The 58,681-nt window shown below is 40.3% G+C and overlaps 2 protein-coding genes across 5 annotated transcripts; one reads left to right on the plus strand and one right to left on the minus strand.

Moving 5' to 3' along the window:
- Window positions 1-287: 287 nt before the first annotated feature.
- OTUD6B (OTU deubiquitinase 6B) lies at window positions 288-12,076 on the minus strand. Its single transcript, XM_055798271.1, has 7 exons — window positions 11,911-12,076; window positions 9,271-9,425; window positions 7,739-7,834; window positions 5,981-6,293; window positions 4,370-4,431; window positions 3,575-3,681; window positions 288-2,469 (listed from the first exon to the last, which is right to left on the minus strand). Exons 1-7 carry the CDS (start codon window positions 12,002-12,004, stop codon window positions 2,385-2,387), a joined length of 912 nt encoding a protein of 303 aa, XP_055654246.1. The 5' UTR covers window positions 12,005-12,076; the 3' UTR covers window positions 288-2,384.
- Window positions 12,077-30,890: 18,814 nt separating this feature from the next.
- PIP4P2 (phosphatidylinositol-4,5-bisphosphate 4-phosphatase 2) lies at window positions 30,891-55,627 on the plus strand. 4 transcript variants are annotated; one of them, XM_055798273.1, is made up of 7 exons: window positions 30,891-31,294; window positions 37,126-37,271; window positions 38,681-38,787; window positions 40,563-40,686; window positions 46,665-46,717; window positions 52,823-52,913; window positions 54,046-55,627. In XM_055798273.1, the coding sequence occupies exons 1-7, from the start codon at window positions 31,189-31,191 to the stop codon at window positions 54,187-54,189; spliced, it is 771 nt and encodes a 256-aa protein (XP_055654248.1). In that variant the 5' UTR covers window positions 30,891-31,188; the 3' UTR covers window positions 54,190-55,627. The 4 variants fall into 4 exon arrangements, with proteins under 4 accessions (XP_055654248.1, XP_055654250.1, XP_055654247.1 ...); XM_055798272.1 differs by having other exon boundaries at window positions 30,896-31,294; window positions 37,123-37,271; XM_005231058.3 differs by lacking the exon at window positions 30,891-31,294 and adding an exon at window positions 31,597-31,731 and having other exon boundaries at window positions 37,123-37,271.
- The last annotated feature ends 3,054 nt before the right edge of the window (window positions 55,628-58,681 follow it).

Raw genomic sequence — 58,681 nt, forward strand, 5'->3', positions numbered from 1 at the left:
TGATCATTTTTATGTATGGAGCAGTTCAATAGTATTTTCAAATACAGCTTTTCAGAATAGTTCAATTTTAATTGCTAAAACACAGAGGATAAATTTTGTTTAGAAACAACTCAATTTCATGAAGAGTAAAGCTTCGTCTGCTTGAATAGGAATAGTCAGTTGTTGGAGAATTCATACTACAGTAGGACCCACAAGCCATAAAATAAATAGGTAAACTTTTTGATAATAGGAATTCAGTAGGGAACAATCAATCAAAGTACAAAATAGAAAATGACCACCACAAGACCTGCCACAAACTGATTTATTACTTTTTGGCCAGTCCCATACAGCAAGAGCAAAGATCTTTCACTCACTATATTAAAACATTATTTCGCTTTATACAAATTGTAAACATCTTCAACAGGACAAACTGTTGGTACAGGCATTCCACGGCTCTGGCATCTTTTCTCTGGCAGTTAATTGAATGAAAACCAAATAAAACAAAGAACTTTTTTCATGGGGTATCTAAAAAAATGCAGCATATGCATTTAAAATCACATCGGTTCCAAGCAAAACACAGAAGAGTATTCCTGATTGCTATTTTTAGTGAAATTTATAGTGGTATTATGAATAGGAATATTTTTTCCATACTGCTGTAACCAATTTTTTGTTTAAAATTAGAAACATCATTTTATACATCAAGGTAGCAAACTAAATTGTACAGTAAAGCAGCTGCTATAAATACAGCTATATTTGCTATACTGTATCAGGTAAATAAGGACATAAAACCTCCCAATCTAGTTAATACTTGTTTTCCTGGCAGGAACCAGTCTAAACAAGTCACAATTCAAGTTCTGCTTCTCCAAAACCCCTTGCTATAATTGTCTGATTTTTTCCTCTCCCTCTCTCTCAAAGTGCTTTAAAGCAGACAATCTGATCCATAAAGTGAACACTTATCTCCTCCTCAAGTAAGAGCAGATTGTTCTTTCTAATTTATAAGACCCAGGAACATCAATCTGCTGGCTAACTTTACTGAAGGACTACAAGATACGCACTGTTACTAGCTTATAATCCTCAAATCAGAGCAAAGGTGTTGAAACTCGACATGAATCACTTTTTTCCGACTCATCAAAACTATAATACAGACAATGGTCATGTTATTGACTAAGGCTTAAAAAAAATAAATTAATTTAAAAATCACTTCTATTGTTAAAAAACAATTGCATTAGAACTTTGGTTTCAGTATACTTCTAATTTTGGAGTCACATTTACAGTGACTTAAAAGACAAAAATCTATGTTTCTAATGTAAAAAGTCAAGCCATATTAAAAAAAGCCACACCTGTCAGGTCTCTGTGCATCATTAGAAGCAATGAATATTTCAGTTTAAAGGTGATCTGCAGAAAAATTAAGTTCCTGACAAAACCCAAGGTGGTTATTTTTACACTTGAATGCAACCAGTTGTTTTAAGCATTATAAAATACCACATCTTTGATCACAAAGTGCTTAGATCAGCAGATCCATAAATGATGTGTTGAGTTTCACTACCTGAAGTGAGGACATTGAAGGGCTTTTAGTTTGTAAGATTTCTGTATCATCAAAATGCACAAATGAAAGATCATGAAGGATGAACAGCACCGTTAACTTGCATCAACGTTATGATGTATAAACAACAACGTTCTTCCTACAAATTCAGTATAGAAAGAGCATCAAGATTCAGTTCCTGCTGTCAAATGGAAAAGAAAAAAAAAAAAGTCCTCAAACCTTGCTAAAAATCTTAGATGAAAGTCTTTAAAAATAAAACACTGTGATTCCTTCAGCCGAGCAAGGTATCAAGATATTCTACTACGGGATTTGTCTCCAGCTCTTCTCTACCCAAATGAAGAAAGGGATCCCTCCTAGAGCATTAAAGCTAGATCCTGACAGAACTAAAGAAACACTGCAGAGGATATTCCATCAATCAAAATAAACAATCATTTTAAATACCTTAACTCTTCCGTGAGCATCAAAATCTGCCCAAAATGATGTAACAGGAACCTTCACGTAACTAATTCTTCAGCAGAAATGCTGATTAACCAAAATATTTACTACTCTATCTTCACTGCAGCATGGGATGAAGGTCTATTGGGGGAAAAAAAAAGTCTGACCAACATAGCCACCTTTTTAGAGAAGATCTTCTAAACATGCTTAATGCCAACAAGTTCAAAATACTGTTGTGTAGTTTTGATTTGATTTGGTTTTGTTTTAAATTAAGAGCTGTTTTGGATTTATAGTGAAAACTTTTAAACTAAATTGAAAGGATTAAAAATGAAAAAAAAGCATAACTTTCCAGTCTGTCTGGAAATTGTCTGGTGCCCAACACATCAAGACACAGCTATTATCCATGTGGATTTATGACTTTTGTATGCTAGCTGCCATTTTCCGTGGCAGCATCTGTTAGAAGTTTTACAGAATTGTAATGTTCTCCTAATCCATAGGCATGTCTCATATACCTAAAAAAAGAAAAAGTTACAGAATTAGTGTTCAGTTTAACTAAAAGTATGTGTCATGACAAACATTAACAGCACTGGAAGACAGCTTAAATTAGAACAGAAAATACATTGGGGTGCATTAGGAGGAGCATGGCCAGCAGGTCGAGGGAGGTGATTGTCCCCCTCTGCTCTGCCCTGGTGAGGCCCCATCTGGAGTGCTGTGTCCAGTGCTGGGCTCCCCAGTTCAAGAGAGACAGGGAACTGCTGGGGAGAGTCCAGCACAGGGCTACAAAGACAATTGACTGGAGCATCTCCCTCATGCGAAAGGCTGAGACAACTGAGCCTGTTTAGCTTGGAGAAGGCTGACATGGGACCTTATCAATGCACACAAGTATCTTAGGGGTGGGTGTCAAGAGGCCGGGGCCGGGCTCTTTTCAGTGGGACAGGACAAGGGGCAATGGGCACAATCTGCAACTCGGGAAGTTCCACCTGAATGTGAGCAAGAACTTCTTTACCTTGGGCATGATAGAGCTCTGGCAGAGGCTGCCCAGAGAGGCTGTGGAGTCTCCTTCTCTGGAGACATTCAAAACTCACCTGGATGTGACTCTGTGCAACCTGCTCTAGGAGAACCTGCTTTAGCAGGGCGTTGGACTAGCTGATGTCCAGAGGCCCCTTCCACCCCTGACTGTTCTGTGATTCTCCGATTAAATAACAGAGTACTAATAACGACAGCTTTTAAATTCTGGTGACTTCCAGGCACAGACTGACATAAACTTGTAAGAGGAAAAAGTTTCCTGCTGCATCTTATATGAATTTCACTATTATTTTGTAATTATCTAACAGGTTAAATGATCTTGTAGCATTCTATAACGCAGTGACTGAATCACACTTCAGACTGACTGTCAGCATTTTAAGAACTCTAATTACAATATCTTTAAACTAAGTGTGTTAACCACAAACATAAATTCTGACCTGCAAGATCTTTATTCAAGAAATGCTTAAATGTCAGATAAACAACAGAAAATGAAAGAGAAGGTGAATCAAAAAAGAAAGAGGGAGAATCAAAGCTGAGCCCTCTGATATAGAAGTGCACTGATTTGAAGAAGGGATAAAATTACATACTTACACAAGTATTATTGGTTTGCCCGAATATTCTTCACCAACAATAATGGGAGGGGAATCCATCTGCACTACTTCAATAGGTGTTTGCAAAATGTGAGACAAAGCCCTTAGCTTTAAGGTATAAAAACAATACAATGATATCATTAAATCCAATGCAGGGGAAGAGAAGAAGACATGGCATTTAGTTTTAGCAGACATCAGTTCAGACATCACATTTCAAATACTGTCAGAAAATAAACTTTAATAAAATAATCAAAACTATTTAAATGTTTTAAACTTTAATTGAAAACAGGTTGTCTTAAATTAATCACTAATTTGGTGATACAACACAGGTAACATTGAGCTAGTTTCAGTAATTTGGTAACTACTTTTTCATAAAACAATAAATAAGACAAAGTAAATAAATACTTATTTTCTCAAACTCAAGTTCTGGTTTACATTATAAAAATCTAACATTGCTCTGCTCTAGTCAGCTTTGCTACCATCTTAGTCTGCATAATAAAATGCTTTCTCCTTAGAAAGTCTTCTTCCGCTCGTATTATCAGTCTTTCTAATGATATTTAAAACTACTGAATTCATTAACTTATGTGTCATCAAATACATCAGAACAGTGGTGCACCATCACAAAAGCTACCAATTCGGGAACACAATTTATAACCGTAGAGGAAAGTTCTTGATAAACTGTTTATGACTACATTCTCTTATGCCTTTAGGTGTTCTTTCTTAAGAAGCCCTTTTTTGAAGGCATATCCACCCACTTTGGAATTTCATAAATAAAAATTATCAGTGCAATACTTGCCTCCAGCTGACCACCCCATGCAGCTGTATTTGCTATATCATCACAGTACTTTTCAAATTCCTCTGTGGGAAAAGAAAAGACAATTTTTATTACTTATCTTATTTGAGAACAAGCAACTGAGGAAAAATATTGGTCGTACAATGAAGAACTAGAACCTGAAAAGTCCAAACACACCATACAAAAAAACATGTATGTCCACTGAAGAGAAGGAAAGCAACAGAAAAACACCAGAGGCCCCAGAAAAACCACCCCATGACTGTTTTAGAAGGAAAAATTAAGACAGCAGACAGGAATAAAAACAGGTATGGGAATAAAAAAAGTACAGGTTTAAAATATAAACTTTTTCTTTAGGGAACTGTTGACAAGAAGCATGAAATTGCAGTTTTCTTCCTGTTGGATATCAGAAAGTATTTTCTACAGTCTCAAAACAACAATGTGATAGCAAGTGGTATGCTTCGTTCTTAGTTAGGTGTCAGGTATGTTTTTAAAATCTTGTGACTGTAGGAAGTTCAATGGTTTGGTTTGGATTTTGTTTGTTTTTTTTTCTAATTTCCATATTAGCTAACTTGTTTTTAACCTCAGAAGTATTTATTCCCAATAGTTCCTTTTGTTCAGAGCTAAATAAGTCTTTTGGAGATCATGTTCTACAGAAACCAAGCTTTTCAAAATATAAATTGCAACCCTTCAGGCTTCTGAAACCCATAAATTGTTTTTGATAAAGAAAAAATGGATTTTCTGAAGACTGCTCAGAACTGTTTTTCATATGTTCCCCTTATAACAGACTTAAGAGACATAAGAAAACCACAGCTCCCTGCTGCTCTGCAGAACTTCATTCAGTCTTCTCTTGGGGCACATTTATCCTTTTGCAATTATCTCTGCCAACATGGGAAAGATACTTTCTACTTCATAAAAGCCCCCAGTCACCAAATGAAATCTACAGCAATAACTATTAAATGAATGTAGCAGTAGACTAAAAAAAATTATAGTGTTCCAGACATGCAGTAAGAAATGAGTAAACCATGTATTGCTCAAATAAGTACATAAATTCCATTTAACTGCATTTACTCAGCCACTCATTGCTCACACTGAATGCCTTTGTATTTTTTAGTTTAGTCTGCTTTTAAGGAAGAGCTCCAAAAGGCCTAGCATAAATAGTGAAAATAAAGGGTAGAATAAGAGAAAGTATATGTGCAAGCTATTATAAATAATTTGCTTGAATTTCACACTCTAAGTTTTCCTATGTAAATTGAAAACACCAATATAAAAGTTGACAGAAAATCACCACTAACCTGGTAGAGAAACTGTTTACAGTACAACTTAAATCACATCCCAGAACATGATTACCAAGTTCTGATTTTTTTTTTTTTTTTTTTGGGGGGGGGGGGGGGAAATAATGTTTGCTAGATTACTTAAAAAAAAAAATAAAATTACAGAGATTGAAGTGTACCAAGTTTCATAGCAGATCATAATTCTGTGTTCCACAGAACACAACCAAATCAAAGTTCAGGAACAAACTTCGTAATGAATTAGTCCCAACTGAGCTGTAACTGAGAACAAGATATCAGAGATAGTTGTAACATTTTTTAAAATCTCCTATACCACAAGTCTTACCTCTGCTATACATGTCTCCAGTACTAGGGTTTGTAAGAAATGGCAGGAAGTCATCAAAGTGACTTTGCATATACTTTGCTGTTTGGCTCCTCAGAGTTGCAACAGTCCAGGAATTCTGGTGATCCTTGAGCTGATCTTCAATAGCTCTGTACATGCAATGGCCATCTGAAGGGATCTGTTTGATTTCTAAGTGCCTTGCTGCCAATAGGGAGGCAAGTTTCTGACTTTCAAGATGTCTAGCACCCGTTAAATTTTCTATCTCGGCTTCAGCTATCCTTTCTTCTCTTTCTTTCTCCAAGGCAGCTTTTTTTTCCTTAGATTAAAAACACATTAAAATTACATCAAATGTTAAAATTTAGAAGATTCCTGTAGAGTTCTTGACTCAGCGCTTACTTTCAACTCTTCAAATGTCTTCTCAGTACATTTGTATCTGAGAAATGTTCTCCCAAATCAGTACCACCAAATCTTAGAGACCTCCTAAATCCAAACTTTAGCAAATGGTAAGTGACCAATAGATCCTAACTGCCTCTTACGCTACACCCAACTGTATGTGACAGGAGAAATCTTAAATATATCAACATGCAAAATAACATTTTTTACAACACCCGTAAAATCACTGTTATAATAGTAATTTCTTCAGGATCACCTATTTCACCACATTGTCAAACAACTTAAGTATGGGAATTCTAATTCAACAACAGAAAATATTGCTCTTTCATAATAAGCATGAGATCTACCACTTACGCATATGATTGCATAATGGATCTCATGTCATGAAACTGAAACTCCCTAGGGCTAGGTACTATACATCATAAAAGACTGCTCCTAACATAAAGGACGGATAAGAATGCATACAGAGAATACTAGAGGGGATGTAATAATAAATAACATAAAAATTAGTTTAGTAGAATGCTTCTTAAGTTTACGCTTAAGTTAACAGGGGAATAAGAGTCAAAGTAAATGAGTAAATAAAAAAAGCAGCAGTACAGAGAATGATCTTTTTACTTTCACACTTAAAATTCACCACAGATCAAGACCAGACTGGCTTAGGCAACCACAATATAGGAAAACTACGCTACAGAGTTTCTAGTTTGCCTAGACAGGATGCGATGAATTAAGACCATCCTTTTATCATGCTTGTTACAAGGCAGCTCTGCAGCAGCGACCATGTAACAGTGGATGGATTCTGCAATAAAGCAGTGCTCCTCTGGCCCTGCATCAACATTCAGGCAGGTACAATGAGAACGTTAATCCATCAAAATTTAACATCTGAAGGTTAACAAGAGTTAATCCTAATGGCCTGGACACCAGGTAGTGTTTCTTAAAAATTCAAAAATTTACAAGAATTTCAGTATTCATGTTCTTTGGTTAAATGTGTAAAGTTCTACTACTTGCATATTTTCCATGTATTTTACAATTATTTTCATTCAATTACCTTACTTTTATTAATATTTTCAGTTAAATTCTTTTAAAATCATTTGCTTTACATCATTTGCTATTTCTGGCTCCCATCTCCTGACCTATTCTGATTCCCAGCTCATGGCTGAGGGTAAAAAAGTACAACTATTTATAAAATGCTTACATATCTCTAGGTAGCAGCTTTACAGATTGTCAAAGCACCCAGTAGGTACAGCATCAATACTGAATTAGCCAGGTAATGCCCCCTGCAAAATTGTTTAACTTTAGTTATTACAGTTCAGTTTAAGTGACTATAACTTCAATAAAATATTTATAAAATTTTTAAATGTAAAGTCATACCCGCCTCTTCTGTGCTTTTGATATTCGAGGATGCTGAACCTGTTGCTCTACTCCTTCAAGCTCTAAATTTGCAACACCATCAGCTATAGAATCTGTCTAAAAAGAAAAAAGTTAAATGTTCTTATTAGTATAAATTATAACAGAGATGTGCATCTCCTGAAACGATTTTAAATTGTGTTCCTAGGTAATTCCAGGGTATTTTTATGGTTTAACCACAAAGATCAGTGTATATCATAGAACCTATCAAAGCCAAGTGTGAAGAATTTCACATTCCAATCCACTGTCATGCGTTACTTTTTCTGTAGTGTCCACAGAGACAGTTACGAACCGTGTATCTCAAATTTAATCCCTATGTTCTCTTACAAGCTTCCATACTCAAGCATGAACACTGCTCACTGGCTGAAAGGGAAAGTTTTCCTCACTATACCAGTTGTTGACCAAGGTACCCAAACAGCCATTATCAAGTTCTGTGACAATTAAAGCAGGAGAAGGCTCTAAAGCATAACCAGCAGTTGGAAACGACAGGGAGTTGACACATCTCAAGAAAAGTGACAAAGCTAATGCCATTAACAGTATGAACTAGATGCCACCCTTGGAATCATGAGTGTGTTTCAATTTGAATAAAAAGTTTGCGAAGTGAAAGACACCAGACATCTCAAAACAAATTCCTCTCAGGCAAAGTTACATCCAGGGCAAGCATTTTACCTTGAAAGATCCTCCACTGTAATGTTTCAACTCTTTTAGCAACATAAAACAAACTCTTAAAACTAATCTAAGATACAAGCAAACTGGAGCACTACGTTTAAGGCTTACACACTATCTGCTTAAGCATCTGATTAAAAACTTATTACAGAAGATTGTTACAGGGTTGTAACTCTCACAACTGAAAACTTTTTCCACAAGGATTCTCAGCAGATGCTTCTCAGACAAGTCTATTTCCCTAAAAGCCATTCAGAAATGTTTTCACTCATTTTCAAACAAAAATACATTCACTTAACTCTTTGTTTAGCTACTTACGGGAAAACACATAGTCCAGAAAACATCAGGCAGACAGGTTTTTGTTTGTTTCTTTACAAGATTTAAACAGCCAAAAGTCATAGACTGTCAGGAGATGTATGAGCATGGAGCATTAGCATCATTCACAGCTAACTGTACTGCACCAATTTAGCCACAAGCTCTATTCCCATTTAGATTAGGGAAAATATATGAACAGGCCTGGTCACACAAAGAGTCATTAAGTGACAATATAACAGGAACTTAAAAAAAGATTAAGACAACTGAGCTATTAACATAGCCTTAAGAGCTAAACAAAAAAAAGCTGGACAACAAAAAAATCCATGTTGTTAAATGCCCCTTCTAGCAATGCTCACCCACTGCAACAGCTGAATCTTTCCAAAGATTAAAAAAGTTACTAATACTGTAAAGAAAATGAGAAATACTTTGAAGTGTTACTTCATTACAATTTTTAAAAATTAAAGAAGCCCTAACACAAATTGTATCTGTACAACTTCAGCTAAAGTTAAGGCACTTACCTTATTCTGCTCAGGTGACACTTCCTTTAGCTGCTTTAATTCCCCCTTATGCTTCTGTTCAAGTTCTGCCTCTAGTTTGGCAACTTCATCAGCCAGCTGTTTTCGTCTCTTTTTATCATTCTTGGGAACAGCATTTTTCATGCCTTGAATTTTTGCTGTTAGAGAAGCAGTGTAATAAAACATGACCTCTAAATACAGATACTCCACAGTCATCGCAGAAAAAAGAACTGGAAGTCATGCAGAGAAAAAAAATTACAAGTATCAACATATCCGTACGTTTTAACGGTTTAACGGAGACTGGCTGTTATAGTCATCACATTTTAAAGCACCTATATTTTTCTTAAAAGATACAAATGTTATATGTGAAGAAAAGAAAAACTTGTGCCAGGTCACTATTATAAATACTTAAGAACTTCATTGATGCAGCAGACCTCAACCTTCAAGAAGATTGATTAAGCATTGAGATCTCAAATCCTGTCACAGGAAAGATGTGTAAATTCTTAATCACACAAGCAGCAGATTAAAAGTAAAAACAGAGGTTACCCGTCCTTAAAATAAAGTTTCTAAAAGTAAAATGTGTATTCAAGAAGAAAAAAAACCCACCGCCACCTTGCTTGAATTCTGTAAGTATTTTTAGGCTGTAAGTCAAGGCTCCGTTTCTCAAATCATAGAATAGTTTGGTTAGAAGAGGTCTGGAGGTCGTCCAGTTCAACCTCCTGCTCAAAGCATGGCTGAATTCAAAGCCACACCATGTTACTACGTTAATTCAGATTGACTTGGAGTTTAGTCCGATGACTGTGCAAAGTCTCCATGGATGGACATTCTATAACCTTTCCGGGCAGTTTTTTTCCAATCTTTAACCATTCTTGTTATGAAAATATTTTCCCTTTTTCCTCCCATGAGGGTATTTCTTGTTACCACTTTCAGCAGTTGTCTCTAGTCCATTCTCAACACTCTACTTTGAAGAATCTGGCTCCATCCATTATGCAGCGGAAACTACAACCAGATCCCTCACACTCTCCTCTTCTCCAGACTGAAGAAGCACAGCTTCCATAGCCTGTGCTCTTACATGACCCCTCCCTGTTAGCTCTCATCACTTCTGTATTCACTGTTTTAGAGTTACAGCACCAATTATTTAACACCCTGCTTGCTATTCATCACCTGTACATTTTCTTGTCCTTTACCCTTGACTGACACAATTGAGCTGAAGATGATGGCAATAATGAAACTATTCAAGAGATGGCAGCAAGAATGCTCATAATGAAAATTTTCTGTTAAGCATTCAATATCACAGATGAAGCAGCTGAGTTTAACAGACAGAAAAGCAGTTTTATTGATAAAAATCAACATAATGGGGGAGAAGGAAATCTAGGACTTAAGAGGCACACACAAATCCACCATGAGAGTATATGGACACAAGGATCATCAGTTGGAGGAGATGCTGGATTTTCAGAGGCTGGGATTAACCTTATGAACAAACTATTTTGCTATCTGTCAAACAGTTAATTATCGCACTTACCAGGAATATATTTTTTCAAGTAGGAAAACATGCGCCTATAGGTCACCTGCCTCTCCTAACTGAGAAGACTGGGGTTCTGTCTTCTGTGTACCCCTCCCACCTTTAGGTAGCAGGGCACTAAAATTGGATACCTCCCTATCACCTTCTCTAGGCGGAAAACCCCTCTGTTCCTCAGCCTCTCTCAATCAACCGGCCATGTGCTCCAGCCACCTAACCACAATGCTTGATCCTATCTCTCTTCTAAATTTCAACCAAATTTGAGGGAGGAAAAGGCATCTCAGAATAGTAAGTTCCTATAGACTGAATGGCACCATGCAGCCCAATCATGTCTTCCCTTCTTTAACCTTCTAACAGATAAAAGGCTGCAGATGGGCCTATTTCATTACATACCAAAAGAGCCGAACAAGGAAAAGGCTGTATATGAGCAACAAGAAAGGCTTAACAAAAAGGTTATTATCAACCATAAAACTCCATTCAACAGAATCCAGCTAACAAAATTAGTCAATTATATTCATCTACGTTGACAGGGTGGTAAAATGTGGCTCGTGAACAGTTCACACGGAGTACTGTAAGACCACACGGGTCTCCTACAGATACATTACTGCGGCTGGGCTGCATATGGAAGCTCATTCCAGATCAGTTGCACTGGGAATGAAGGTAGCTGCCTGGGCGGCAAGGTCCCTCACGCAGGCTTTTCAACCTAATACGCCTCACAAAAACACACCTTCTGTAACTTAAAAGCAATGCAGCAAAGCGTTAACATCACGTTAACAGTCCAGCGTTCCGTTACGGCTCTCCGCCAGGGAAGCTCGCAGCCCGCCTGCAGGACAAGACCCCCTCCCATCCGCACAGCACGGCCTGGGCACCTCCGCCCCGGTTCCGGTACCGACGCCCCCTTCCTCCGCATGGACTCCCCTCCCTCCAAGTCCGGCGGTGCCGAGCGCGCACATACACACACACACACCCGCTGCCGAGCGCGGCTGCCCGCCTCGCCCCCACAGAGCGGCCCGCAGGAGAAGGCCGAGAGCCGGGCCCGCCCCGCTCCCCCCTCGGCGGGGCGGCCTGAGGGAGCCGCTCTCCCCCCGCCCGAGCCCCCTCCGCCGGGCCGCGGCGCCCCTCACCCTGCAGCTCCCGCTTCTCCTTGCGCTGCCGCTTCACCAGCTGCTGCAGCGGCCCGCCGGCCGCCGCCTCCTCCTCCGCCCCCCAGCCCTCCATGGGCGCCCGGAGGCCCGCGGCGGCGGCGCGCGTGACCCCCAACCCCGGCGCGAGGCGGGAGCTCGCCGCGCTTCCGGCAGCACCGGCCCCCGGCCCCGCCCCCCGCCCGCGGTCCCTCGGCGCCGCCTCGGGCGGGAGCGGGGCGGGAGCGGAGTGGGGCGGGCGGCCCGGGGCGGCGCTCCCCTGTCCGTGCGGGTTGCTCCGTGCGCTGCCCGCCGCCTTGCCGGACCGGCTGGTCGCCGTGTCGCCGCCGCCCCGCTCTGCTAGGGCCGCGCCGTACGCCCGGCTGGCGGGAATAGGCGGCCTCTACCGCCGCGCCTGAGCCCGCGCGTTACGGGCCGCGAGCTCGGAGCGCAGCGGGAGCGGGGAGCGTTCCTGCCGTCCCCGGGCTGTGGGAGCGGCGGGGGCGGACAGGCCGGTGTTACGGGGAAGGCGAGCCCCGTCCTTACCGCGGGCCTCTGGCGCAGCTGCGGGGCTGCTTGCCCCTACCTCCTGCCCAACAGATAGGGCATGGCTGTGTCTGTATGCATACTCCGTATGGGCAGGTCTTCACTAAGAAAAAAAGGTAGTTTACCTCAACTTGAGGTGAATCCTGTTGAGGAAAGCTAGAGGTGAGAAAGGAGTTGGTTGAGGGTTTTGTGTGATTGATCACGTTAAGGAAAAGAAATTAACCCCTTCGCTTTTGTGCAAAATACACAGTGCCCTGTGTGTGCACATTTTTTATATGAAGCTACTTAGCACTAAAAAACCCAGGAAGATTCCCAGTTTTTCAAGTTGTGATGTCTGTGATTTGCGTCTCCTCACCACTATGAGACTACATCTTGGAGTGTAACATTTTTATTACAATAAATTCCAGATTTCCTGATGGGAGTCAAATCCCCACCTCAAAGTGGGAACTACAATTCTTGTTGAGTCCTAGTGTGGTGTGAGATGCTTTTCTATTCAGTGCAGTCACCAACGTTATTTTGTGGAACATTGAGTTCATCAGGCAAAATATAATTTATAAACTTTAGTATGTTAATTGGATTTAAAATTACTCAAATTGAGAAAAAAATTGGCAATGGAAACAGTAAGTTTGCGCTTAACTGTTACAGCATTGCTATTCTTTTACATTTTTATCAACAGACCCTCTACAAGAATATCTCCCTGGAGATACTTATAAGATGTGTAGATGTGGCACTTGGGGACGTGGTTTAGTGACGGACTTGGCAGTGCTGGGTTAATGGTTGGACTCGATGATCTCAAGGTTCTTTTCCAACCTAAATGATCCTACGATTCTATGAACCACACTGTCAAATGCAAAGAAAGGAAACAGATTGAAAGCAGAATTGTAAGATGATGGATCAAACTCTCTTGCTGTATAGGATCACCCAATTTTTACAATTCTGTTGAAACGTAAATAATTTTTCCAATTTGTATATTGATAACCTGGAAATGTATTTTCCCCTTACCTCCACCTGCTTTTTTCAGCCTGTTAGAATAAAACATCATAGGTGGCGGCGGGGGAGGGGGACGGGACGGGACTGGACGGGGACTGGGGGGGGGGGGGGGATGGGACACACACACACATGACAACAGGAAGTCTCAGTCAGAAAGAATGAAAGGGAGGTGGTTGGCTTTTAGCTAGGAAAATAGGTTAGCACTGGAACTTACTAGGGTGGCCCTATAAATATTTCTGCATGCTACCAGCAAATCCAGAATAAGGACAACTCCAGGTTAATTTGCCTTGACTAATGTATATATGTGCTCTGTAGCAGTTTGTCAATGACATTTATTTGTTCGCACAGGTATGTATATATCAATATGCTGATATTTAATACATGTTCTTAAAAGTGCTGTATAGTTAAAAGCAATAAATACTGGTTTATACCTTCTGCATTTTAGTTTCTTTTAGAACCTTATACAGCTAAGGACAAAACCATCCTTTTTACCATAACAAGGGACAGTAAGTAGTTGTTCAGACATGACCCAATCCATCCTTCAGGCAGGCTGTGCTCTCCAGTGTTTTGGGGGACTGAAGTCTTAAAGCTTTCAGAGAAAAGGTAGCAGAGCCTACTTCTCTCCAGCACAACTGTCCCCAGTCAAAGGGGGATACATCCAGTGAGGTCCCTGTAGTGACTACGGGTTTTAGTCTGTGCTTCTGCCATATCTTTAGCAGTAAGCTGAAAGAATATAGAATAAATACCAATGACCAAATAAATAAATACCTCAGGTGACCAAATGTGAAGTGCTAAGTGATGATGAAGGTAGGTTGATTAAAATGACCTTATGATATTCTAGCCTCATTTGAACAACGCCTATCATAATGCGTTGTTATACAGGAATGGAGGTTTTAGGGCACACTAAGTACAAGGGAGTACATTGTAGAGAACAGCGGTATGATAAATGCTGGGGAGGTCATGCTGCACAGCCATCTAAAGATGAGTCTCCTGTGCTGCCATGAAACCTAGAATAAATGAACACTATTAAGACAAGCACTGCCCTTGCTAGCAGCAGGCCTCAGGCTCAGTGCCAGCTCCACGAGGCCCCAGTCCTGGCCTGTGGGGCTTCTTGTCAGCCTGTGGTGAGAACCTGCCCTGCGAACGGAGGCTCTGTGCCAGGCAGCTATTGTGAACTGGAGTTTAACATGGGACAACAGCAAAGGCCTTGAAAATACCATTGAAAACAGGGATCCGAACATTATAAACAGCTAACTGATGGCCAATTACTGGTTGAAAAAAACACAATCTCACAAATTAGGAAGATGACTGCTTTGAGCATACAAAAGGAAAGCAACAGCTGAGCTAGAGAAAAACAACCAAGGAGCAGGAGGAGGCATTTGCTAAGACCTGAGAAAGTAACGGTTTCATTTTGCAAGGTATGGGTATGGCTTGGGGGGTGGAGACCAAAGGCTGCTGGCTGTTCAGAAATCATTTCAGAAAAGGAAAAAATTCCAAATTTGGTGAAACCGTCATCATGGGGACCTGCAGCCATGATGTCTCTGCGGGTTTGCCAGGGCCACAAGCGTGCCACCTACTCTCCCTGTCTATGCCAAGGGCGCTGCCTCTCCCTGCCTCCTTGCCCCAGGATCCCTGGCGCCTCAGGGACCTCTTGACCTGCCAGCTCATCAGGACCACATACATCTGCTTTTCCCCCCACAAATTCTGTGTGTTTTTTCCTCTCTGACACTCTTGAAACACTTAAATAGAGCCTTACTGCATGTAAGCTCAGCTTGGCTAATTATAATTCCTGGGTAGAAAGAGTGGTTCAACAGCTAAGGTCATAATGAAATAGAATGGTTAGAAGCTGAAATGAAAGGAAAAAGAGAACTGAAATCTGAGGTAACTAACTGTGGAACACTTTATCTAGGATGTGATGGGTTCACTGTCACACAAGTCTTTAAAACAAGACTGAAAGCTTTCCTGTGGATATGTGTTAGCTCAGCTGTAAATTACAGGCTCCATGCAAACAGCAGTTATTGACTCAGAAGTCCAGCTATATTACCATAATGGCCCTTTCTCATATTAACATGTATTACTTCATTAATCTGTTCTGTAGGAATTTGAACCTCCCCTTGAAATCAGTGATAGCTGTAAGATGCTCTGTACTGAGCACAGTCTGTGTCTTAGACACTGTCAAAATTGAAACTTTCAGAATTAAGGGGCACTTTTGAAATGTGACTGAATATTGTCAAGTTAGTCACTGAAGTCAATGACTGAGGGTTGGTTACCTTTGATATCAGCTGGCTCGGACAGTGAATTAATCAGCGGCCATGTTCTCTTTCTTTTGTATTTCTTTTCTGGGGAGGAAAGCCTGCATGGCTATTTAAGGTATTACACTTTGACATCCGTTCTAGTATCTTTCTTCCAGTGGTTTCACAGTGCTCAGTAAGCGTGCTGAAAATCAGAAAGGTCATTTGTTCATTGGTATTTTATAAGTAAGTTGGAGTGGAACCCCTGGTACTTCTGTCACTTTAAAAATCTTGATTTTGTCTCTGCAGTTGCAAAACCAATAAGCTAATGCTGTGTAGTGGACAGTTTTCATGACAGCAGTGAAGAATATCCAAATCTTACCCAGCTAAATGTTACAAAACATTGGTTGAGAAAAGAAGCTGTCTTACTACTTTTAGGTCAGTGTGTATTTCATTCCCCTCCATTATCTCCAAGAAATTTTTTTGCTGAACATTGAAGTGAATTACACACTGCTTGTAGCCATACACAAAACTCTTTTAAAGTGGTGCTGTTGTTTTGTTGGGAGTTTTCTCATATATGTACTACATAGCTAGTCAATCTGGGTCACTTGATCCCAGGTACTGAGGCAAAAGTAGCTCAACTTTCCTTTAGTCTATGCCATAAAATTGGCTGGTAGTAAGATTTGCAGTTATTCTGCATGAATTAAGGAGTATACATGACCTTGCAATGAAGCCTCAACACAACGTGAAGATCAATAAGGCACATTCTTTAAGGCTCCTAAAATATCCTAGCATGGTATATGTTGTCTGAAAGTTCACTTACGTCGGTAAATGAACTAGCTGAGCTTTTCCAGTTGTTCCTTTATGTTTGCTGAAGACAGTGCTAACAGATTTTCACAGCAGGACATCTGCTTCTAAGATCCCTCAGCTGTAAATCTGTTTTCTAATAATTTTTCAACACGAATCTGACAAGCATCAGGACCTAACACAAATCCAATCACTTAATTAAATCTGTAATGAGTCATGTTTATCAGTTAAACAGAATAGTGGGGTTTATTTCTGGATTTGACATTTTGGAGCTCACAAAGACCAATGTACTTACCTTTTGTATTTGTAGCATCAGAAGGTGTAAGAACTGTCTTGGGTCTCTGTTAACACTGAGTCAGGGTCGCTCATTATTCACAGTTATCTTACAAAATGCTGGGATGCAGAGAAACTGTGGCTGTTACCTGGAGACATCCTTGATTTCTGTGAAGACTGCTATTGGGAAATGTGAGTGTTAATGCTAGCACAATTGTGCCAGCCTCTGCAAACGTATTGTGAGCTTTGCAGTGTTTTGTTTTCTTGAATATCAGCAGCTGGAATGGTGAGATTTAATGAAAAGCCTGGATTTTTAAGCAGTTCTCTTGGCTATATGACTGAGAGAGAAGATCTGTTTGACAAGAGGTGACCTGAATGCATCCTAAATGCTCATAAACAATAAGTAAAAAGAAAAAGCCCAGCTCCAGCTCTTCACACTGCTTTTCAGTAGAAAAAAATGAAAAAAATTGGACACTTGGGATTTCCAGTACCTAAGTACAGTCACTTAGTGCATTCAGCAGAGACTGTCAATCAGGTTTCATCGCAGGGTTAGCACATCACATTTTGCTGGTGTAGTCTTGGCAAGAATCTTGACCAATAATCCACGCTCTACTAACCCCCTTGAAGCTGCTGTCATTTTCACTATGCTCTTTATTAACTTTCTAGACTGTGGAGTTGCCAACTACAGCTCGTCTTATTGCTATAAAACAATGAAAGAGTGTCACATGCTAAGCAGTCATTTTTTTGCCAGGTAATCTTTCCAGATCTGCTGATAATGAAAGAGACTAAAAGAGGGACCCTAGCCTTAAACTGCTAAAAAGTATAACTGCACAGTTACTGTAACTTCTGAGACTCTCAAAGTAGCATTCATTAGTAAGCATTCCAGCTAAAATTGCATTTTATTTGTACATAGATTTCAAGACAAATATACGACTAAATATTTGTACCATGATTCGTGCAATATAATTTCTTATATCAATAAAATACCAGATCATTGCTGTCTAGCATACAGACCACTGGTTAACTGTCTCCATCATTTTCACAACTGAATCAAATGTGTTTGTCTATGCCACACAAACTGCTGATGTACTTGATCAGAGAACCTACACATGCATGCATACTCAGCAGCAATGGGGAGGTCATAGGGGATTCGAGAGTAAATCTGCTGGGTGACAATCCTAAATGCTGGTGGTCTGTGAATAGTTTCAAAACCCACCTAGTGTACAGACCCACACACACTGAGATCTATAAGTAGGATCTTCATGTACAATGCCATGCAAAGAACTCATAGCTAGGAGCAAGTTTTTGCCCTACTAATTAAATTTTTGAGCACAAAAATGAGGAAGCCACCAAATTAGCTATGATAACAGCAACACCTTTAGTACGGACATGGCAGATAGTACGATTACCAGCAAAATTTTATTCTCTGATTTTTTTTTTCCAAGTTGCTTGTCAACATGCAAGATTCTGCCAGCAGCCCTGGTGCTGCTCCAGTTGGGTACAACTGGTCCCGCAGGCTGGTGGAGCAGTCTGGCCAGGGTTGAAGCACCAAGCTAGACCCATCCTCTAATCCCAATGCTGGGTCGCTGTTACCCTCCACAGGGCTGAGTACTGGAGCCACCTCTAGTGATCTTATCTGCTAGGTACCTGGGGAGGGAAGAAAGAAATATGCCTAACTTAAGTGCCCTAAGGACAAGGAAAAGACAAGCAGAAGATTCAGAAAAGGAGTCTGGAGACATAATCACAGGGAAGGGAAAGGGAAAACTGACTGAGAGCAATGAAAGGAACACTGGTCTAGAGAGGTGATGGCTGGAGAGAGAGATCATTGCTGTGACAAGAGGAAGGAAGGTCCAGAGCTAGTACAGAAAATGGAAGAGGGAATTAGAGAAGGAATTTTTGACAAAAGGAAGGGAATTTGAGGGACAGACTTTTTAGTAGGGCCTGTTGCAATAGGACAAGTGGTAACGGTTTTAAACCAAAAGAGGATAGATTCAGAGAAGATATAAAGAAGGATTTTTTTTTATGATGAGGGTGGTGAAACACTGGAAGAGGTTGCCCAGAGAGATGGTAGATGCTGCATCCCTGGAAACATTTAAGGTCAGGTTGGACGGGGCTCTGAGCAACCTGATCTAGTTGAGGATGTTCCTGCTTATTGCAAGGGGCTTGAACTAGGTGACCTTTAAAGGTCCATGCCAACCCAAACCATTCTATGTTTTTAAAATAGGGGATGAACAACGGGACTAGGATTAGTTAGAGAAAAAGACAGGGAATCACTGATCCCTGTCACAGATAGATGGAGTTGAGAAATAGCTCTGGCAAGAAGCAAGGCTGCAACAGAAAATTTGGATAAGTTGAGTGAGAAGCCAGAATCAAGGAACTGTGCATATGGAGGAGAAAAGCAAGAGGTAAAATAGGGTAAGGACCTGGAGCTCAAAAACATGAGTCCTGGGGCAAGGAAACAGTTAAAAGATATTAACAAAACAGATGGACAAACTCCAAGACTCTGCAGTGCAATCCCAAAGTGAGTGGGCCACACCAGTATTCTGATTGACATGCAGAGACACTGCTGCACACGCTCCAGAGAAAACTATCACACTACCTTCAACATCTACAAATAGCTGAATAATTAGCTGATGAGTTTAGCAACAGACTTTTGTTTGCTCTTGCAGTGTGTTGGAGTGAACACCCTCTACGTGGAGGGATTTATGACTGAATTGTGGAGAGGGATGTGACGGAATAAAGCAACAAATGATTAGACAATGAGCACAATTGAATTATTTGAAAAGGTGCAGAAGAACATAAAGCTATGCATTATAACTGTGGGGCTGTAGGTACAAAAGCACTACTTCAAATGTTTCAAACAAGTGTCAGTACTTAACATCAGCCATCTTTCGATCCTTCTCACAATTCTGCTTCATGAATTTTTATCTCTAGACTTACAGAACCTATTAATAAGAATCTGCCAGAGTTCTCTATACCTTTGCAGTGTATCATGCAGGAGAAAAAAGAAAATCCAGCATTTTTTCCAAATCAAAAGCAATAATTAAAGCTGATATGTATTTCCATTAATCTTATTAAACATTCACAAAAATCCTTTTCCATACTTACAAGAAAATGATACAGAAACAAAGGAACAAATGACATTATTCCTTCTGGTTTTTTTGAGAGGTTGGGTGGTTTTTTTTGGAAGAGGAGGAAAACAGCTTTTAGGGCTTGAATCTGTGGCAGAACTGAACTTTCTATTTCCTTAGAAATCCTATATCAGTTTCTTTGAACTCCGAACTCCTGAGGGTGGTGAGCCCCTGGCAGGGGTTGCCCAGAGCAGCTGTGGATGCCCCATCCCTGGAAGTGCTCCAGGCCAGGCTGGATGGGGCTTTGAGCAACCTGGTCTGGTGGAAGGTGTCCCTGCCCATGGCAGGGAGGTTGGGACTAGATGATCTTTAGGTGCCTTCCAACCCAAACTGTTCTATGATTCTATAACCTTCCAATAGCATGCACACAAAAATATGTTGAAGAATTTTATTCATTCTTGCTCTGTCATCTGTCCTAAGTAATGTGCCCAGAGATGTTGCCATGTCTGGTTGCTGTTGAGATGCTAAGGACATATCAGCATATCAGAACACAGATATTATATATTTCTTACAGAAGGTTGCTGGGATTTTTTGTGATCTGAAATAGATAGCATACTAGACATTTCAAATGGTATAGCAGGTCATCTGGGAGGGGTTGTGGAAGGAAGGCAGAGCTGAAATTGTAATAGCTGCCTGCAGGAAATAAGGGAAGTGGAAGATATCTGTACTGCTATATGAACATTAACTAGGAGCACAATGTAAGGTCTTCCAGTTCTACAAAGAGAGAAAAAAATATGATAACTTAATCCGTATTTATTAGCTCTTCATTAGGAGAACTACTTATAAAGATACTGCATTGGCATTAAGTACACTCATTTCATTGCACCTTTTGCAACTGTATCGATCTTGAAACTTGTTTGTAGTACCAGTAAAAGGATTTTTTCTATTGAATTGTTATCTCAGTTGCACCATTTTGCTTTCTTTCTCCTTGTTACACATCCTGCATGTTTTCCCCACAATCTTAAGATTGGTCAATGGATAAGGATAAGGCTCCTGGCTCCACTTTGACCTTTCCCAGAAGGATATTGGGGTTTGCATCAAGAAGCTGTAAATTATTCTTCTGCTGAAGATCATGATACTATTAGCATGTTTCTCATATCTTTTTCATCAGTAGGAGAATAATGTATGTGTCCACTTTTCTATTTTCAATTTGTACTGACAAAATCTAGATATAGACAAAAAAATATTTCTGTTATTTTTATTCTTATAGCAGGAAATTCCACTTTCTAGTAGCTGGAGTCTCTCCAGGCTTCTAATTTGTCTGGTTTCTCATTGCTACTATGTTTTGTAGTTAATTACAATTTCCTCTTTATTGGTGGCTGTGATTAGACTAGCTGTTGCCACCCTTGCATCACATGCTGAGAGACACACAATAGGACTCCATATTTGTAAAACTAAATTATTTCTTTATGAAAAGAATCAATTAAAGGCATTCTGCATGTGCAGCCAATATTTAGGTGCAAACATGCAACAGTTTAATTTCTGGGTATCTATAGTAAACTCATCCCCCCCTTAACCTCTTTTCCTTCCCATCCAGTTATGTGGACATTTCCTAACTCACAGAAGTTTTGCAGAGCCCCAGGCCATAGTGGAGCCAAGCTCAAGGCACCCAATGCTCTTTAAGAATTTCAATCAGATTTCCAACATCTGCACAGTCCTTACGCAGCACCTCTTTTGGCAGCTCCCAGTAGTAAAGCTTACCTTGGAGACAGGCCATCACCAGCATTTTCAGTCCCTCAGTCTGATTTCAAATGTTTGCTTTCAGATGCTGGTGATTCAAGGATTGCTGGTTTAATATGACTAGTCTTGATCACATTTGAACACTACATTAACAAATGCAGTTAAGTTTAAAAAGCAGCACTGTGCCACTTCAATCTACACAACCCATACCTATATGGAACAGTCTTTGCAATACCATTTGAAATGTTTTCATGAATCTACTAAGCATTAGATCATCAGCAAGGCTGCTACTTATCTGAAATAAAAATGGATGCTCTCATAAAAAAGCTAGAGTAAGAGGCCCTGTTACTCTTTTTTATTCTCCTGGACAGATCATGAACTGTATGTTAATTGCTTAATCCATTCCTGAAATGAAGCAAATCTTTAATGAACATGTTGCATTAAATGAGTTCCGGTTGAATGCAAAGAAAGTTGCTCATTGAGACTGAAACGGCAAAGGGAATTCAAGTGAGACGGTTAATTATCCAAACTAGAGTTTGACCAAGATGCTGCTGTTCTTATGATATGTGTCATGGGATAGCTCATGATCAAAAGCTGTTGTAACATTGACTTCAATTATTAAGTTTCCTTCTCTATACTTAGTCATCACCTGATACTAGCAGGGTACAGCAGCTCTTCTTCCTCAGAGCAAAGGGTGCCACCTACTGAAGCACTAGAAGGAACTTCAGATTTTTACCTATTTTTCTTGGATGTATGTTATGTAGGTATTGACTAACACTGATATTGCTTGGTTTCATGGCCAAAGATTCAGGGCTGTTTCAGGCTAAAAAGTAACTCCAATTGAAACTGAAAAAAATGCTCAAATGAATGTGTAGGATGACTTTTTCCTTGTTGTTCCCCCCGAACCCCCACCCTCAGAACTAAAAATTAGAGATCAAATTAAAATTGTATATGATACCAATATTTAGAAGTGTCTAAAAATTTAGAAGTATCTAATTATCTCTGTAATGTTCACCCATTCAAGAACAGAAAAGAAAGTAGAAAAAAGGAATTAAAAGGTTATTCAAAAGCTGCAAGTGCAATACCATCTGAACAACATTAGTAAAAAAATGGAATGATTTTACAGAAGGAAGTGATCTAGATCCATTTTTTTGAGTATTTATCGAGTACCAACTTCTGACAAATAATAAAGGAAGGAATATTTAGTATGTGTAGTGTGATTAAGAGGAGCTGAATATATTAAATAAAGACTTTTGAAAGCAGCTGGTGTCTTCAAGATGACCAAGAAAGCACTTAGCAGTTATGGTAATATACTGATACAGAGCTGAGCTGAAAAGGAATTTAAAACCCATAAACAATTTTCCTGCCAATCAAGATTACATTTTCCAGTGTGAACAATTTCTGAATTGAGACTAAAAATTCCTCCATTATTCTAAAAATAAGGTTAACTAGAAATAGCACCGGGACTGTAAAATAAATGACAGATGTGCAATCAGGAAAAGGTGATAACAAGAATAAGCTTTAAGAATCACAATTCCAGTTAGGAATAATAGAGGAGGTGTCCCTTTGTATAAATGAAGATGTCTTTACCATGATAATTTCTGTCTGTCATAACCTACTGTAGTAAAATTGATGCAGTCTAGTAAATTGCAGCTTTGTAACAGCAGCCTCTACATTTGCATGAGTGCTCTGTAGTGTCAGAAATAGAATATACAGGGGAAAAAAGTTACCAAAAATAGACTTGTCTAGTCACTGGCCAAATGCTACCCATTGCTTTTGGGAACAGAGGGTGGTGACAAGCAGAGGCTGTCAGTGCAGCGAGCATGACCCTTCCTGCTGCTTTGCTGCAATGTTCTCCTGCCTTCATAGCCCTGCAGGTGGGAAGGAGTCGGTGGGAAGAACAACCACTTTCTGCAACATTAGCTGCTCTCAACCTTCTAAGTCATCGTTGAAGTAACATAACGTTCTTTGTCTGGGTTTTGCCAGTGGGAGGGTAATTTATCACATAACCATAAGGGGATAAGCAGTGTTGATGGGACTAGAGATAAAATTCTTCTGCACGTAAGAGGTTTATATTTAATTCCTGTGCTCTATAGACCTACTATCTAATTTCTACTGTATGGAGAGGAACCAGCCCTTTCCCAAGTACAGATAAATATGGAATTATATGATCCCATTTTCATGGTGCTTGTATACCTTTGCATGTAAATTACAGACACATACATTAAAAGAAAAAAGAAAAAAACCCCTAAACATCCCAACATACTAACAGTTCCAGTGGTTATCATGTGGCTGTGCCTATCAATGGCAAGTTACAATCCTATATTGAGTCAGAAGCCTGCGCTAGGTTGCAGCATGGCACAGAGAAGTGAGAAGTGTTTTGAAAAGACTTGCCTATCTGTCAAAATATGCTCTCAAATACTATCCAGGATACTGTATCATAGTTATTGTATTAGATTATGTGCATTAACTTACAAGAAACCAAATTTGCAAACCTAGAGTTAGCTATTTTTATAAGTGGTGCTAATTATTATATCCTGCATTTCATACTATACACAGTAATGTAATTACATTTCTCAAACTATGTACAGAATAAAATTTTGTCTTGTCATGGACTTGATCTTGCAGCACAGGATATCTCTGCAAATGAAAAACACAAGAGGATTTTGTGTACACTGTATGTGCTGCTCCTATGCACCTCTCTGTAGTACAGTTTTAAAAAATAAGCCAGGTCTTGTGTTATCTTACTGTGCCTCTTTCTAATGTAGCAGGTCTGGGAAAATATACAAATAAGCACTTTTTCCTTCTGTTTTTATTCAACTTACTGGCCAAGTAGCAGAAGAGAAATTAATATAGTTCAGTGACACAGGAAAAGAGACATTAATACAAAGGCACAGAGAACAATCTCAGAAAGCTTGAGTCACAATTTACTTTCTCCTTCCTAGCACGAACATATCTAATATCTGAAATATCTAGAAATTACAAGTTAGCCCCAGACCATAGCCAGATCCTTCAAAATTTGTTTGACAAAAATTCTGCAAACTTGTTAAGGAAGATTTGTATTGTTCTCTTGTACTGTCTTATTCAGTACCAAAACTGGCAGTAGATGGGCTTTTAATTGGTCTCAGCCATTCTCAAGTAAGATTTTGCTATCCAAAGTTTTAGACATACGATACGACTTCAATTTCTGTCTGCTTAGTTTATTATACTCTTTGCATAGCATCTGAAAACTGTGCTCAGGCCATGGTGGGGCACAGAGCTGGACCATGTGTGACACAAATGATCCCAGGCTTTTCTTTTCTCTTCCTTTGGGCATTAGAAAGAAAGTTGGTTTAGCAAACAGCCCTTCGACTGGACTTGAGAAAACTGTATTCCATTTCTTACACAACAAGCGAGATATTACATAAACTTGCATAAACCATATTATGCTGGAATTTTTATTGGGGTTTTTTATTATCTTTTAAATGGTCAGGGTATTCCTCTGTGTCTTTGAACAGCTCCTATTACAATGGATTTAGGCTTGCAGTCTCTAAGCATTATTGTGAAAATAAAAACAATAGACATATAAAAGATCATTATTGGAGGTTATTTGTTCTTAAATAACTTTGTTCTATTTGTTCTAAATAATTTTCAGGTTACCTGAAAAAAGTCTCCCTAAGATATTTTTTGCACTTACTACTTATTAGAGATGCAAGAATAACGAGGAGTTGTAGTTTTTTATAGCATTGATAACACAAATACTTTTTCAGTTGACAATGAGCTTCAACATTTGCAGCGGTTTGTCTCATAGTAAACTAATTTGATTCTTTCTTTTACCTAGGAAAAATAATAAAAAAAGTAAAATAACCAATGAGGACAGTGTTTTCAAAATGAAGAAAAATAAAACTTGGGCATTAGTAAGCTTCTCAAAAGATCACACTAAGCATGGGAAACTAATAAAAACAGTAGAAGAAATATGTTATACCCTGCTTATTTTATGTCTCTACTTAATGTAAGCCTTGTTAGTAACTGATGTGCTGTCTTTGTAAGCCCTCATTTATTTGGTACGGAAGTTTATATGAAACAACCCAACTTTGGGGCAGGACGGAGAGGTACAGGTGTGACTGAAATCTGTGACACAGATAATAACACCTTGAGAAACCACCTTTGAAGGCTGTTATCAGAAGTATAGTTGATTCATTTGCCTGTGCCATTTCCAAAGCAGTGTTTCAGTTTCAGTTTACCTGCACTTATGAAGGCATTTTCCATAGAGGTACGTGGTTGAATCCATAGCCTTTATTGCTGGGAACACACAAGATGCCTTGGCAGCATAAACAGGTACTGCAGTACAAGACTGAGGCATATGCAGGGTGTGCTGGGACTCACTGGTTGAAGGAGCCTAGGGGCAATGAGGCCAAGCGTAGAAAACCACCGTGATGTGCCATGCACCGTGGTTTGTGCTATGGCACTGAACTGGGTAGTTCAGTCACAAGCAGGGCTGCTCAGGGCAGAGCATCCTACCTACCAGACAAGGCAGGATTTTCATAGAAGGAAAACTGCACAGCAGTGTAATTAAAGATGTATCATAAGGCATCTGTGTTCAGAGGAAGAAGAGCAGGAAGAAAGCAGCAAGGTGTCACTGCCTAAGTGGTCTTCACCCTGGCATTACCCCATGTTTTGATTCTTCCCTTTGCAGCTTGAGTAACATCCGAATAAACTTGTTACCAGCCAAGTGCATTGCCTTGCTTCCTGGTACACCTTTTGGTACCCTCTGTTGTAATTAACTGGGTCCATCCAACTTCACGTGGATACTGCAGACAGTGCTTAGCAGACTGACACATTAGGCTGCAACTTTTGAGTTGGAAAGTCCTGTAGACCTTCGGCTACCTTAAAAACATAGACTCAAAATACTGAAAAACAGAGGCAGATAACTGAACTGTTACCTAATTTCTGCTATTTAGACTGTTTAGCAGCTCAGGTGACTCGGGTTTAAAGGACTCTGGCAAGTCAAGTCACAAGGGCTGGAGGAATGCGTATTTTTTTTTTAATAACAAATGTGTACTTATTTAGATGATGTATTTAGAATCATAGAATCATTTAGGTTGGAAAAAACTTTTAAGATCATCAAGTCCAACTATTAGCCCAGAACTGCCAAGTCCACCACTAAACCATGTCCCTAAGCACCACATCTATACAGCTTTTAAACACTTCCAGGATGGTGATTCCACCACCTCCCTGGGCAGCCTGTTCCAATGCTTGACCATCCTTTTGCTGAAGAAATTTTTCCTAACATTCAATCTAAACCTCCCTTCGCATAGCTTGAAGCCATTTCCTCTTGTCCTGTTGCTTCTTATCTGGGAGAAGGGACCTACCTCCTCCTGCCTACAGCCTCCTCTCAGGGAGTTGCAGAGAGCAGTAAGGTGCCCCCTGAGTCTCCTCCTCTCCAGACTAAACACCCCCAGCTCCCTCAGCTGCTCCTCACAAGACCTGTGCTCCAGACCCTTCACCAGCTCCGTTGCCCTTCTCTGGACACGCTCCAGCACCTCAATGTCCCTCCTGAAGCGACGGGCCCAAACCTGAACCCCGGATTCCAGGTGCGGCCTCACCAGTGCCCAGTGCAGGGGGACGATCACCGCCCTGGTCCTGCTGGCCACACAGTTTCTGATACAGGCCAGGATGCTGTGGGCCCCCTTGCCCCCCCGGGCACACTGCTGGCTCATGCCCAGCCGGCCGTCAGCCAGCTCCCCCAGGCCCTTTTCCCCCAGGCAGCTTCCCAGCCGCTCTGCCCCAGCCTGCAGCGCTGCCTGGGGCTGCTGTGACCCAAGGGCAGGGCCCGGCACTGAGCCTGGTTGAACCTCCTACAACTGGGCTCGGCCCATCGGTCCAGCCTGCCCAGATCCCTCTGCAGAGCCTCCTGCCCAACAGCAGAGCAACACTCTCCCCAGCTTGGTGTCAGCTGCCAACTCACTGAGGGTGCACTCGATCCCCTCATCCAGATCACTGATAAAGATATTAAGCAGGACTGGCCCCAGCACTGAGCCCTGGGGGACACCACTGTGACCAGCCGCCAGCTGGGTGTAACTCCATTCACCACCACTCATTGGGGTTGGCTGTCCAGCCAGCTTTTAACCCAGCGAAGAGTACGCTCATCCGATCCACTGAGCAGCCAGTGTCTTTCAGAGAGTGCTGTGGGAAATTCTGTCAAAGGCCTTACTGAAGTCCAGGTAGACAACATCCGCAGCCTTTCCCTCATCCATTAGGTGGGTCATCCTGTCACAGAAGGAGATCAAGTTTGTCAAGCAGGACTTGCCTTCCATAACCCCATGCTGGCTGGGACTGATCCTCAGTAGTCTTGCACGTGCCACACAATGGCGCTCGGGATGACCTGCTGCATAGCCTTCCCTGGCACTGAGGTCAGGCTGACAGGCCTGTAGCTCCCTGGATCCTCCTTCCTGCCCTTCTTGTAGATGAGCATCACGTTGGCTAACCTCCTGTCTTCTGGGACCTCTCCAGTTTGCTGGGACTGTTGATAAATGATGGAGAGCAGCTTGGTGAGCTACTCTGCCAGCTCCCTCAGTATCCTCAGGTAGATCCCATCTGGCCCCATAGACTTGTGCACATTCCAGTGGAGCAGCAGATCACTAACTGTTTCTTCCTGGACTGTGGGGACTTCTATCTGCTTCTCATCCCTGTCTTCTGGCTCAGGGGGCTGAGTACCCAGAGGGAAGCTGGTCTTACTATTAACGACTGAGACAAAGAAAGCATTAATTACCTCAGCCTTTTCCTCATTTTGTGGCAATGTTCACTCCTGCATCCAATAAAGGATGCAGATTATCCTTGACCCTCCTTTTGTTTTTCATGTATTTGTAAAAACGTTTTTTGTTATCTTTTATGGCAGTGGCCAGCCTGAGGTGTAGCTGGGCTTTTGCCTCTCTAACCTTCACCCTGCCTAATCTCACAACATCCTTATAGTACTCCAGAGTTGCCTGCCCCTTACTCCAAAGGTGTCAGACAACTTATTTTCCCCCTGAGATCCAGCCAAAGCTCTCTGCTCAGCCAGGACGGTCTTCTTCCCCACTGGCTCATCTTTTGGCCCATGGAGATGGCCCGCTCCTGTGCCTTTAAGGCTGCCTTCCTGAAGAATGTCCAGCCTTCCCGGACCCCTCTTTCCAGGAATAGGTCCGCATGCTGGGATGCTTAATAACAATAATTCTCAGCTGTTTGTGCAGTCTTGAGCTGTCAGACTGAGTTGTGACATAGCTTTCCTTGCAGGTCCCCGAGAGTGATTTGAAGGTTTTCAGTCTTCTTCAGAGGCACGGCACAGCAGTTCAGTGGAGAAGGAGGTCCCACACAGACCATTTGCTGCAATTGCAGTGGGATGGACTAGGCACTGGTTGAACTCAGTGCTGCCTAGTTGGCAGCTTTAACAAGACATAAAATCTTTTCTCTCCTTCTCCAAACAAGAAAAATGGTAAAGAAACCTAGTTGCAAATGCTAGTTCCTGCACTTGGACTCCAAAAGCAACCCTACAGCTCTGTACTTGTTGAAAACTGGGCATGTAATAGCAAAATCATGGCCTGAAGATGTGCTGGGGTACAACCTGACTACTAACATGTATGATCTGCATTTGACTTGCTAAGGTCAGCCTCACAGTACCTCATCAAGTTGAAAGACTTAGGGGCATAAAACACCTTGAGCCCTCAAATTCCTCACCAAAAAAGCTTTTAAGTACTGATATGAGCTTGAGAGAGTTCTTTTTCAGCTGGCTGAAAACTGAAAGCTCAATCTGTTAAATACCAAAAAAGCATCTTCCAGGTTAGTTACCACATTTTCCAAGGGAAGAACAGTTTGACATGGCATGACTGCATTTCTTGCATGATGAAGACGGTGTAACACAACCAGCTGCCTTGAAGCACATTATTCCTTATGTGGTAACATCACAGCTTATTCAAATTTTGAGTTTATTTCTGCAGGAAATAACAATATTCAAAAGCACAATTTTGTCCCAAATGAGAAAGGATGAACAGTATTTCAAAATTTGCTTCAAAATAAAAACTTTCTTTATCAGAAACATTAAAATAACAAGTGAAAACATTGTGTTTTGCCATCACATTACCACAGCTTATTAATTCCATATTATAGTTATTAAAGAGTTTTGTATTATAGTTATTAAAGTAAAAATGAATCATTTAAATCTTACAGAAATAAACCACATCAGCCTCCATTTAATTAAATGTTTTGATTATTTCTCACAGACTCTTGAATCCATTGGAGTCCTTTTGTAGAATGACTTGATTTCCTAGACTCCAGATTTTTTGCTGAAAAACAGCTCCCGCAGAAAATTTTCAACATGATGCAAAAAATACTATTTTATAACATGTACTATTAAAGAAGGAATATGACCAGCTCATGAACTCTGAGGCCACAACCTCATCTTTAGCCAGTTCTTATGGAAACATCTACACGCCTTCCATGTCACGCGATTCAAGAAGCGGCTTGGTTCTGAGCAATGGCCCCGCAAGGATGCTGTGTGGCACCTGCAGTCATGTCTGCTTCTGTACAGAGTAACTGCTCATCTGCTGGTGTTATCACGGCCTGGCAATCTCTGACCTACAGACAACAGAAGGACACGGCACATGGGTGACAAACATCTGTCTTATCTCAATATAGGCTGAGAAATTCATCAGGGAAGACTATTTTCCCTCTTTGTTGAAGATTCCCAGATGGTGCCTGAGCAGGCAGTCTAGGCAAATGAGTCCTTACGTCCTCAGAGAGCTCAGTGACACTAAGGAGAGGCTTCTCAGTTGAGCAGATTTCATAACGTGTAGATTTATCTCCTCACGTTTTGAGTGCCCTTAGAGGTCACCTCCACTGTCACCTCAGAGTCACGCTTCAGCTGAGCCCTGAGGGTCTGCAGCCTCAGGCGCCTGGGCAAGGCAACTGGTACCAGTTGAACCAACTACAGGACTTCCCTGGTACTGCTATTCATAACCACAGCGTTTCAGGGGGGGGGTGGGGGGTGGGAACAAAACCAAAACACACAAAAAGCCCAAAAGCACTTTCTTTGGAAAAAAAAAATTTTAAAAAGAAGGTTGCTACGCTTCTCCTCCAGACACCTTCCTGCTGAACCCGCCCTCGACCTACTGTTCTCTGCTACCGGCCATCGCCGACGGGCGGACGGCCTTCCCCCTGGGGGCTGCCTAGCCGGGGCACCGGGGCGCCCTCACGCCTCCCCGGGGCAGCGAGGGGGGCGGGGCGGGCCGGGCCGGGCCGGGCCGGGCCGCGCCTCCTCGCCGCGGGCCCTCCTCCGGCGGCGCTGCGGCTGGCGGCTGGCGGCAGGGCCGCCGCAGAGAGGAGGCTACCCGCGGCCGGGGCGGCTCGGGCCGCCGCAGCGGCGCTGCCCCGCCTGCTCCGCTGGAGGAAGCCCGGCCCTCCCCGGCCTGCCCCGCTTATTAGCCCGTGACGGGAGAGTGGTGGGAGGCAGGCCCGGCTCGCCCAGCCCCCGCCCCGCCGCCCTCCCCGGTCCCATTCATTCCCAGCCCCTTCCTCTGCGCTCCTTCCCCTTCCCTGGTGCTGCCGGCCCGGCTGCCTCCACGCCGCACGCCGAGCGCCCGGCAGCGGGAAGGGCCCTTCGCGCCGCAGCTATGGCCGCCGAGGGGGTGGACGAGCGCTCCCCGCTGCTCTCCGCGCCCGGCTCCGGCAATGTCACCCCGACCGCGCCGCCCTATTTGCCGGACAGCAGCCCCCGAGGTAAGGCGGCCGCCGCCGCTCTCTCTGCTCGCCCGCCGCCGCGGAGCCGCCGCCCGCGGGGCTGTACCGGGCAGGGGGCGGGCAGGCCCCGAGCGGGTCGGGGTGTGGGGGGGGGCCGGGCCCCTGCGCCCACCGGGGGGACGCGGCGCCTCCGCTCGGTTGCGGCAGCGCGGGGGCTCCCCCCGCCTTTGTCGGCGGGCGGCGGGGCCGGGCCGGGGGCCGCCGGCGGCGGGGAGAGCCCGCAGTGCCCCGGCGGGGGGGAGCGAGCTGGGGAACAACAGGTAACGCCGCTGAGGGCCGGGTAGGCCGGGCTGCGCGCCGCGCTCCGGCGTGAACTCTTGAAATGGAGAGAGAAAAATAATAAATGCTGTGCAGCGGCAGAACAAGCCCGAACCGGTCTGCTTATTGTAAGTCGTTCGCATGTCGGAGCTTGCAAGGTAATTGTTGGACTTCGGTTCCCCCATTAATTAGGAGCAGGATTAAGTAATAGAGCCGTTGCTGCGGAGGGCTGGAGGGGCGCAGCCGGCGGAGGTGTGAGGGAGGCAGCAGCACCGAGTGCGCAGCCCCCGGTGACCGCCAGAGCCGTGACCCCCGGCGGGCGCCCGGGCCGCCCCTCCGCCGCAGTAACCGAGGGGCTCCGGGCGGTGTGGCAGCTGAAGTCCAAAACCACTAGGATGTCCTTGTGAACACATTTCAAGGCCGTAGCTGGGTTTGGCTTTATTTTTAAAGCCCGTCAAATACTGTGGTTTCCAATCTGGAATCGCGGTTTAACCATAGAGTATTAACTTCCTTGCACAGACTTGGAAAATCATCTTGTTGATCGATACTGAATACTTAGTAAGTAGCTGAAAAGATTTTAATTGGAAAATGTAAATCAGAAGGTTTACGAGATACATTAATAGATCCCCCCCCCCCCCCTTAAATATTTTACAGCAGGCAGCACGGTGGGGAGAAAGCTGAAGGAATCATGACTAAATAAGATTAGTTTAGGTTTGCTAGCAGTACACTTTAAAATGTGAGATAACAGTCCTGGTCTCACCACTGGCTCCAGTGTGTTGGCCCTTTCTGAAGGATTTTTATTTAGTTGTATAAATTCATGACATATGTATGTAACTAGAATGCTATGGGTGAGCATTTGTTTGTTTCAAATAATACTTAAATTCGTGGAAAGCTAGTCCTCTGATAGAAAAATGTTTTTCAGTTAGTGCTGTAGCTGGTGTTGACTGTTTACTTTCAAATTGCACAAATCAGTATAGCCTGATAAACAGCAGAGGTTTTTTGAGTTTGGGTGGGGTTCTTTTTTTTTTTTTTTTTTTACTTCTTGTTTTCAATCAGATTCTGTAGGATTGGCATAATCCCTTAAGTTTTACAGTTTTAAAAAAAGAATAATCTAGAAATCCACCTTAGTTTACATTCTGGTATTCAGTGTTTTTATTCTTAGTAGTCCTTATCCTGTAACTATTACTTCTGCAGACATTTCAATCCGGTCTTAGATTTAAAAGGTAATGACAATGCATTGCATCAGTAACTCTTGTTTGAACCCAGGCTAAAACTCATGACTTGGAAACAAGCTGGACCCCAAATGCTCATTTTGGTTGGTAGCTGTGTCCTGCTGCGCCTTCAGTGCATGTCTGTAACTGGTGTTAACTAGCTTGGCACTGGCGGTGGCGTGCGACTTTTTGAGCAAAGTGGCTTGCTCCCAAAAGTAAGGAGGAACTGTAGAGCTTTCTTGAATGTCAGACATCTCTTTGCAAGTTGAGGATCTCTTGTTTGATCAGTCCATGAGCAAGCACACGAGATACCTTTTTGTAAGTTTTGTAGAGCTATCTGCAGAAGAAAATTTTGTGGAGCTGTGACATAGACCCAGTAGCTCTAGCTTCCTTGCTGTCAGTTATCCTTGGTGAAAGGATCTATGCAAGCTAAACAGCCTTTTCAGCTAACAGGCAGTCTGTCTCTCCCCCTAGCGCAAGTCTAGCTGTAGAGGGAAGAAGTAGTCTTGTGGGGAGATGAGGTTTGTGTCCAAACCCCTTTCTGCAGAGCTTCCTTGTTTAACATGACCTTACTGGTGTGGAGCTGCAGAGGAAGGAGGAAGAAGCCCTTTGCCTTCCAAACTGTCACCTGAATGTACATTAATAGATTTATCCCTGTAATTATGTACTGTGCCCAGTATGACGTCCTGAACTTTAAATTAGAGAGGCCATGGTTTGAAAGCAGACTCCTCTTTCCTTGTTGGGATGCAGTTGAGATCCAGCTGACCCTTTTCAGTAAGCTGCTGGGTGGATGAATCCTGGTAATTTTTGTTCAGTGTTTGTTCCTAATGATGGGAACAAGCAAGAAAAATCTTTTCAATGTGGATGCAGGGCTCATTATTGAAGAAACTTTTCACATAGACAAGGGGTGGGACCATCAGCTCTGTTTCTTGTAGCAGGGTAGTTACTAAGTGCTTTTTTACTTTTTTTTTTTAATCAAATAAACAAAACAAATCCATTTCTGGTTGACCCAGGTAAGCTGTGTTACCTGTGGTTTCTGCCCTTTGAATACCATGGGAGGAAAGCACCACAAGGCATTTCTAAGGTTGAATATGTGAATATCTTCCACTGCATCCTCTATCCTGTCAGGGTGAGGAGGGAATGGTACATTAGTCAGATGTACTGCATGGTAGGGTGCTCTGCTAGTCTTCCTGAACTAATAACTATTGGATTTTATGTTTATTTTTTTAATGAAAAACTGATAATGGAGCTTTAAATTGGTGTGTCAGTAGCAGGAAATTCACCAACTCATTAAACGTGTCCTGAAACCTCTGGTGTGTTTGTGAAACTTGTCTACCATTCAGTCACAACCAACATGATGGACCTTTACGAACAGGTTTTAGATGTTATAGCTAGCCTGAAATTCAAGCCGTCAAAAAAAAAGAAGTCATACAAAGTATGTTAATGTGGTTTGAAACATTTTTATTAAAGGGTAACGAGCAGTGAACTTCAAGACAATGCCTTTATTTTCCTTTTCACGCACCCCCACCCTCCTCCAAATATACTTTTCTTTAAGGTTAATTTTAGTGGCTTTTGCTGGTTTGTTTTTTGGAGCTCTTCCAAATTCACTTTTTCTTTAAGTATGGAGGTTGCAGTGCCAAGATACCTCCAGCTTTCTGCTCCATAGCAAATGTTACTTGCTGCAGCACCACACTCTGAAAAGCAGCCATTATTTGCTTGCTTTCTGAAATTTGCTGAGCCAGCAGGACAGGAACAGCAAGGCTGCTTACCTGTAAGCTGAGCAGCTTCAGTGTGAGGCTGGAAAAGTGGCTGGCAGTGTCTGTCGGTGCTTGCACACCTTATTGAACCAACTTGAAAAATCCCAAGAGTTGTCACTTACAAGTAGGATATAGAATATTATAATTGTCTAGAAGGGTACAATTGCCCATTCTTAAAAGTATTCCAGGATGGTGGAAAGCTGAAAGGCTGGGAGGGTGTATGTGTGTCTACTTCCTAGTACTCTTCAAAGATAGTTTGCCTTTCCTTAGTACAGCTGCCCTGTGCCTAGCTGATAGAGTTGAGAAGTCATGCTTGAAACAGAGAGAACAAAGCAAAGAAGTTCTGTAACATGATTGAGGATGCTTTTCTGAAAAGCAACAAAGCTGGGATTGAACTGTAGGAGTGTCTTGACAGAGTTTGGTATTTAGTCAGCTGGACATGCCTTGTGTGTAATGGCTACCTGTTCTCCCTAGCCAGAAAGTGCGTCAACTGCTCACTGCGTGAGCAGCTGAGCAGCCTGCTTATGGCCAAAACCCCCTTGCAGCAGCCTTGACTTCAAGACTTGCAGCCAAGAACCGGCTATTCCCGTTACCTAAATCTCAGACCAGTTTTCTGCAGTGTTCTAGTAGGCTTGAGGTGGTTTCCAGTTGCTAAAGTGTGCAGGGGGGTGGGTTTTGTCTTCTGTGTGTTTGTTGTTTGTTAGCATCTTGTAGTATCCCTTCCCTTGCATGAAGGGAATCAGTACTGCAAAATCATGTTGTTGCAAAAACTTTTTGACTGGATGCTGTATTTTCTCAGAGTGTAATTCCTCAAACAGAAAAAAAATATCAGAAGAACATTCTAGGTTACCTGGTATTTCTTAAGGATATTTGTTTCTGCAACTAGTACATCAAACCTGAAGTTGTGAAGTTCATTTGCTGAAGTAATGGAGCATCAGTTTGTATGGTGACTTCAGAATTGCATTGCTGCATATAAGTTAACTATGTCTCTTACCTGAAATAATTTCAGTATGCTGGATGCGATGCTGAGACCCTCAAGGTGGCCAGCTTCCTTCTGCTACCTCTGTGAGGTGAAACTAAGTACAGGTCCAGAAGGTTTGTAGGCCAAGTTAGCAGAGAGCAAGCACTGAACAGCAATGCTGCTTCAAAGGTTTATGATGAGTTTTGGATCTTAAGGTCAGGCAGGGGTTTTTATATCTCCATCTTATGACATTCACTTTAAAACAGACTGAAGGAGTGATCAGTGCTTTCTTACAGGCTTAAATTTAATACTTGGGCTTCTCAGCTTTGATAGCCTGTGGTTTCCTTTGCCTCCCCCAGAGGATACTGCCCCGTTCACTGCTGTTTGTAAACAGAAAGGAGGCTCATCTCTTGTTGCTTATCTGAAGATTTTATTGGCTGCAATTATGAAGTAATTTATTGAAGTCCAAGGTTGCAGAGTATTTCAAGCAATTAATATAAAAAAGTGAACCGTGAACAACTAAATATGCCCAGTCCTTATTGTTTACCTGAAGAGCTATGAACTTGTTGATGAAATAAAAGCTGGTGCTATTACATGCCAAATAATTGCGGTAATAAGCTTGTGAGAGGTTGCTGTGTTGAATTGTTCTCATTCCATGGATTCTTATACCAAGAAGGATCTTGAGGGTTTCCTCACTGGCTTGTCATGGGCTCAGGAGTGCCAAAGCTGAAATCTGCTTTTCCACAGGGGACTGAGGCCCCTATATTCTCCTTTGTCTTAGCCTATCGTAACTGACCTAAGACCTTGTGTATCTGTGCTTTGGCTCTTGGACAACAAAAATATCTGGAACCCTCAAAAGCAGAAGTTTAGATGGTTCAGTTCATCTTTTTTTTTTCTTTTTTTTTTCTTGAAGACAGCATGAATTTGCTATTGTTGCACTAAAAAAAAAAAAAGCAGCACTTCCTATCCAAGACCCGTTTCCTTTATAAGACTTTTCTCTATTTTTATCTGTAGTATTTATTACTATATGATAAACAGTTGTCCTATGTTTCAGTCTCTCCATGTGTCTGCAAATGCTGGTTGTGCCTCTTCTGCATACCTGTATCTTGTTTTTTCTTGAGAAGCCACACTCTGGTTGCTACAAATCTGGGGTGGGTTTGGGTGTGTGTCATTCTGTCCCATCCTCCCCTTTTTTCTAAAGACTGCAAAGAATTGGTTTGAAAATTAAGTTGCATAGATGAACCTTTTGTCTGATGCCACTACTCTGGGGTGATTTACACTGTGTTTGTATTGCTGGTATGCTATATGTACAACTATGGTTGATATTTGGGTAATAGAAGTTGTGGGGAGGGGAGGGAAGGGGAAAGCAAATTCAGGTTTGTCTTGTGTTTATGCTGATCATTAATTTTGATTAAACTTGTTCTCATTCCATGGATTCTTATACCAAGAAGGATCTTGAGGGTTTCCTCACTGGTTTGTCATGGGCTCAGGAAAAAATTGATTATTTTTTTTTAAATTTTTTTCTTTTTTTTGAGGCTGTGACTGTTAGAGACTATCTTTGCTGACAGTTTTTCAGGATCCCGTTTGTTTTTTCAACTGAGATTTCCTGATCTCTTGCAGCAGAGCTTCCTCCTCCATATACTGCCATTGCAAGTCCAGATGCCAGTGGTGTTCCTGTAATAAACTGCCGTGTGTGCCAGTCGCTAATCAATTTGGATGGCAAGTTACACCAACATGTTGTTAAGTGCACAGTTTGCAATGAAGCTACGGTAAAATGGATTTTTAGTGTTTTCTTTGTGTGGAGGGAAGTGGGGGGAGGTTGAAGTATGTTGCTGGTAGAGTCTCATCTACAAAGGATGAATCCCTTCCTGTCATCCCTGCAAAGGACCTGTCAGCACAGCCGACTGCTGATATAGCTAGCATGCAAGTCCAAGGGTTGCTGGCACGAGTATGGTTATATGCAGTTAGAATAAATCGTGGTGCTATTGAGCTGGCTGTGCAAGATGTTTCATTTTGAGGAGGACAACAAGCAAAGTTGTGTAAGTAATTAGCCTTCTGCAAAGAAGGGTGAAACTGGTTTTGTTGGGATGAAGAGAAAGGAAGAATTAGTTTCTTTCTTCTACTCTTAAAATAAATAAACTCACACCTCTCCCTGGATGTATGCTTTCCTCCTGCAACACTATTCAGTCAATTTCTTAGGTTGTGAACAAACCACAACACAACAATTTTGAAATGCATAAATTGTAGGTTCTTTTCCAGTGATTGCAGACCATTTTACTCTTCCTTCCCTTTTCTTAAATCAAGTCTTCAGTATTTGGCCTCCTGCTTCTGGTTTGTGTGTTTTGTTTTTTGTTTGGGTTTTTTTTTTTTTTTTTCTTCCTTCCAGTTTTAGTTTCAGGATCTGATACTGCAGAACTCCACAGCTACTGAGGGCATTTGCTTGAAAACCACCAGATTAGATTTCTTTTAATAAAAGAACTTTAAATTATGTCCAGAAAACAGGAAGCCTTAAAACTGTAGGAAAACTCTTTTTTTTTTTTTTTTTTCTCACTTAAGAGGGAGTAGAGAACCTGCCATTAATACTCTCTTTCCGTGCCAATATATAAAGTTTCAAGCCAAACAAAGAATCTTGCAGCTTTTGATTTGCTCTATGAAAGGGACGCAGAAACTTGACTCCCAGGCTGGAGAAAGATAAATTCGGAACAGTTTAAAATAAGATTACAGTTCAGTGATGTCTACATAGTCTCTTAGATTGAGAACAAGACTGTGATCACTGTTGAATAATGCCATTGTACCAGGCAAGGAGGCTTGTTTGATGTTTTGACTGGATTTTAGAAAATACACCACTACTTAAACTCGTGTTTTAAAAAAAACCTGACTAAACTGAAGTCTTAAATTCTTCATTGCTAAAATATGAATGTTTTTTCCATTAGTTTGCAGAATCTCATGTTTGTTCTAGTGAGGAAATTTGCATTTCCTTCTCTGGAAAGGGAGGGAAAACATCTAATTTTGTTTTGACTCTCAAGTTTCCCCTGGAGGAACTGTATTTCTCTGTTAGCAAAAGCTTGTCACTGAAGTTGTTCTGCTTTGTTATACTGTAGGAGGAAAAGTATGAATTGCTATGTCTTCTGATGTATCCTCTGGTGTGTTTTTCTGTCTTTTCTTTTTTTTTGTCTAGCCAATCAAAAACCCTCCTTCAGGGAAGAAGTATGTTAGATGTCAATGTAACTGTCTCCTTATCTGTAAGGATACCTCTCGGAAAATAGGCTGTCCAAGACCAAACTGGTAAGAATAAGAAAACTGTAAGTGCCTTGAGATACCTTTCTTTAAAGCAACGGTGTTCTTAATGTTGAATATTTAAAACTGAAAGAAATTAAAGCCTGGACCTCTGTACATGGACCCTTACAGAGCATCACTGAATTAATGCAGACACAGGTTTTACTAGTGTTAATTTAAAATTATTTTTTTGTTAAGATTAACTTCAAAGAGGAAAACATTTTCTTTTGTATTTAGTGGTAGTCTCAAAATGTGTGTTCTCCATTTCAGTTACTTCACAAGAAAAAAATGGTGTAAAGAACAATGGAGAAGAAAATAACATCTTGTTTCTGGGACTTTAACATTCATAATTTCTTGCAAACTTAATTATTGTAAACATACAGGTTGCTGACTTTGCCTGGTTTGGAGTGGGGTCTTCAGAATGAAACAGGAGAGGGAGCAGTAGGTTGGCTTCACTCCTGTCCTCCCTTCTTTCTTACAGTTTTCAATAGTCTCTCAGGCCTCAGCTTTAATTTACACAGTTGTTATAAAAGAAACAAGCATGATTGCTGTAGTGTGTTCTTGCCATTCGGCTTAGGGTGTTAAAGATCTCACCAAGTTAGGAGTAATTTGTAAGTGGTGCAGCTCTAATGAGAGAAACTGAGATGAAGGCTAGGTCTGTGGATACGTGAATGGGAGTTTTGCCACACCAAGTGCCCTAGTTACCAGTCTGTTGGCTGTTGTGGTTCTGAAACACTGTCTGAAACTTGGGTGGTTTCAGTTACTTTATTTTTTTAACTAGTGTGGTGTTGGGGAAAACTTCAAAACGTTCCAAATATTGTTTGTGATGGTGAAAAAGTGTTCATAAGACGCTTCAGTTGTAATACATCATATGGTTGGTAACCAAGCTGAATCAGAAACTCCCTGATTTTATTAAAATAATTTCAAAAGTGTGTGTCTCAGTAGTTTCCTTAAGATAGCCTAGAAGATGAGCAAAACTGAAGTACTTAGAAGGAAAGAGTTGGGAATGTGCCTTAAATGAAAGGGTCCAGATTGAAGGGGTGCCACGCAAACAGAATTTTGCTTGTATATGGGAAGAGATGCAGTGCAAGTTAAATAACTTTTAATTTTTCCATTTACTTTTTTTCATGCTAGGAAGTCTGATCCTCATTCTGCTTTGGATTGTTTAATTTGCATGCTGTAATTCTGGATGGACAAATTGTATTCGCTTTTATGTGTAATGCGTTTCCAGTTTAATTATAGTTACAAACTTTTTAAAAAAGTAAATTAATTGCATTTAGTCAACCTGGGATGGTTTTCTTTCTTAGTTCACTCAATTTGAATTGATTTTTTACTGTACAAATGCAGATATGCTGCTTATATTGATGTGGTTGTCAGAAGTGTGGGATGGAAGAGCATCTGACTTGGGGAGGAGAACTAGGTTACAGAAGAGTCCTTACACATCCACATGAACCACGTAGAAAGAGTATGTTGCAATTCATGGGCTTGCTCAGCCTGGGTATTAAGATTTCATTTTCCTGGGGAGTGTTTCTGCCATATGATGGCAAGTCTTTGATCTCTACAGGGTTCTGGCTTGCATGGCTGATCTTATGGTGAAAGAGAATGTTTTCAAAACTGAAAAGGAAAACACTTTGGAGAGAGATCAAAACTGGGTACATCATCTGTTTAAAAAGCAAATAGTTTAAAAGTGTAAAATATTTGGTAGTGACTGCTAATTGCTTCCAACACGTAGTCCTTCTCTTTTGCTAGCTTAATTACATGTACATCTAATGTTCCTAACACAGTAGACGCATCATTACTCTTGGTCCAGTAATGCTGATCCCAGAAGAGCAGCCAGCTCAGCCTGCCTTGCCAGTCCAACCAGATGGAACTAGAGTGGTATGTGGGCACTGTGGAAATACATTCCTGGTAAGTAAAGCATCAGATTCTTTTCACCTCACTGTGCTATCCCTCAAGCCATTTGTTGTAAGCACTTTTTGAAGAGTACATTGCCTCACTCCATGGCATCATTCTGGAACTGAATTGTCTTCTGTGGTCATATTCCTATGGATGTATAGCCTCTATTTGGTTATCTTTACATGCATTTCAAGAAAACTTTTAACAGTCTTTCTGTGCGTGCATGGATAAAGCCCAAAGTTACTCTTATTGCTTAGTGATGTGAGTGGACAGTGCTGGAAGAGGAAGTTGTGCTTCCAGGTTCTTCTTAGGCTTGCAGTGCTGGTTATGTTCTTCAGTGGCTAAGACAGCAGTTCTGCCACTGCTCTATGGACCCCTGAAAGCTGTTTGCCTTTAGCATATCTGTCCATCGTTATAAAAGCGGAGGTTGTGGTTTATGTGTGAGGTTGACAGTTGATCCCGTTTTTGAAGTGGAAGGATGCAAGAATACTCTTTTGCTGTTGAACTGTTTGCAGCCTCTTACGTGGATAAGGGGCTGCCATACTTGAATTTTGAGTGCAATACGGAACTAAGTTAGCTTTAGTGTCATCTAGCAGTCCTTGAATATTTGTCAGGTTTGTGAGTTATGGGATAACTAAGATAAGTGGTACAGCTGAAGGACCTGCACACAATTAGAGTGGTGTTATACTCCTGAAACAAAGGTTCATAAGGTGCATAAAGGCCAGGGAACTCTCAGGTGCATTTTGTGAAAGGACAAAGGAAGCTTAGGGGATGGCACTCCATGTTGGCTTGTATCAGCAGTGAGAGAAGAGTTCGCTTGTGATGGGCTCCATAATGGAATAGACTTGTGCCTTCAAATCTTTTCCTTCGGGTTTATGGATCAGTGGGGTGTGCTATAATGGCTTAACTACTATAATAGATGATGAATGCAGGGAGCAGAAGACTGCGCTTTTTTTTTAAGGAAAGCTAGGAATTTGATTATGAATTTACAAGTAATGTACTATCTGAGAAACCATTACAGAGATGGTTGAGATATATTCTACTAATTCTGCCTGTCTTTTTGGAAAAAAAAAAATCTGTCATAAGCCTTGCTGAAGAACGGTAGCCTGTAACTAGATAGCTGGAGGGGGTGTTCTGTTCACCTTTTTTTTAAAATGCAAGTCTGTGTGTGAACTTAACTAGTAAAAACATTGTATATGATATAGAATAGTGCTACTAACAGAAAAGCACTGGATCTATGGAAGAAAAAGGCCGTTTCAAGTACATATTCTAACACAGGAATGTTTTATTAAAGGTTGCCTTTTCTTTTAGCTTTTTAAATAATATAGTAGCATGTTACAAACTTCAAGTGCCTGCATGAACGCTGTAGTTTCAGAGTCATAACTTCATTTTGTAATGCAAGTACGTATTTTACCACAGCTTTAAAGCTGCACAGGCAAAAGTGGTGCTGTAGAACAGTTCTGGTAATAAGTTTTAATGTGGTCTCTTAACACAAAAGACTGTGTCTACTATGGGACTTAATTTTTTTTTTCTTTTTTATTGGGGAGAGTCAGTGCTGTGAAGTCAAATTCTCATTGCTAAGTTATTGGCCTATCTTTGGGGGTTTTCATAAGCATGGGAGTTTTATTTGCGTCTGTCCCCTATTTGCTTTCTATAATTGCAGCCCAAATTAGTTCCGTAGTTTACACTTGAACGCCTTTAGGTGAATATAAGGGGGAAAACAAAACTAGACTCATAAAGGCTAGTTTTGTCTGTAACTACTAGATTATGCCTTAAAAGGTTAAGTTTTCTGACTTAGAATTTCCCAAAATCAGAGAATCACTTAGTTTGGAAAAGACCTTTGAGAATGCGAAGTCCAACCAGTAACCCAGGAGTGCCAAGTCCATCACTAAACCATGTCCCCATCTATGTGGGTGTTTTTAAACACCTCTGGGGATGGTGATTCCACCACCTCCCTGGGCAGCCTGTTCCAGTGTTTGAACATACTTTCAGTGAAGGAATTTTTCCTAATATCCGATCTAAAACTTCCCTGGTATAACTTGAGGGCATTTCTTCTTGTCCTGTCACTTCTTGTGTGGGAGAAAAGACAGACCCCCAGCTGCCTACAGCCTCTTCTCGGGCAGCTGTGGAGAGCAGCAAGCTTTGTATGTGTGACTTCAGTTCTGGTGGTTACTGTAGGGAACTGCATCACTTTGAACTTCATAGTCCTATCGGCTAGTAAGACCAATTTGCCGTTTCACAGTACATTGAAAAGAAGCCCTCAAAAATCATAAGGAAATTGAAGTTTGTGCTCTTTTATGCAGAGTTATCAAGAAGCAAGCCCTTTTTCTTGCTTTACACAAGCTTTCCCACCCCTCTTTTGCTTCTGCTTTTTTCTGTTACTAAGTTTGATACTCTGCAAGTAAAATTTTTAGTTAAGAAAAATGAGGAAATTCCTTGGGTTTGACAGTGAACAGAGAAGCAAAAAATAGAAGTGCTGTAGCCAGCCTAGAAACTCAGTGGCTGTGAGAGTATTTCTGCCCTTTGATATCACCACATTGTAAAGCAAATATGTAATAGATGCATCTCTCTGCAACTCAGTAAGGTTTCTCTTTTACTTAAAAATAAATAAAATAGACAGGTAAAGCTAGAATCCTTGAGGTGGACAAGTAAAATTGCCAGTTGCTTGTTCGGGGGGAGGGGGGGGTTTAAGAGTATCAACTTGTTCACCTTTCCAAGAACTTTTTTTTTTTTTTCTTCTCCATACGAAATCATAACTATGGGCAGTGCTTTCTGTGCCTCTACATATGGGAGGCAGGTTTTTTTATGAATTATTAAAAACATGCTTCACCTATGGAGTACCTCAAAGTTTCTCTGTCTTAGGTGGGAGAATGACTGAAGTGATACGTAGCTGAACTATCCCTAATTACTTAAATTTTGTTAATCAGATTATTTTTTTCCTTGGTAACCTGAGAGCAGTCTTTTCTGTGCTAAGATTTCCGCTGTTTCTGGCAGATTTGGAGTTCAGACAGGGGGTGTGTGAAGTGGCAGAATAGAAAATGAGGGTAGGACAAGCGTTTAACTGTCGTCTTAAATTGCAATCTGATCTGGTTTGGGCTTTTTTGAGAGCTGCTGGACTTGTGCTGTGGCTGACTTGCTGTTTCTGCCAGCAGTAAGACATTCCCTGCAACCCATTTCCCAAGGGCCTCTGCCTGTGATGATTTGTGCTTGTCAGAGGCCGAGTTGCCTCTGGAAATGGCTGTCCCTGTGTTGTCCCCCCTTCCCTCAACCTCTTGCTACTGGAGAGACCCTCAAGGACAAGAAGCCAGCATCAAACTGTGGAAGCCTCAGGCTGTAGGCTGAGGACTGCACTTCATCAGTTGTGCTGTCAATTTTTTTTCTTAAACTGATCAAATATGAAAATTATTTCTCAAAAAATAATGGAATAGAAAATCCTTCAAATTCTTTAGAAAACATAAAAAATATTTAAATATGCAGAAGCATTTTGCTTTCCCAAAGGACACTGGGGGGGGGGGGGAGCAGAGGGGAAGCTTCACAGCTGTTTGTAGGGGTGTGTATGTGCATTTATGTCTACGTCTGTCTTGTCCCTCTGCCCTTGTACTGAATGCACTGAGAACTCTTCTAGGCTCAGAAGGAAGAAGGTTTGACATAGTCTTCTAGTAGTTCCTTTTGATGGATGTCTAGTTTTGTCCACAGTTGAAACATTGAAGAGCTTTCTGAAATCCTCATCTGTGTTTCGGTACATCTAACCAGGCATTTGGGCTATCATTTACTGTATTGTTCGGTTTGTATTCTCAGCAGGGAACTAAATTTCATGTACTTCAAGTTTTCTTAACAACATGAAACAAGGTTAGGTACTGTAAATCATTCGAATATGTTTTAAACAAAAAAACAAACCAGCTTTAAGCATGATTTAAACTACTTTGTTTAATCCATCAAAACTCCACAAATTAGAATGTATGTGAAAATAACCTTTCCCCACTGTGCTAATGTGATCTGAATTCTTGTCATTTGAAGGTCTTATCACATTTTTGTTCTTTTTCTGCAAATATGTCCAGTATGTGCAGAAGACCTCGTAACAGTTGGTGCTTCTGTTACTTGCAGGTAACTCTCAATGAGAACAGATCATCAGTATCTCCTTTTTTTTTTTTTTCCCTCCCATAAATATTTTGAGCCCAAATGCATTTGAGTTTGTATCCATTTATAATTATGGCTAATAATCAGAAATCTTAATATAAAACCCTAGAAAGATCATTAATGAGTAACTTAGGAGATGGATTTGCATACGCTGGGATAAAACTAGTGTACAAAAGTGAAGTTGAATTACAAACATGTAAAATATAAGTCCTGGATTTAGACTGCCTTGTATTTCTGGAATTGCAGCTTAAAAAGCTGAAAGAACAGCTCTGAAGAGGCCTGTGTCCATCTCTGGTACTGACAATTGCACTTCATCACACTTTTACTGTGTAGAACTAAGGGAACTTAAGTAGGTTTTGACAGGGATGGCAAAGAGCTAACTTGCTTCTCTGTCAGGAATGTGGAAGCAGAATTAATTCTCCTAAAAAGCGTTGCTCAGTTGGGGAATATTACAGAAGCTTTCAATTTATTAAGGGATAAAGTAGAACTATGGTAAATCAGTTTGGTCAAGCCTTTGTAAACAAATAAATTTAAAGAATAACTGTGTAACTGGTATTGTATTTTAGTACTTCAGAACCAGGAAAAAAAAATCTTTCATTTTAGTGAACTGTCCCCATGAGAAGTAAATAAATTGAGGGAGACCTTCAAGAGGCAGGAAAGTGCACTCTTAAATGCTATAGATCAGAGCCTTGCTCACAGCAAAACCTGCTCATACTGGCAAGGCATTACAAGCCACATCCTCTTCCTTTGCACATGAAGTCATCAATTTCTTCTCAGTGTTTAAAAGGTGCTGTGCTGTAGGTAGGTGCTGTTTTCCATACGAGGATGTGCTCTGATTTTGATTTTTTAGCAGTTATAACACTAGTCGCTTCAGTAGACCAACTTCTGATGTCTCAGAGATAAGGAGGATCCAAATGGTGGCATTGGTGGTCTGTGGTGTGGCTTCTTCCCCTTCTAGTAATTTGCAGTATGACCTCTGCATAAGCTAAGAGGGGAGGGGAGAGGAGAACTATACTTCACCTGGAAACCCTACTGACTACCTCCAGCTGAGAAAGGCAGTAGAAGAGACCTGCAATTACAATAGAACTGCAGAGCAAAGAATGATAATCTTACTGCCTTCTTAAAGGCAAACATGTTTGAAATGCTTGTTTACTGCTTCTGTTACCACAGAATGAAATTTAACAAAACCTGCTGTTTTAAAATTAAAAAGTATATGACTGTGTATCCTCTGGGTGAGGTAGTTCCAGGCGTTGCTTTCACTAAGTCCGTTTCCCAGATTGGTTTTAGTCTGTGCATGGAAGGTTATAACCGTGTCGTGTATGCTCTTATATATAACTTTTAAAAAATGTCATGTAAGTATTCAATAGTGTTCTCTATTTTTTTGATACAAAACTTAGACATCTAGTTTCTAAAACATTCTTTAACTAACCTTTCTGTGCACACTTAACTTAGTTTTCATAGATGATGCAGTGTTGGGTAAAGATGAGAAAATGTATCTATCTGTAATTGTGCCAAAGAAAACACACTTATTTTGATTTGGGGTATATTCATAGTTGTGTAAGTAAGAGAAGAAACTGTATTGATATTATCACGTTGCCTATACTGTGCTTGTGGATGAAACCACATTACATCAAGTGAGTCTTGTAATACCAAGGCAAGTCATGGGAAATGTTCACATGGAAATCCCAAACCTATGTTGCCACTGACAAAAGGGCATCCCATTTATGGAAGAAAGCAAGAAACAAGTCAAAGAAAGCCTGAGAAGCAAAATGTTTTCACAGTGACATTTCGCATGAAGTACAACATTTTCTCAGGCCAGTTTTTCAACCTTTTTTATTTTTTCTTTTTTACAGTGGATGGAACTGAGGTTTAATACACTAGCAAAATGCCCACACTGCAAAAAAATGTAAGTTAAGGTTACGTAAATTAACTGTTAAATAAGTTGCCAGTGTTTGTTCTGTAAAAGTCTTGGGAGTAAAATGTGTGTCATGCTGATCATTTTGCCATGCTCATCTGAACTTCAAGGCTAAAGAGCATGTTATGTGCACATGAATTCTCCACTCTTTATGCACAAATCAGTAACTTTGACAAATCCAACCTGCATTTATTAAAATGCTCTGATTGAATTGCTAAAGGCAAAAATAAGCTGCTAACAATAGAGACAGGAATGGGTTGCTAAAATTAATAACTCTACATCCTTGAAATTTTACCATTTTGTGCAGTTAATCAGATGTCATGTTTAAATGTAGAACTTGAATTGCCTTATTGTAAAAGGACGAAAAGAAATAATCTTGTATTAATTTAAAAATTTTACTGATTTCATAAATGCAACAACTAACCTGTGTTAAGGATCTTAATGCATTAGTTTGTTTAATGTTTCTGAATTACTGTGGAAGAACTCGCCTACTCATTTGCTATTACTTCAGTAAGAAGGAGAAGAATTAGAATACAAGAGCTGTAAGTTTTTTATGGTTTGTTTTTTGTTTGGGGTTGGCTTTTTTGGGTGTTTGGCCTTTCTTATCTGAGGTCAGGAATACTTGGTTTGAATTGTTGTTAAAAGCTACACTACTAACATACTTTAAATTTGTATGGGATCTCAACCGCAGGGTATGAAACAAGACTTAAAAATGTTATTTCAGAGACTTTGTTGTCCTGCTAATTTATTTAAATATTTGTCTTCCTTTGATGTGCAAGTGCAGTTTCCAGTTGAAGGAGCAAATGTGTTTTCAACTGGGAATGGAGGACCAGAGCTGTGTTGCATGTCGTAGGAAAACTAGCAGGTCTCTTAAGAAGCAGAAGGCTTAAGTTAAATGTATTGTAGGTGTTGGTATGGCTTGGCCTTCAACAGTGATTGAAATCTTTAACTGGAATACTTGGTAGAGATGTCAGTCTACTGGTACGTTTAACCTCAGGAGTGTAACTAGTCAGGTGTGGAGTAGTGGATATGTTCTAATTTGCTTAGGCCAAATAAACTCCCCTGCAAAGCAACATCTCATCAGAGCTGGGTATTTTTACTGACTAATTGCATTTAGTTTCTTCAGTTCTGGGGGAGGGGTTGGTGTTTTGTGGTTTGGTTTGTTTGTTTTTAAACTAGTTGCAACTATGTTTTATGTTTTATCATGTCACACTTGATAACTGACCTGGGCTTTTTTTATTCACTCTGCTTAGGTACAAAATTATTAGCTGTTTAACTTAAAAAAAATAAACACCCACAACAAAAAAAAACCAAATAAACAAAAACCAACCCCAACAATACCACCACCACCACTACCAAATGCTCTAAGCAACTGTCCAAGAGTCATACTGTGTGATCTTTTGGTCTGTCTTCTGTTGATTTATGTTCTTTGTATTTTAAAATCCAGCTTGAGTCGAAGGATTTCCTAGTATTTCTGTCTATAAAGTGCAAAGTGTGCACTTTATGTAATAAAACTGGAGCAGCTCTGCAGTGCAATTTGTGGAAAATTATAGCTTGTTTGGCAACTGAATTCCAGAATACAAACTAGATTTTAACAAATGGGCATTTCTGTCCTTGGGCTGAGTATGCAAACTATGGAATATTGTGATTTAGCTTTGAGTTGCTTGGTGTCTTTCTGCTTTTGAGATGTGATGGTCAGGAGGTCTGTACTTCCAGCAGCATAAACATTGCAATGCATGGGTTTAGAGCACAGCACGGGTGAGGCAGAGCTTTGAGTTGTGATGATGGAATAAATAACTGCAGTGACCTGCTGCTTTCTATCAGCTCTTTGTTAGAGGTTGTCATACCTGTAGCCAAGTAGTCAGAAGGGAATGTAGGATTCTTTATTTTAGTTTATTAATGCAAAACTCCTTTCATTAGTAGCTGACTAGTCAGATACAAAACTAGTCATTCCTTCTGTTGACTCAGTTGATGATTGTCACTGAAAAAAGGGTAGTCTTTCCCTTACTGAGGCAAAAGGCACCTTGAATCACTGCAACAGTATGTTTTTTTCAAGAAGGCTTCTCTTGAGACTTAAGAGTTTCTTAAATAATTTTCATTATTTTGTTTCAATTTTTTTTAAAAGTGCAGTGAATCTCTGCAAATAGCTTCTTTGTGACCACCTATTTGGTTGATGAGACTAGATCTTAATACTAAGAAAACCTTGTAAAACTTCAGGGGAAATTAGGAGTTATGACACGAAAAGATCAATAATGAAAGAATGTGCAGTGAAAATAAAGCTATCATGCCTCAGAGCACATAAACAAAGGAAGCTTTTATATCTGGATGTTGGGGAAAACAGATCTTGGGTTTATTGTTTCTTTTTAATCCCATTTACCTGTTACCATTGTGGTCACAAAGTTATTTTGTGACATACTTTTTTTTTTTTTGTCTGTGTCACTGCCCTGTGTTTTTATTCTTCCCCTCCCCCACAAAAGTCTGGGTTTTTTTCAAAATATCTTGGGAAATAGACTAAATCAGTTGTGATGCAGATAATAAAATCACTGCTTTGGTAAAAGACCAAATCTCTTTGGAAGTGGGCTGCAAACCTGGCCTTGCCAATGTAGGTAAGGTGTTTGCAGAAGCCCAACTGATGCATAGTGGTTCTGCTTGACGTAGGCCCTTAGTTGCACATTATCTACTGCATGGGGACAGCAAATACAGTTAATGAAGAAATTGTTGCAGTATTTTATTTTATAGTGTAGAAGATAACACCTGGGAATAGGGGAGAAACTTTCTTTTTACAGTTCAGTGTTCTTTTATATTTCAAAATATGAAATATTTATCATCCTGCTTCCTGAAAGTGTGAGAGGTTTAGGGAAGGCTTCTAGTATTTTTCTCATTTAATGATGGAGAAGAAGCAGGAGCTGTTTGTCTGCTACTCTGTTTCCCAGGCTGCATACTAAATCATTTAGAAACGTCAGGATCATGAACTCAGTTCCTAGAAAGAGAATTGAAGGGTACACTTTATTTCAGAATGCCAAATCTCTCTTTTTCTTTTTTCCTTTAGAACCTACTTATTTTTCTTTTTAAGGTCTGACAAAATGATGAACCCTACTGAATTTATAACACTTTTACCCTGTAAAGTCTGCAGGACCTTTAGGAGAGAGAGGTATTGGAACCCTATGTCACTACCATGGAGGCTAGTTTCAGCAGTGCTGCTCACCTTCAGAATTTTGATCTTAGTCTTAGAAACCTTTCTAAAAGCCTGTCTGAAATCCTGGCAATAACTCCTATTATTTGGAGCACAAGAGATCCTGCATTAATGTTCTGTTCCTCTAATAATAGCCTCTGTCCCTTGCAGTGGCTTTCCCCTTTTCTAATTACTACCTGATGCTAAATTGGCTTTGGTGTCTTTTATATCTGCTGCTGCCTGAAGGTCTGGCAGGTGCCTTTGCTTCCTTAGCAGCAGCTTAGAAAGAAAGAATCACTGCCTTCTGCATAGCTTTGTAGTAAGTCCACACTTGTTAGTCCTACAATGGAAACAGCTGCTCCTGTGATTTGAAAATGTTCTCTTGACTCCAGTTTTGATATCTCTAAATGTGCCTGTCAAAATTTGGAAATTGGTATGTTTTGGGATAGGGTTTCAAGTTGTTTTATTCAAAGTTTGTTGGGGTTTTTAATGTATAATTTGGGGTGATTAGAGGGAGACCTCACTATTTAGTATCCCAGTAGTTAATATTACTGTCAGGAGATGAAAAATAAATCGTGATTTATTGGGGTAGCTAGATATTCCCAGGTCTGCTATGTGACCATAGAAACTTAATGTAATTATTTCATCTTTGCTTTCTGTGGAAAGAGAAAGGCGGTTAAATTAAGACATTCTTTGTTTCCCTTTTTGCAGTACTTGAGGTGATGGTTTCTCCCTCAGCCCTCCTTACTGGATAGGAGGGGACAGAGCTTGAGAGAAATACAGATGGAAAATACACATGGCACCTGCATTAGGGTTAAAAAAATAAGATCATAAGTCAGACAGCTCTGAAAGCGAAGGTCTCTTTCCCAAAATGAGTTTTGTCTCCATGTGAAATACGCAGCGCAGTAGATACCATCTGTGCTCTAGGTGTATTGAACATGACATTTCTGCCAGCTTATCTTAAGGTATCCAGTTCTGTAATAGAATTAACTTTCTGAGTACATAATCAAGAAATCCTCCAAAGGAGGCAACCTAAGGTCAGTTTGGCAAGCTCAGTGCTCATCAGTTCGGCTTCTGGAGAAATCTCCTCCCTCTTCCCTTTTATAAAACTTCTATATTGTTTGGGGTTTTTTCCTTATGCAGCTTGGAATCAGACAGCATAGAATGGCCATAGAAGTGTTTAGGGTGGCTTTGGGGACTGTGTGTGAGAGAGGGTAAGGTACCATTGTTTCCCTAATTGGGAATTACCATACCCTAGTCATACTGCCCCCCAATCGCATCCCAAATGTGTATGGTGAGGCTTTTGGACAGAAGTAATTTCTCTTGAGAAATTAATGAGCAGAACAGTTTTAGGACTTTTCCTTTTCTGAAAATGTGTAACAGAGGGCTTGTGAGTGGTCAGTGTATTCAACCCTTGCCTTACAAGATGAAACTCGGTGTGTTCATTTAAGGATTCAGGCTTTTGGATTTCTGTTTGGCTGGCGATTTTTTTTATTATTATTTTTTTTTCCCATGGAACATTTTAGAAATTCCTTGTAAAGAAGTAATATTGGAGTAAAGCTGCTTAAACGAACCTATTTGAAGGCTTTCTAAGATGAATGCTTAAAAAATTCTGGTCACATGCTAAGCATATGAGACCTTACTATGTAATTAATTAACTGGAGCCAGAAATTTGGTCAGTCATGTGACAGATATACTACTTCAATAGTTCAGCAATGCTTTCTTCTGTTACATATTTATTTTAAATATGTTGAAATATCATGAGATGAAAAGGATTTTCCCTTGCATCTTTGAACATAGAGGTACAAACATCGGAGTATTTCCAAAAGTGTGTTGATCTCCCAGAATGGGATGAAGTATTTAATGATAACCTGCTTCAAACTACTTCTAAGATAGATTGTACGTGTTTTATGAAAGCACCTCTGTGCCTTTAGTCCTTTCAGTGGACCTATGTGTTCACTGTGTTTCAATGGAATTAAATCATGTTCCTGTTTTCCTCATTAGTATAGCTGTAGGTGATGGTGTATGTGTGACTCAAGATGTGTATGCTAAGCTTCTGGAATAATTTTTCTGACCTATAGTAACGATTCCTAATGTTTATTTGCATATTCAGTTTGACTGCAGCACTGTAATAGCTTAATGCAGCAGGTAAAAACAAAGCTGTCTGTCTCTGAGTTTATAGTCTAGACAATGAGTGACAAAACTTCCAGGGGTTTTATTCACCTTGGTTGTCAGCAGAGATTTGTTCAGCTTATGTAACTTGTGGTAGAACTTTTTCTTAAAAAAAAATAATTAACTTCGCATGTTTTGAAGTTACTAAAACTGACTGAAGTGTGCCTAAAGAATTTCAGTCTCTCCAAGTGTTGAACATGAGAAAGTTTTCACGTTTGTGACTAAAATAGTTTGGTTTCTTTATCTTTGAGAACTAGTTCACTCGAGTATTGAGTGAACTATTCCAGGAAATAGCGCAGGAAGCTACTGTTAATGACATTTGAGGTAGCAGAAGTGATTTCACAAATGCAGTGAAAGTATTAAAGCCATGTACTGATGTATTAAGTCTGAAGGGTGTCTTACAACCTACATAGAAGCTACAAAGCGAACTCTAGTTTTGCAGTCCAGGGGCTATTCAAGATACTTGCATGTGTGCTGTGGATATAAGAGGTAGACACAATCTGTAGGTGTGGCATCGCTCTCTTTGTTGTAAGCACCTAGATAGCCTTCACCAATAGTTCCCCTTTAAAACAAACATGTGGACTCTTACTGCTTAGTATAATTGCAGACTTTGCCTACAACTTTATAAACTTAAGATGGTGTATATGTATTGCTGTTCTTTCCCTTCCCCCATCTAGGCTGAAGAGTTACTATTTGTGTAGGGGGCTTTGGTTTTTTCTTTTTAACTTAAAATACCATTTATTTTCTAACAGTTCTTCTGTTGGAAGTGCACTGCCACGGAGGCGCTGCTGTGCATACATTACGATTGGAATGATATGCATCTTCATTGGAGTTGGATTAACTGTGAGTGATGTACTATGACACACTTGCAACTGTGTGTAAGGGTATGCATGTACAAAGGAGCTCCCTTTGTCTACCAGCACTTCTTTCCCCAGCATTTGAGTAAAATCTTCAAAAGTTTGTGTGTTTTCTGTCATCGCTCTTAAAAACCATGACTTAATCATCTGGGTTAGCCAGAAAAATGAAACGTTCCTAAAAAATTTTTTTCTGGCACTTTGAGAGTTTCTTCTTCCTGATGTTAAATTTGATGTGCTCTCCCTAAAAACATCAGTTTTATGAAAAATGGTTTTACTTGCCTGTAGAAATACTAGAATGCCTTGCTCTTGCTAGGACTCTCAGAACTTCCAGGTTTCCAGAAGTACATATTGCTGTATAGCCAGGAATGTCAGTTCCAGTGCAGTGAAGGGGAATGGGATTCTAAAATCTAGAAATGTGTGTATGCCTCTTAATTGGTACAAGCTGTAAGTAGTAAAACCAGATATTTATTAATATCTAAAAAATACAAAACCCAGCTATTTGCTAATCAAAAGGCTCACACATTTTTCTGAGTAATGGAGCAGCAACAGTCTGACTTGCTTGGCTCTAGAGTATTTGGTGCTGGTTACTAGAGCCAACTTTCTACCTGCCAGTCCCAGAAAAGTACGTATGAGGAAATACCTGCAAAATGTGATTCTCATTGTACCTCTAACTTGCATTATAACCCAAATTTCTTGTTTGAGCTTAAATGAGTTATGAAGTATTTTCCACTTCCCTAATAAGAGGCAGATTTATTTTTCAATTTTAACAACTTTAATGAGTTTGAAAATTATGAAAATGTTTCTCAATGAGGTGTGCTTAGAGGCTTCTGTAGTCTTGTCCATCGTTGGGAGTTTTTTGGGACCCATCTGGGTTAAAACCTTGAGCAACTTTGTCTGACCTGAGACTTGACCCTGCTTTGACTGGGAGCTTGGTACTAGAGACCTCCTGATGTCCCTTCCAAGCTCAATTATCCTATGATTGTGTAAAATTAAGCTAATATCTGATTTATCCTTATCAGAGTTAAAAAGGTGCCATAATACTTCTCCTTAATATAATTTGCTCTTTTCTGAAAATCAGATAGTACTGTATGTTTGACATTTTTGTTTTCTCTTTTTAGGTTGGTACGCAAGATTTTGCCAGGCGATTTCACGCAACGTACGTTTCTTGGGCTATTGCTTATCTCTTAGGTTTAATCTGCCTCATTCGAGCCTGCTACTGGGGAGCTATTAAAGTCAGTTATCCAGAGCACAGTTTTGCATAGAGAAGTTGTTAGATTATAGTGGGTGAACATCTACTAATTCGGGATATTACAACTTGGACACTTTTAAAACCTTTCCTGTAAGGATTCCATTCTCTTCAAAGTAGTTTTAAGACTGGGGGTCTCTTAAGAACAAATGTTCATTGCACTACATAATATGCAAATAGTTTGTTTTGCTGCTAGATTCCCTAGCTCTGAATACTAAAGCTGTGTTTACATGTTCATAATTCTGTCTTTATAGGTGTTGAATTTTATTTCAACAGACAGTATTAAGTTTTACATTTCCTTTGTTATGTTAAAATCCGTCATTTTTCTAGATGATCAGTAAGAATTCAAAAGCAAGAGTGTTTATAAGTGTTTCTACAATAGCTTCACATTTGTACTTAACATTTTAAATACAATTAAAGTGGCTTGCTTTAAAACCTAAGCAATAAGCATTTTGCTTGAACTGCTTACTGTATCTTTTGCCTAAGATCATAGTGACCTTATTCAGGAAACGAAAGTTATGACTGTACTTTAAAAGACTGACACTGTTGCTAGAGAGACATCTGTAAACACTGTATGCTTTGAGATTTTTCAGGTAGAGAGATGCTATTTTGGTAGTCCAATTAAATTTCCATTTATCCAGGATTGGATTTAAGTTAGGATAAATGCTTTCTTCTCAAGGATCCTGGGAATTAGGTGTTTGGGGTTGTTTGTTTTTTTTTTTTTTTTTAAACTGGCAAATCCTAAAAGCCATGTTCGGGTTATGGAACTTAACTCTGGATATTCGTACAAGTTCCTTTACAGGGTCTAAGGGAAGCATTTCATATGACTTGTTTCGTAATACTTCAGTGTCACGTAGGTGACAATAAGATGGTGATGGGTTGTCTCACTTTCCTCTGATTGTGTCAGACTTTCCTTGTTTGGGAGAGTTATACGCTGGTCACTGCAAAGGGAGACACTGTAAATTCACAGTAACTGCTGTAATAAGGAAATGAGTAAACTATTACTTGGACCATTCCATCAAATTGACTAGATGTACTTTAGCACTGACTTGCTACGAGAATATGGAAGCAGAAAGCTTTTTCTAATGATGTATTCACAAAAGATTGAGGGACCAGTTCTTGCACTGCCCATCTTTATAGTTTTAAACAAGTTTTTGCTAAATTCAGAAGGAATGTCCCAAGTGATTTAGATGACTGTAGTAATTTAGATAATGGGGTCAGATGGGTAAATTAATGTGGATGTTCAGGGATACATGTAATTTAAATTATCTATGTTCCTGCTAGGACAAAATGATATTCAGATAAGGATTTTGGAGCACAATAAATGTAAATGATCAAACTGTAAATGATCTGTCTTTGTATGATGCTAAATGTATAAAAGCAGTAGCTCAGGATTACAATGTACCTTTTACAAATAAACTAATAAAGAAATAAAGATTATTATTCAAACTTAATATATTTTGTTATTTATATATAAATAAAAATACACAAGTGGAAGAATGTCCTAGTGCAATACAGGAGCAACAAAGGTATTGTGCAGCACATGGCAGCCTTGGGAATTGAAGAGAGCAAGAACAAACCACTTGATGTTTTCTTGATGTTTTGGGAAGAATGAAGAAAATAAGGAATGAGACCACTGCTGCGATTATGTTTTCTTTAGTCAATGGCTTATTGAGGGAATATATTCTCTTTTACTAATGCTATTTACAGCCCTTCACCGTAGGGATTTGCTGTGCTCATTTGCATCTCAAACCTTTGAGTGCTTTTTCCAGTTGTCTTGTATTTCAAAATACAGTAGGCTCGGGCTGTACAGAAAATCATCCCTTGCCTTTGTAACTTAAGTGGGGGTGGGTGGGGCGAGCCTGGATATAATGTTATATTAATGAAGCAAAGGACTTTCTACTTTTCCTCCCTGCGTTAAGCTATACTTCACTTACTCTCACGTTTCACCTCTTTCTTATTAAAATGCACGATACTTGCTACTGGTTCCTTTTGCGAAAGTGAAACACTTTAGTTATTTCTATAGAATAATGATACAATAGATTTCATATATTTCAACTGTTCCTGGGTACAAAAGAATCATGGTATTTTAACCACGTAGATTAACAGTAGAATCTGAAGGTCCTCTACAGGGGACTGGAATAGTTCTGTTTGTGGTACAGGCTTGTTTGCAGGTAGTCATGACATTCAGTGCTGAACTACATCTCCATCCATTCTCTAAGCTTCAAGTTAAATAAAATTAAATAGTGTTCTCTGTAAACTGACCACGAGAAAAACTTTCTCAGCTTTTATAATCACTCATTGCTTTTATTGACTTTTAATAGTCTTTTCCTCAATGTATTTTGTGTTAGATGAAGGAAGGAGCTGTCTAGAGTCACAGTGAAGGGCTTTTGCGCTTTCAGGTTTTACCTTCCCCCTTTCCTACCCTCCTTACACTCCTTCCCGTCCAAGAGATTTTATGCAAAATGAGTGGTGTTGACTAGGAAATGTTTCAGACCTTAAGCTTGGTTTTATTTTTTAATTACAAACCTACTAATGAGTGTTATTGATTTTGTCTGTATCAGTCATACATGTTAATGTGTCGTCTCAAAAAAAAAAAAAAAAGACTAGAGGTTAGTGTTTCTGAAAACTGGATTACCAGATCTGGGCTATGAGTAGCATGTTGAAAGAAGCTAGAGGTTTCAAATCAACCTGATAAATTCACTGTGAAGTGCATGAAGAAGATGCTGAAGCAACCATGAAGCCATTAGTGGTTGTTGCTGAGAAATGGATGATTAACAGTATTTTCTTTTTCCTAGTCTTTCAAACTAGCTAGGGAAAGCCAGGGCAGCAGCTTAATACCAAATGCTAGAAAATCCCTGTAACTTCAATAATAAATAGGTGGGTAGCAGGAAAGAGGACTTGTCATGTTAGATCGATTTAACTGCCTTTTGTGAGGGGGCAAGAATTCTGCACTGAATGCAGTATGCCTTCTAAAAGTATCTGTGAAACGTTCTTCCAAGCAAGGCTCTGATAGATATATCTAACTGGGGGAGGATGTGGCAAATACATGCCAGCTATTTGGAAATACTTTTTGTAAAGTTAGTGTGCTGTTTACTTAATCTGTTTCACTCCTAGCTGATAGAAACTGACAAAAAGCTGAATGATTGGAATAACTCATCCTGTTTTCCTACTTAATTTCCGTATGTGTGATTCAGAGTTACAACACCAGGGACTGAGCTTTCCCTTTCAAAACATCTGTTGTGGAGAAATAGATCAGTGTTGGAGAAATTACTTACTACTTGGAATAGAAAATTCTAATCATAGCATTTAGTATAATGTCTAATGTTTGAGAGCTGGATTCTCATTATATTAAATTCCCCTTCATACCAAAGATAATTTTCTTTATAGTGGAGTTGCAAACCACGTTTGTCTTAGTAGACGTATCAGATTAAATTGTTCCCATTCCTCAGCCTTCCCGTCCTGTCCATCCCTATACCATGGCTCTGCAGCAGACTGTACTTCCAGTGGAGCGTGAGCGATTACACTGTACAGCCATCACTGCGTGGGGGAAAGCCTGCTTGAAGATAATTTTAAAAGTGCCTCCCTAATGCAGATATCTTTCACTGATTTTACTGGTATACTCAATGTGCAGCAGACTGCATGAAGGTGAAGGTACAAAAGGCTGGAGGTCAGGAAGGAGAGGGGAGAGAGGAACTTAATCCGATTTAAGTTATTTGCAAGATTTTCTTATAGTTATTTGAGCCATCAAGAAAGGAATATTTAGGCTCAGTTTTCTACAGCTTTAACCACAAAAAGGCTTTTATTTTAGAACAATAAAGCTACTTGTTAGCCTGATTAGCTAGCAACTCATCATGTTACACATCACTGGAATCTGAGGTCTACCAGGGAGGTATAGCTGCATCGCTTCCTCTGCTTTTATATTCATCTGTAGGCTTTCACTGTCGAGTGCTTTTGGAAAAAAAAAAAAAAAAAGACATTGGGCTAAACAGATTTTGGATCTGGACCTGAGTAGTGGTTTGTATGACTCCTTTTTACAGGTCATTAGCAAGAAGTGTGTTCAGCTAAATCTTGTGAACAAAATTAACGGATGTGATAGAGTATGGATTGGAAATTGTTGATCCAGGTGACAAGTTGTGTTGTATCATTGCAATGACATTGTAAAATGCTTATCAAATGGGTTTAAGAACACCTATTATAAACGGCTAAAAGATAAAACTGGATGAGACACATGGGGTCATAAGAGCAGTTGCATATTATGGTTTTATCCAACAGCATATCTTGTAATGGAGAAACAATACTAGCTCTCTGGCATAGTTTTATATCAATTTGTAATGACGTGGTTATAGTTCCAACTTACTTAAATTTAAGTGAGTTGCTTAATTTAAAAAAAAATAAAAATGAGGGAGGGACAAAGAGTCTGAGGTTAGAAAAACACCTCTGAGGGCATGCTTCTTGTTTCTCTTGCAGTATTTCCTAGGGAAAATTACGTGGTTGATGGAATTTCA

This window comes from Falco peregrinus, chromosome 3 (assembly GCF_023634155.1).
Source record: "Falco peregrinus isolate bFalPer1 chromosome 3, bFalPer1.pri, whole genome shotgun sequence".
NCBI lineage: Eukaryota > Metazoa > Chordata > Aves > Falconiformes > Falconidae > Falco > Falco peregrinus.

What these genes read in the sequence shown, in the direction of transcription:
- OTUD6B (XM_055798271.1), bottom strand. Translation starts at nt 12,004, where the DNA reads ATGGAGGGCTGGGGGGCGGAGGAGGAGGCGGCGGCCGGCGGGCCGCTG. An exon ending in GGAGAAGCGGGAGCTGCAGG is followed by an intron (nt 9,426 to 11,910) that starts GTGAGGGGCGCC and finishes CTTCTCTAACAG; the next exon opens with CAAAAATTCAAGGCATGAAA. An exon ending in TGTCACCTGAGCAGAATAAG is followed by an intron (nt 7,835 to 9,270) that starts GTAAGTGCCTTA and finishes TTTTCTTTTTAG; the next exon opens with ACAGATTCTATAGCTGATGG.
- PIP4P2 (XM_055798272.1), top strand. Translation starts at nt 31,189, where the DNA reads ATGGCCGCCGAGGGGGTGGACGAGCGCTCCCCGCTGCTCTCCGCGCCC. An exon ending in CAGTTTGCAATGAAGCTACG is followed by an intron (nt 37,272 to 38,680) that starts GTAAAATGGATT and finishes TTTTTTGTCTAG; the next exon opens with CCAATCAAAAACCCTCCTTC. An exon ending in ACTGTGGAAATACATTCCTG is followed by an intron (nt 40,687 to 46,664) that starts GTAAGTAAAGCA and finishes TCTTTTTTACAG; the next exon opens with TGGATGGAACTGAGGTTTAA.